Source organism: Dipteris shenzhenensis, chromosome 6, assembly GCF_047967505.1.
Source record: "Dipteris shenzhenensis isolate YYH24624 ecotype China chromosome 6, Dip_SZ_1.0, whole genome shotgun sequence".
Lineage (NCBI taxonomy): Eukaryota > Viridiplantae > Streptophyta > Polypodiopsida > Gleicheniales > Dipteridaceae > Dipteris > Dipteris shenzhenensis.
In genome coordinates, this window is record NC_141601.1 from 47,840,140 (window position 1) to 47,907,231 (window position 67,092).

Sequence of the window (67,092 nt, forward strand, 5' to 3'; positions counted from 1 at the left end):
CGGTTATCCAATAGGTCCTGGTTTGGACACCAGATGGGGGCCATGTGTGGCCTGATGGCTGGACGGCTTCAGATAGAGTTGGCACACTGCCAACTAGGCTACATGCAAGTGTGGGAAGGCATCCCATGATTGACCGCACTGAGGGTAGATGGAGCATTTCCTGGGGCAGCCCACTCTCAGGTTGCAGGGCCCGTTTGGAGCCCCAGATGATCCCGGATAGAGCTCTGGGCCGAACGGTGACCATAGGTCAGTTGCTCTGTTTTGTGCCACGATTCTATCGTGTGGTCCGTGGCCTATTTTGAGACCGATCCCCAGTCGGCCATTTTGGACGGACTGGGTCGGTCACCTAATTGGGTCTAACTGACTACAACTGGTGGCTATATAAGAGCAAGCCCGTGAAGCCCATATTCATCACTGGCTACAGCAACTCTGATTCCTTAGCATCCAGCCTCCGTCCTCTACTATTTTTGGTGTGCCATTGAAGCTTCTCTCACAGGAGCACATGGCTGGGCAGCGCCATCTATTGTATCAGTTTTACAGTAATCAAATTTTTGATTCTCCATACTATCTACTTTTCTCTCTTACATACGAGATCCTGTTATCTGTTGAGCACAGACGTTGTATTGTTTTCTTACACTACTAACATTGGCTTTTAAACCAATCTAAAGTGAGTATGAAAGTTAGCCTCCTTTTCTTCTCATCCCCCCCTTCCACCACCAAGATCAGTTTAAAAACCATACTCGGTTTTGGATGGATCCCCCTCACTCGACCAAGTTTGGTATTAAAACCAATCTCGATGAAGGAGGAAAGGAGAAAGAGGATGAGGGGCCTTAGCAATCCATTCCTCTCTACCCATCTTCTTGGAAGGGAGAGAGAGCAAGGGAGAGGGATGGGCAAAGAGGAATGGATTGCTAAGGCCCCTAAAACCGATCTTCTTGTGTGGAGGATCAAGGCTTACGGAGGATGAGGGACCTTATCCTATCATCCTCGACCAAGATCAGTTTTAAAATCGATATCAATAAAGGATGAAAGGGATAAGAGGATGAGGTGCCTGAGCCATTTATCCCTTGAATCTCTCTCTCTCTCTCTCTCTCTCTCTCTCTCTCTCTCTCTCTCTCTCTCTCTCTCTCTCTCTCTCTCACACACACACACACACACACACACACACACACATGGTAGATGGGGGGGGGAGACATGGTAGGATAGGATAGAATCTAAGCTCAATTTAGCCTTAGGTTAATGCTCTCGAACTATAGCTAGTCATTCATATATATATATATATAACCTTGATTAGTTACTCTAACCAAATTAGGTTCACTTTCCTTAAGACTGAGGTCTCTTTACACAAAACCTTAAAGTCTAAACTCTGTTCACCACACAGAGACATAAAGAGACCTTAATTTCAACCTTACATTAATGAGCCACCATAACTTAGTTGACCACCAAATTGAATGCCGTTTTAAACAAATGTCACACACAAAAACACCACACTATATGGAAATTTTCAGCCCATCACATGCCATTTTGATGATCAAAAAAATCAACTAATTCATACCCTTGTGTGGGCTCTTTTTGCACTACTCTACAAATAATTTTTTCCCACGAGCTCTGAGTGATGACTCGTCTACACCAATAAGTTCTTGCTCTCAAGGAAAACAACCCTAGGTGTATTACATAGCACATTGGTTCCTATTATACTAACACAACTCTGACCCACCTTTACACATATTTTGTGAACAAAATAAGCTCTCATCAAGTTCAAGACCTGAGGATTATGATGTCCCTGCAATTTCACAACACTTGTGTATGCAACTATGATCTAACAAGTGTCTACAACAACCATTTCCCTTGTATCTTCTATCCACAATCAACACAATCTATATGTCCCCTGTTTTCCACAACATGGTCGATTGCCATCATGATGATGGTGAACTTGAGCTTGAAGCAAAGGTAGATTATTTATTTAATCTTTATAACCTTCATGATCAACAACATAATAATCAAGTAATTCAACCTCTTGGCAAGGTTGAGCTACCAAAATACAATGGACATGGTGACCCAGAACATCTCTCCAACTTGTTGCAGCTTGTAGAGCTAGAGGGGATCAATTTAACACTAAAGATGCTTGGCTTCCCATGGCCTTGGTGGATTAAGCCTTACAATGGTACCTTGATCTTTTGGTGGAGGAGCAAGCTACATGGGCCATGATCTCTAACCAATTCAAAAGGTAGTTCCAAACTCAACGCCTTCAAGATGATCTAGCTCTCCACTTTGGAAAGATTAAACAAGGCTAAAAGGGACAAGTATGCCCATATTTGGGCATAATAAAGCACTTGATTGCAAAATATAGACCTCACCTCCATGTCAAATAGCTGATGTCTTCGTTCATTACATCCTTGAGAAAGAAATTCACAAAGAAATGAAAAAGACCAATGGTTATGAGTCTTTCACTGCCGTTCATGTAGCAAGGGTGGACATTGAAGATGGACTTACTAATTTTGATGCAAGTATTGTTAATGGTGGCAAAGTAAGTGTCCAAGACACATGCTCCACAAAAAGGAAAACCCAAGTCAACCACATAAATAGTCGATCATTTCTCCATTGCTCCCCTATTTGCCATGTTTGCTCTTGTGTTGGCAGCTACTATTACCAAGAATTATCATACCAACATCATCCCTAGTCTATCTTATTCTTTCATCAAGGTGGTCATTAAAAGTGTACCAAGCTAATACCGTTTCACCCCCCATACAACAATGAGTCATGAGTTGCTGTTTACAATGTGTTATCTAGAATTTTCATTACTCCTAAAGATTGATCAATTTACAATATTTTCATGACAGTAAACAGAACTAATTTCATAACTTTTGCAAAAAAGTATAGTTATCAAGATTTTAAGGTTTTTTTAAAGACAATGCATTCCTATTAGTTTAAGGATAGCATGCTACGTACAACACATAGTTTGGAAACATGTATTGGTAGAATGCTTATATGTGAGGGCAATGTTACTTCTATGAAAGTACATTTGTATAAAACTCTTTCATCAAAAGTTCTTGAGGGAAAGTATGATCCAAATATGCTTAAACAAAGAAAAAAGAAGGGAAAAGTGAAATTCATCGATGTGTGGAAATTTTTTATTTGCAAGGGGTAAAAATTCTTGTGTATGGATTTGAGGTGAAAATATTTAGACAATTAAGTGCCAAAAATCAATTGATATTTTAAATTAAAAAGTCCAAGGACTCTCCTAGCTGAATGGAAGAGTTTCTTCTCCTTTGTAATTTGTCATATTTTCCAAATTATAGGTTAGAACACTATAATGTTAGATATTTTTGGGGTTTAGAGTAAGACATAAGTAGTTCTTTTCCACTAAAGTAGTTAATTTAAAAAGATGTTTGACATGAAATTGTGTATTTTGTCTACATAATTTTGGAAATTTTTTTTTTTCCAAAAATGGAGTTGTGTTGTTGTTTACATGATTTTGTTATTTTCTATGACTCATTTCCCTAGCCTTTGGTCTAACTTCTGCAACTCTAAAGATACTTTTTAAAAAGTCTTGTTGTTCTTAGGAATCTCTAGTGCTTTAATTTGAGAGTGTAGATTTGCAAAGAGGCATAGTGGATGCTTTTTTGAACTACTATCATGCACACTATTAAGCACTTCAAATACTTCTACTCGATTGTCTTGACCATAAATTGCCAAACAATTGGAACTATTGCTAGCATTGGTCCTATAGCATGTTTGTAGATAAATTACCAAGATCAATAGGATGGTAAATGAGATGCTCTGAACTATAACCATGAAAGGATGCTCTGAACTATAACCATGAAAGGATGAAAGGGAAGCGACTATGGAAGCTATGGGAGTTTCCAAGGTGAAACTATAGGATATTGGAGCAATTGAGGGAGCTGTAGCTCCTTTTTGCTAAGCTCAACCAGATTTATATATGCGTTACATTTGTATATAAGCTACATCTAGAGATGTTGCTTAGGAAATTGTAGTTTTAGAGGTGATAGATGTGTGTGTGCTCTAATAGGTGGTAGAAGTAATTTGCATCATTGTACTTTGACTGTTTAACATCCTAAAGCTCTTCAATAAAACATCAAAATGTTGAGATAAGCAAAGGAGCCCTATGCAGCTTTTGTTGCCTTTAGGAAGAGCATGCTCCTTCACAAACACTAATTGCCAATTTCTCCTCTAAGAAACAAGGTATGTCGAATACTTGATTCTTGTTGGTCTGAACTTGTTGGTAAACTCGTCTTTGGCTTCACAACCATCTAACACTCTACAACTTTTATGAATCATTGTGTCCTAAAAACACTTGAGTGGGCAAGCATGGGATCTTGCTATCCCCTCTGATTTGACATTTATGTAGATAGAAATGTCTTTTTTCTTCTCATCAAATTGGATACCATGTTTTACTTGCCTTTGTCTCACTTGACTTGCATTCATAGTGACTACAGTAGTGTTGTAAGCTGGATGCTTTGAATGCTAGATCTATAGATGATTTTATTGTTGCTATGAGAACTCTAAAATCTAAAGCAAGCCCACTTTTTGCAAAGCCAAGTTATTGGGATCCTATTTCTGGCCTATCTTGCAAGTGTGCTATGGGATGCAAAAAGGGTGTTATTCTACTTAGGATTTTTCTTTCTCTTTTCTATCGATTCCCATGGAGATGCTTGGATTGTCTTGGTCATGATGGTTAAAGCTAGCTCTAGAGATTTAGTCAAGATCGATAAGTCATGTTCTTGATTGGAGGGCTATACAAGTATTATTCTTTCAATGGATGCCTTTTCTAACTTGAATTGAATTTTAAAATGTTCAATGGTTCTTCTAGAGAGTGTTATGGGGAGAGGGATCACTCACCAATAAGCTAATGAGACTAGTGAGCAATCCAAGCTAGGGTGGAAGGGGTATGTTGATATTTTTGAAACATAAAGATGATGCCTGGATTCATTGATTTTTTGTGCACTAAAAGGGATGATCTAAGAACTACCCATCCCCTAGTTTATGATGGCGGTGGGTGAAATTCTAAAGGAGTGCAAAGTAGATGGAGTAGCGAGTGAAATTGACCAATTGACCATTTGTTTTTAAACTTCATTATGGTTGCATGCAACTTCCTTATTCAATCATGTGCAACGTCATCTGATCACAAAGTATGATGGAGTTGCAATTGAGAGTGACCAATTGACCTTTTTTTTTTAAGACTTCATTACAATTACATGCAACTTTCTCATTCGATCATGTGCATATTGATTTCCTTATTTGGTTTTTAGCATGTCAGGATGATGTGTAGTCTCTTGTAGTGACTCACGTGTCATGGGGATCTAGTTGATATGCCACTAAGGCACCCCCTCCAAGAGACACTAGGTGAAGAGCAATGCATGCAAATGTCATTTGTTGGGGTCACTTTAGCAACTCCCAACTTGTTGCAATCGTCGTGAATCCATGAGAGAAGATGAGGGAGAGGAGAGGGGAATGGAGAATGGAGAGGCAGCAAAAGGGGGAAAGACAACATGGCATTCACCAAAGGCATGAAGAGGAAACAAGATCAAAACTCAAGAGAAGAAGAGAGCTTGCATTCCAATGTGAGCACACAACAAGTGAAGACACGGTGACGACCAAGTTAACTACTTGACATTTTATACATGGCATTCACGGAAGGCATGAAGAGGAAACAAGAGCAAAATTCAAGCGAAGAAGAAAGCTTGTATTTCAATGTGAGCACACAACAAGTGAAGACAAGGTGAAGACCAAGTTAACTACTTGACCTTTTGAAGGGAGGGACAAGCCTATTCTTTTTGTACCACTTTATTTCTTCATTCTTTACAATCATGTTGGGCCCATCTGGCTCCAAGGCACAAATTTAGCTCTACAAACATTGCTAACCAATGTGGTTCATATGCCAACCAATGTGGTTAACATGCTCCCCTTCCTATTCTTGATCCAATCTCATGGATCATGATTGGAGCTTTGTCAATGAAGATAATTCCTTTTGTGCATTTGTTTAAACCTTCCCTGGTTGCATTGCTTCATAGGTCTTCAATGGATCCTTGGTTGTGGAATTTGTAAGTGGTAAGATTGATATTTTAGCTGGTGATGTGTTGCTTTTAGCACCAAATTCTATTGTAATTGGCACTACATGGCAGGCATGATTGCAATGGAAAGACATTGGGTGGATGGATTGGACCTGAGTATTTGTGACCTTTCAATGACAACATAGTACCTTGGGTACCGAAATATAAGTGTTTCCAAAATATGATCCTTGGGCCTTGAGTAGTGTTGTGGGAACCCATTAATATTGTACCTCCTTGTTGGATGGTTCCATTTTGTTCTTTGATGTTGAGATACATTGTTTACTTAATGGGGTGGCTTTTAACATTGAGGTTTCATTGGAATTCAAATATATGCTTCACCTTCAAAGTACCCTTGGGCCTCTAGTAGATCCTTTCGGGCCCACACTTGCTTGGTTGCTCTTCTTCTTTGTCATGTTTGATGGTGAGGCTCTTTTAGAGTTTGAGAGGTGGAAGTAGATGTTGATGCTAATGCTTGAATGTTGGTCCTTTTGGTAGAACCCTGATGGGTTGATTCATCAATAAACAATGTGTCTTGGATCCTGCCTCTACCAAGAACTATTGTTGCTGTTAAGGTACCTATAGGAATTAGGAACAAGGTGATTGTCCATGGAAGTATCGATTATCAAAGAACCAACAACCTCAATCAAGGTATCTCCTATGGATTGAATTTCATAATAATCACATACTGCAACGAGTACCTGGCCGAGTTGTTTGTGTTAAATTACACGGCGCAGCGAAATAGAAACTGAACAAAGAATAGAGAGTACATAGCAAACTGGCGATGAACAGAATTTTCCTTCAATATTGATGTAGTACAGATGATGGCTCTGTCGACCCATGCACTCCCATAGTGGAGCTTAGATGGCGATCTAGACAGATACTAGGTGAAGAGCTACTAGCTGGAAGATCTTTGCTAGAAGATCTGATCTAGTCCAATGGACTGGGGAGGTCGCCTCTTTATAGCTATCAGGGTGCTAGTCAGATTAACATAGTCGATGGAACAGAGCAGTCAACCTAGTCAATGAAGCTGACCAGTCAACCTAGTCGATGGAACCGACTAGTCGTCCATGGAATATTCAAGGAATATTCCCTATACCGTTGCAAGCAAGAATAAGGGGCTCCCACACAATCACCTTTCTACCATCAACGGTCTTATTGATAGACCTCATTGAGGTTTTTGAGGGATCACTTGGAAGAAGGTATTAGGTGTGACTTGGCTAAGATGTTGAGATTTTTTAGGGATCACTTGGAAGAAGATACATTTACTTGGACACTACCTTGACTTAAGAATCCCCATTAGCTTGGCACAATAGTAGAACCATTGAAAATATTATCACTCTAAGAATCTGTACATGTTTCACGTGTGAGTTTTATGCATGGGCTATTTTGAGAAACTCGCATGAAATCAGATGGAGAACTAACATGTTTTGCATATAGAAGCAGAAATCATGGGCAGAAGGAGAGCGTAGCTTGCACTAAGATCTCTCTTATTTTGGATTCTTTCTTTTCACTCTACCTTTAGCTTGAATACCATACCCCTTACAAAATTTTAAGGAAGATTATATTTGAGGGTCAATGGATGAACTTGAGATCAAGGAAAATTTTAGCCAAAGCTCAAGGAGTATATGCAATATCAATTAAGGGAATAGAGCCCCTAATCTAGCAATAGTGGCCAAGTTCATATCCAAGTATTTTGAGACAAAGGGCCCTCATAGATATTTCTAGTGCTTCCTCTAAGTTTGCAATGTGAATCAACTTAATGGGGATGCAAATAGAGTCAATGCCTTATCCATATCCTTAGAGATAAATCCTTTGAATGGTGTATGTACCTAAAATCTAAGGAAAATTCCAACCTCAATATGCTTCAAGAGAAATTCTACTTGAGATTATGAGCAAGTTGTATGAAAGATGAACCTTCAACCTTCTCAATAGCCATGGATTATGTGGCAAGATTGAAGGCCTTAAGAAGATGTGTAGGGGAACCTAATTTCATGATAACCTATTTAACCTATCATCTTATTTAGGGACCTAAAAGAACATTTAAGCCAATCTTACTTGTAAGAAAAAATTACATAGATTTTGCCTCCGATTATACCTAAATTCCATCAAGATTGACTACAATTTAGGTCACAATTGACTAGAAATAAAGACAATGATGCCATCGCTTCAATCCACAGTAAGGATAAAAGTCCCATCTCCACTCTCAAGCTCTTAAGAAGAGAAAATGTGAGACAATGATGCCATCGCTTCAATCCACAGTAAGGATAAAAGTCCCATCTCCACTCTCAAGCTCTTAAGAAGAGAAAATGTGAAAATATTTGATAGCCTTAAGAAGAAAATATATATTCATGAGGTTATCATGAGCTTTTAGACAAGAAATTTGTGTAATCCAAACTTTTGGAATCAGACATACTCCCCCTTATTGTTTCTCAAATGTCTTGCTATACGTACATGTAGATAAATCTCTTGGATGCTATCAGTAGGTATTCCTTGCACGACATGCATATCACACCCATTGCAAAAGCTATACTATGTTTTGTATGATCTTGGCTACATATGATCTGTTCTTCATGAAAACATCTTCCATATTTAGATGTTGTCTATATTGGATGTGTCTCTCATTGATAGTAGGACGATTGACATCAAGATCATTCTTGGATAATCCTCTAATATATTGGAATTGAGAAGAGTAATTCCAATAGAATCCTAGAGATTTATTATCTACTACTAGACACATCTTATCTTTAAACGCCTCCTTGAACCAATCCTAAAGCGATATAAAACAATGCTCAAGAGGACTCATACAAGGCTAGGGGTCAATGTTCTCTCTTATCAGAGGCTATCACACAAATAATAGGAAAACACACTAGATTCTCCATTTGAGGCCATGGGTAGTATGCACTAGAGAAGCTATTTCCCAATATTAGAGTTCATTGATCATGTCTCCAATAAATCACAATTTTGCATGTTGGAGACTAGAGAATTTGGGATAATCATGATAATACATGAGCAAATTTAATGAAATGATATCTAGTCATCACAGCAAATGGTATGATAAAAGGGGAGGAATCGATGACAGTGCACTTTTTTCCTTTCTTTTTCCTTTTGAACAAGATGGTCACCAATTCTTTCATGAGTATTTAAGAATGATAACATATGTCATCATTCTTTTTTATGTCCACACTGTAGAAATCATGCCTATTGCTAATGCATCAACATTTACAATAGCCAAATAGGATCAAATTTTTAGTCTTCAATGTGATATGGATCAAAAGAGTCATGAAAGACCAAATTCGACAAGCAAGGAGTTGATGAGGTACATTGTTAAATTCAAGAGCCTGTCAATAATCCTAGGCTCTCCCTCTTTGCAATGGAGGAACGTAAAGGACCTACTAATAACAATGGTTGATAATAAGTGAGGCCTACCGCACATATTCGTGATACTAATGGTAGATGAGGTTACCTTGAAGAAGTCATCAAACAATCCAACTCCTATAATTCACGTGGCAAGATTGTCCTGTTGAGTGTGCCATGATATTTCACCTTAGGCTCTAAAAGTTCTTACAGTCATACACCCTTGAATGGCAATGGCCTATTGAGTAGGGTACAATGTTATTTCAATAGATATGAAGTACAGAGTTGATTCGGCGAATCACTTCATGCACACATTATGCTATGGATACATGATGATGGTATTGAGCAAGTCACAAACAAAATAGACTTACACGTACCATACAAAGATGATCAAGCTTCACAACTTCCACATTAGTCCTCAGAGATGTAATTGTGAAGGCTAGTGCAAAGAAAATAAATACATAGATGCAACAATACTTGCAAGATCGGGCCATGTATTTTTAGGAAATGCAAGTATGATTTTTCCTTTGATGGCCATACACCATAGCTAAAACCATCTCTATATCCAAATATAGATCAATGGATTTACTGTCGCCCAAACCAGAGTGACACTGCAATGCCATGGCATAACACACTGTAATTTCGCTATTGTGCCAAGGACATATGAACATCTAGAGAACCATTATGCTATGGATACATGATGATGATGTTGAACAAGTCACAAACAAAATAGACTTACATGTCCCATACAATGACGATCAAGCTTCACAACTTCTACATTAGTCCTCAGAGATGAAGTTGTGAAGGCTAGTGCAAAGAAAGTAAATACATAGATGCAAAAATACTTGCAAGATTAGGCCATGTACTTTTAGGAAATGCAGGTATGATTTTTCCTTTGACGACCATCCACCATAGCTGAAACCATCTCTATATCCAAATATGGATCATTGGATGTAGTATTGCCCAAACCAATGACACTGCAATGTCATGGCATAACACACTATAGTTTTGCTATTGTTCCAAGGACACACGAACATCTAGAGAACCATTAATACAATCTCTCATACTACCTAAAGTACAAAATGAAAATAGAGCCTATTGAGAGACTGAACTTGAACATGGAAGAAGTAAAATAACTAGTATTTTGAGACACTTGATACATTTAATTGAAAGATGATTTTGGCATTATATGTGTTATCAAAACCAACGTCACCAACTAAGGCAACATTGATGTGTTTTCAAGTACCGACTATCCATTGCAGTAATGAGGTTGTGTACTTGATCAACTCCTCCTCACTTGAGCTTTGACAAAGGTACAAGTGCAAAACTATAGTATTACAATAATGCATCTTGTTGACAAATACAATTGCCATCCAACATATTGGAGCACCTCACATTTTACAAGTATTGGAAGTCATTCACATCATAGAAGGAATGAAATTGTGAGAAAACCAAAGACACAATGAAGGATTCATTTGCCAACTACATATACCCAAGCGCATGACATATATTTGAGTAAAGCACTACTTTCAAATTCGGTAAAGGGTCGATGCACTACTGGGTGTAGCCAATCACAAAACTATATTTGGGGCATTTTTGGGACCATGTGGCACCATGCTACAATGTACTGGTGGAAAGATTTCAATTTGGGATAGGATTGCACTTTGGCTGAGCTTTTCTCAGCATGTTGATTGCCGTACTGGCATAATTATGAGATGCAACCTGTTAGAATTTGCTGGTGTAATTGTGTTTAACTCTGTGCAAAGCTCAACATGTTGCACTCTAGATCTTTATTCCAAGGGCATACAATCATTCTAAACTACATGCAAAGCTTGACCCACAAGCTCTACATATAGTCATTCTAACAGCCTAACCTGCCACACCTTTACTAGTCAAGAATACATGCAACCTCTATATGCAGAGCTTCTCATTTTCCAATGTTCATGTCATTGAGATACCAATTTTACTTCCCTATGTGCTATCTATCTAGAGAAAGCAGCGGCTGCATGTGCATCGGCCACAACAAGAAAGGCCATGAGTTTGATGGAGGGAAGATGTAATGCCAGTGCTTGTTCCTTTATGAAGGAAAGAAATAGCCCCATCATGAAATGAGGAAGAAGACCAAGCGTAATCCATTCTAATGGTTGTATATCACTTAACCATCAGCACTTTTTGTGATGTTCTTATTTAATTTTTAACCATTCTTTCAAAGTTCTAACCATTTTGACAGACTTCTTGTATTTTTAGCAATGAGGAAATAATTGTTTCATTTTGCCAGAGTTCTGATATCTTTAGCAATGAGAACACAATTCTCCTTTATACGAGCTATTTTAGGATCGATTGCAACCATCATGGTGGTTGTAAGGCATAAGTAGTTTAGGACTAATTGCAAGTAGTATGATGGTTGTACAAGTTAAGTGACTCAATAGAATTTAAGGTTACTTAAGATCTTTTTTGAACACCATTTTAATGCTTTTCTAGCATTGTTTGACCACTTTTCAACACTCTTTTAGCACTATTTGACCATGATAAGTTTAGTTCTTTTTTACACTTTCTGTTGCTTTTCTAGCACAGAAATAATTGTATCATGGAGGAAATTAGCAAAGCATGTCCTAAATTGCTTGTCTTGCCAGCTAGCCATGGAATTCTGAAGTGTGCATTTTGGGATGGATTTAACAAATTGATCTATAAGCTAAGTGCTTATGATCCTTGAACATTAAATGTTCTCTATTTTAAACAAAACAAGGTTGTCTTCCCTCATTTCATTTGGATAGACACATTGAACAAATTTCATTTGGAGAGAAAAAACGAAAAGAAAAACATGTTTAAATATCCTCTATTTTAAACAAACAAGGTCGGCTTCCCTAATTTCATTTGGACAAACATGTTGAACTCGCTCGGACAAAGACCTTAGGCTACCAAACTTAGTCTCCCTTGCAACACATGATGAGGATCTAGGGTACAAACTAAGCATGCATTTGCGAGACATGGGCATCTATCTCTATGAAGCAATGCTCTAGCATGACTGCATCTTAAGTCATTCAAAGCTTACCATACTAGGTCAAAGTCTATATGTGGTTTGTTGCAACAACAACATCGATTCCTATATTTGAGCTTCTCGATGTACCGAGGCTTACAATGCTCAAAGCTCCTTTGACCGATTGAAAAGCTAGGGTTCTTAGCCCATTAAAAAAACTATTAACTAAACATAAACAACATAGATTAAGCTATTAATAAAACTATAAAAACATGTTGCTCTAACCACCAGGTTGGTTCAACCATTGGGTGATGGCACGCTAAGAGCATAAATTAAACTATTAAAAAGCATAGCTATCAACCATTGGTTTTAAACTATAAATCAAATTATAACATGCTATTTCAACCATTGGGCTAATTTAACCAATAGGGGTTCAAATAACGAGCTAGTTTTAAACCTGCCCAATGGGCTGGCGGCACACAAAGAACATAAATTAAACTATTATAAAATATAGCCGTTTCAACTAGTGGGCGGATTTGACAAGGAAACTTGGGCAAGCTAAGGGCATTCATTAATTTGCAACAAAACATAGCATATAAGAAAATTTTCAACGCTGATATCGATGCTTTTTTAAATGCTAATTTCGATGCTAATATCAATGTTGTAGGATTTATAACCATAGTCCCAAATCACATTGCTTTCATTAATCACTCCTAACCTTCAACCACCTCCAGACGTTGCAAGCACCTCTCCTTCGAATTTGTATACCAAGTATATTGTTTTTGTTTTGTTTTGTCAGGTTTTTCTTCCCCTTCCCCTTTCCTTCCCCTTCCCCTTCCCCTTTCCCTTCCCCTTTCCTTCCCCTTCCCTTTCCTTCCCTTGCCTTCCCTTTCCTTCCCTTTCCCTTTCCCTCCCCTTCCCCTTTCCTTATTTCCCTTCTCTCTTCTCTTTTCTCCAATTTCCTCTCTCTTCTTTTTCCCTTCCCTTTCCCTTTCCTTCCCTTTCCCTTCCTCTGCCCTTCCCCTTCCCCTTCCTCTTCCCTTTCCCTTTCCTTTCCCTTTCGTTCCCCTTCCCTTTCTCTTCTCTCTTCTCCCTTTCCCTTTTCCCCTCCTCCCTTATCTTTTCTCCTTTCCCTTTCCTTTCTCTCTCCTCTATTCTCAATTTTCTTCCCTCTTCCCTTTTCTCCAATTTCTTCTCTCTTCTCTTTTTCTCTTCTCCTTCTCCTTCCCTTCTCCTCTCTTTTCCCCCTTCCATTTTCAATGCCTTAAGCATTGCAAACGAGATGGGGTAGGTTGTATGCATTGTTTCTTCCTTCTACATGAAGCTTCATACATAAATCTCTATGCTTACATATTTTTGATATAGGCTTGAAGCATATGCATAAAGCTGTAAACCTTTAAGCATATGCATATGCTCTAGAGGTCAATGTTTTCAACAAGAAGGAAACTTATGTGAGATTTTTTCTAGGGCAAGGGGAATGTTCCAGTGAACACAATGTTGAAGCAGTGGAGCCTTCACCATTGTGCTCCTTGGAAGCTTCTCGCTGCTCAAAAAATATCACACATTATATTTCTCTCGTTGTAGACATTGAACTCTAGAGCACAATGAGAAGGAAACTTGGGTTAAATTTTATTGGGGCAAAACTTCCAAGGAACACAATGCCAAAGCAGCTAGAGCCTTCACCATTGTGCTCTCTAGAATCTTCACTGTGTCAAAAAAAATGTTGCACACAAGTTACCTTGACCTCTACACATCTTTTGCCCAAATTTGGAAGTGTTTTTGCAATTGTTGCAATCTATTCCCACATTGCAGCTTCATACCTATAGGATGAACCAAAATGAACTTGCTCGATCGTGCTTCTCCTAATGGATTGTCTATTGCGGTTTCGACAATCAACTCCTCTATTGTAGTTATCCCTAATCAATCCATTATCCTTGTCAAGTCTAGTGTTGCTCTCGTGAATGCGCGATAATCACAATGATCACATCGTCATTGGATCTTGAAATATATGGACCTTGCTAAATAAAATATGGGATGCTCACTTGTGTAACTGTAGTAGCATCAGGTTTTTCTAGGAATATGCAAAGGTTGTAAGGAATGTCCAAAGCCCATTTGGGTATGTTCTTTATCACAAGCACCCATCTATGGATGAAATACCAAGGAGGAAGATATAGCTTCAAGACATAGCCTAACGTTTGGAAAGGACTCTAGGATTCTTTACAAGCTCTTACAATCTCAGGATACGTGCACCCACAGTCCTCATCCACAAGGTGTACATCTCATGACTAACACAAGCGATTCACCCTTGCAGGAGCGTCAGAATAATGTTAAGTTAGTGTCACCATTTACTGGGCTATCTGGCTTCATGGTGTCAGTGCTAGAGGAGTTGATCTATATAGATTTATAAAAAATCCAAGAGTTCCAATAACAAAACTGCCACAGTGCTACTAGGCAATCGACATTACTCTCATGGAAGAAGAAGCTGGGATCAAAGGTACCAATCTCTCGATATTTCATTTGACCACTTGAACCGCTATGGTGCCATGCAAATAATTTTGCTAATGAAGAATAGTGGCTGAATTCTTGGCCATCTCCATGAGTAGCCTTGGACCAGAAGTCATTTGAGAAGGATAACCATTCACGGTGATGAAACATTGACTCAAGTCCTAAGAAAACATGCGTGCCTCAGGATCCATGGAGTGCTCTAAGGTGGATGGAACCTATGTGGAGACATGATGAAGAGAATGCTCATGACATGTACCTCAAGTCAATTAGGTTCCAAGATAGATTAGCTTGGACTCATAAACAGAATCTTGAGTGAATGTGCATTTCTCTTGCAATGTGTATTCAACAATACATTATAGGCCTCTTATATAGAGAGTGCCCTTGGAATAGTCAACACTTGTGGGATCCTCCCATCCACATCTCTCCTTGTGGATATCCTCGATCCACATCTCCACATCATGTAGCCTACATCCTAGGGTGGCTACTTTAATACATTCCTGTACCATACCTTAGCCTCTAATATGTGCTCATGGCACCATATCTCAACACCTCCCCTTGGTGCCATGATCCATTGGCTCTATTGCAAGGCGGTCAGATGTGAGTTTACATTCCATCACCTCCCCTTAGTGCACACATTGCTACATAAGGTGGTCAAGTGTGGCTTTTACATGTTAATACCTCCCCTGGGTGCTTACATGGCTACTCTCAGGTGGTCAGGTTTGATTTACAAACGTGTGGGCTGAAGGTGGCAAGGTTGTTGCTTCTCAATGCTTGATGTTGATGGCGTTCTCTTCTTTGCTTGATGTAGCTTGATGCATGATGCTTTGTTCTTCCATGTGCCTTGATGCTTTATGTGTGGATGCCATGCTTTGTGATATGGTCATCTCATGCACTTGTGCTTTTGGCATGCTTTTTGCATTCATGTGTCGCTTTTCCATTTGTTGTTGCAAAGGTCTTACCAATTGATTTCTTTCGATATTGACAGTGTCTAATTGCTAACAATGATTCTAACTTGACAAAGCGTAGAGCTCGAAAAGATGATCATTTTTCTATTTTGGAGTGTGTGCAAATTCTTCCTGGATTGGAAGTTACGGCTTGTCGAAGTTTTGGATCGAGAAATGGCACTTGATGATGTGGCATAGGGATTCACATGTAGAATTCAAACTGTGCTTAGTAAGGGCTTCTGTGTGCTTAAGTGGCACTATGCCATGTGGTAATATTTTAACCCAACCAAGCCAGCAAACCTAACCATGGTATTATTTTATCTAACCATAGTTCAACTATGGTAAGATTTAATCTAACCACAATTTAATCCAAGGTTATGTTGACTATGGCTTATCTACCACGTGTCCTAAGGTTTCTGATGGGTCATCTACGATGGCATCGAAGTCAGTCGAGCGTCGTTGCAAGAGCGAGCGTGAAGTCTGTAGGAGGAGCCGTTTGATGCGGCTTTGGGTGGAGTCGTCCATCGAGCAGGTCATCTGTTGGCACGACTGCTTAGTTGCATTTGTTGGAGCCTTTACATGGGCGCTGGAGTCCACGTTGGCACAGTGAAGGCTTGGAGTCGTTGCAATCGCACTGCGCTGAGAGCTTGTAGTGGGAGGCATCATTTGATGGGTGTGCAGGAGCTTGGAAGACTTTGTGGCAGCCCGCACTGTTTGGAGGCTGGCTGTGTGCAAGGCGTTGGAGCTTGCCCGTTTGCAGAGTTTAGGCGCTGGCTTGTCAAGATAGCTTGCAGAGATAGCTACTAGGCTAGCTAATGGGTTGGCTAATGCGAGTCATTCGGATCGTGCTGAGTGTGCTGAGCAAGAGGTCATGTGCGTGCGGGGCACTGGCTCGCTAAAGGAGCGGAGCATCTGTCACCTGGTGTTAGATAGGACTTTGCTGAAGGGATCTGGTTGTCGATGGAGTCATTGGTGACTAGGTCTTGTGAGCTGCCTTGTGTAGGGAAGTGCTTGAGATGCATTGTGGAGTTGCTAGAGTCATTGAAGAGGCTGCTGGCTGGTGAGCAGTCCAGGAGCTTATATCTATTGGAGCGTTGGTCATCCATCGTCAAGGACTTGTGGTGGTACCATCCTTGTGTAGAAAGCCACTTCTTGTGGTCGCCTTAAAGCATTGCTCTGCTATTGCAACCACAAGAGTCCGCTCTTGCCTTGCTTTGAGCTCTATCGAGAGGTCGATATAGGACACTAGGCTATATTGTAGAGAATAGAAGGCACAGACTAGTCTCTTTCTCTCAGAATGAAGCTACATCTCTCTCTCTCAACTGAAGCTATCTCTCTCACATAAGAAATGCAATGAATGAAATTCTCAAATGAATTGGATGGAAATTCTCTCTCTCATGAAATGTGTGGACTGAAATTTTCTCAATAGATGGGAGTCTCTCACGAAGAACACTCAAGAGAACTCACAATCACTCAATCTCTCTCGCACTCTTAGGAATCGCAATGCCTCAGTGGAAGGCAAGGGAGCTCTTATACCATGAGAAAACATGTGTGCCTTAGGATCCATGAAGCGCTCTAAGGTGGATGGAACCTATGTGGAGACATGATGAAGAGAATGCTCATGACATGTACCTCATGTCAATTAGGTTCCAAGATAGATTAGCTTGGACTCATAAACAGAATCTTGAGTGAATGTGCATTTCTCTTGCAATGTGTATTCAACAATACATGATAGGCCTCATATATAGAGAGTGCCCTTGGAATAGTCAACACTTATGGGATCCTCTCATCCACATCTCTCCTTGTAGATATCCTTGATCCACATCTCCACATCATGTAGTCCATAGTCGAGGGTGGCTACTTTAATACATTCCTATACCATACCTTAGCCTCTAATATGTGCTCATGGCACCATATCTCAACAACTCCTTCCACCAAAATGGTATTCAAGGTTCTTATCAATGTTGCATTGAGCTTGTTGTTTTGAGTCCTATAAGTAACGTCAACACAGGGACAATGATTAACCACGCAGGAAGAAGGGTGTTTCGTCAAACAGAACAACATTGTTGGGCCTTGCTTTAGGGTTGAACTGGATGACACAAAACATTGGCCTACATCCTCTAACAAAACAAAGATTTTCATCCTCACCTCTTCTTTGATGTTATGTTGCAGATGAGTCTTGGCGTGGTTCTTATTGAATGCTAAATGGTGAGTTTATTCATGCCTTGGTTGGCTGCTTTGTGAGAAGGTGAATTCTACTTAAACTATCTAGGAGGTGCATTGCCAATTGGTATGTGTGTGGCAACATCTTGATAATATTCAAGTGGTTGAGCTTTTTGGCTAGCGAAGATCAATAAACCAGTAAACCAAAGTGCAAATGAGAATTCCAAGAATTCCTCAAAAGACATGCTTCACTTGCTCTCGTAAAATTTGGCAGTATTGTGCAGGACCTACAGGGTAGGACTTTTCCATATTTTGGAGGAGAGGAATGAACAAGCAAGATAGGATCCTAATAGCATATGATTTCTATTCTTTATACCAGGTTGTTATTAGGTTGTGCTTAGGCATCATGAGTGGTAAAGTTGTATTTATTGCATGTGCTTGTTGTTGACTTTGATATTCAACAGATGCTGAGATGGTTGACAATGATTTGATTAAAAACTGTAGCAAATGAAGACATTTAAACAAAAATGTTCTAGTGCTCGTTATTATCATGGATGTTTTTTTCATATTAGTTTCATTAAGAAGCGAAACTTTTATATTGGTGTCGAAAGTTTGTATGCCTTGATAAAAAAAGGAAAAAATCGCCACGATTTGAAACTTTTATGAGAAAAAATTTAAAGTTTCCCCAGGATTTACAACTTTTTCTTTAAATTTCAAAAGAAAATATATAAAATTGTAATATGTTCTACAAATATTGTGAAACTAAAAAGACTAGCTCAATAAAATCTTGCCAAGATTTTATATTGATATATAAGTATAGCTTCGATAAAAACATCCATGGTTATTATTGTCCCAATTGGCTTGGCCTCTATTATCCTTTGTTTGCTGCTCATGGTTATGCCTGAGCTCTTTCCACAAGGAAGGTGACAAGTTACAATGGACCTATAGAAGAAGGTCGCAATTTCCCCATCTTAGACTAGCCCATTTTTCATACAAATATTTTTTCAAGGACATTTTGCCTTATAGATATCCTTATGAGTTTGTATACAAGAAGTCGCTTCTTCCCATGCGTAATGTATCCCAAGAGCAATATAGGATTTGGATGTCATGTCCCACCTGTGAACTCCACCTCCGGCTACACACATAATAGGATACCTCATTGTTAGAAGGAACTAACCTTAGGGCCTCGTGCTACTCAACTTAGGCATCTAGGTTTTCTCGGAGCAATGCCTTTGCACACTACGAGCAATCACCCGAGGAGACACCCGGAAACATGTAGTGAACAACCATGCAGCTAATACTAAGTAAAGGATGAAAGCAATCCTATAGTGTCTTGAAAGAGATCTATGTTGAATGTATTTTCGAGATTGTAAAAGAAATGTACGTGGTTGGCGGGTGCAACATATTCATGTGGTGAATTGCAATATGAATACACAAACGGTGACCTAAGTATCAAATTGTTAGTTGTAGCCGTTTTCTACATGAATAAAGGGACAGCCTCGATCAGGGATCGACGGGCTTTGACTGCATCGTTTCATTCTCCAGAGCATCAGATCGTGGATGCATCAGCACCGAGTTCTGATTATGTCTTCAATCTCATGCAGCATCTCTCTCACACGAATCAAGCCCTCATGCAAATCTTGGCATCGTTCCATAACTCGGTTCCCCATCGCCCTTCCACAGATCATCGCGTACGCCCGACATCTTTTCACGGCCTCCCAACAGCAGATGTAATGGTGTGGTTAGATCGTTTTGAGAACATTGCAGACTATCACTCTTGGCCGATGAGAGACACGCGCTTGAATTGCGCACTGTTCTTGAAGGTGTTGCCGCTACATTGTTTGTTCAACAGCATGATTCGATAAAGCAACATTGGCCCAGCCTCCGCCATCAATTGCTGCAGAATTTTGCCCATGCAAATGTAACTCAAATGGCTCTGCAACAGCTTGATGAGACATATCACAACGAAGAAGAACCTGTGGCCCAATTTGTTGTTAAATTAAATCAGCTTTTGCTTCGGGCAGACTCTTCCATGTCTGAGGAAATGAAACTTTTCTTTCTATGGCCTCGTTTGAGACATGATATCTCTCGTCGCACTCGAGATCAACGGCCCACAACATTTTTCGATGCTGTACAAATCGCTCAGCGCATTGAGTCTTCAATTGCGGGTGAGAATAAAAAGGCATTTCATTCACCTGCTCTTGATAGAAAGAAAGTCATCTCCGACTCTATGGTTCCAATGGACATTGATGTCCAAAATGTTCAGAAACACAGACAGTTCCCAAATCGCAAGAAACTTCCTGATCGTGACGAGCAGGGACGTCTCAGGTGTTTTTTGTAACAGGTTTGGCCATGTGGCTAAACTTTGCCGTAGCCCCAATCTTCGTAATGCTGTTCAGAACGTTCAGGTCACTCCTTCACCCACTCTTGCTGAACTCTGTGCCCTTTCAATCATGTCTCATCTCCACAACCTTGAAGCAAATTCAGTCCGACAACGATTTCAAGTTAGAAATCAACTCCTCTACTTTATTTCGCCACATCATGAACCCCGTCTATATATTCCACAAGCTCTTCGTTTTTACATTACAGATTATTTCCATTCCAATCCTTTGTTTGCTCATCTAGGAGTCCATAGAACTTTAGATGCATTACGTTCACAATACTACTGGCCTCATATGAGAAAATACATAACTGATCATTTACGGGCCTGCAATGTTTGTCAGTCTACAAAATCTTCTTTTCGAAAGTTGCCAAGGTTCCTTTAAAGCATTGCTGTTCAAAAGCCATTTGAATTGGTTGCCTGGGACATCATAGGACCTTTTCCACAAACGACTACTAGAAATAGATACATCATTGTTCTCACTGAGTATTTAACTCGTTGGTGTGAAGCTGCAGTAGTGCCAGACATCAATGCAGACACGGTGGCAAAATTTCTCACCCACAACAATTCTGTCCGATCAAGCTTCTTATTTCAAGTCTCAGGTGATGATAGTATTGGCGCAATGCCTCGGCGTATCACTCACTTTGGCAAGTCCCTACCATCCACAAACAGTTGGCCTTACAGAACGTCTCAACAAAACATTGAAGCAGATGCTAAAGATATATGTCAGCCCCACCCATAATAATTGGGATTAGATTCTCCCATATGTCCTGCATGCTTATAGGACGACTGTCCAAGCATTAACGCGTGTGAGCCCATTTCGCGCTCTTTATGGCAGAGATCCACAATTTCCACCAGTGCTGCCACAGATTCAAATCCAACCCAGGTTTCACGAGGCAATCGAATGGTATCTTCATTTGCAACAAACACAGCCCTTACTCCGTTCTGCAATTTTAAGAAATCTTCAAATGGCACAGTCCAGACAGAAAAAGCAATATGATACAGGAAGAGAACATGTTGTCTAGAATGAAGGAGACTTAATCTCAATTTATCATCCTGTGCGAAAGAAAATGTTATCAGAGAGCCTAATGCACAATTGGCTTGGTCCTTACAAAATCTTGAAGCAGATCAGAAAGTACACAAATAAAATTCAACGCTTATCCATCGGAACTGTTCACGTAACTCGGATAAAACCTTTTGTAGGTTTTCTTTTGGGGGGGAGATGTGATGGGTCGTCAGCTCCTGATGTGGCTCTGGCAGTTAGCCAAGGCCATTCTACTTGTAACCGTTTTCTACATTAATAAAGGGACAGCCTCGATCAGGGATCCACTACTGCACCATTTCACAATATCCATCCAATATTTATCACTCAATACTTCTTCGTGACTCTACTGGACTCTAATATATGCGATGTTCTTAAATCTCACACCTAAGGAACTCCCTTTCCCTCGGATTATACTCTCCCTTTCCCTCGGATTATACTTTTGTAAGGAGGGAGGTGTGCTAGATCTCCACCCACACTATGTATGGCTATAATAATTATATGATATATTATTGTAGAAATATTTTTAATTGCTTGTCCATACCAATTGTGAAACATTTTATTTTGATTTCTAGCCCTACATATATTTAGGTCAATTCTTACAATGTTTCTCTCTTTTGATGCATGTTCTCAATGCAAGGGAATGTCCAGAATCATTAGAGATAACCAAGCTAGATGCAAGATTGAAGGATGACAATAGCTTTATTCATATGGTTATAGTCCACATCATAATATTATATAGATTGCAACAAGGATAAATTATGATCTCTTATGAACGTAGACTTATTCATGTATTTGTTGGGCCTTGATTCCTAAAAGGAACAAATCTTTATACATTATCAAGGTAGTAATAAAGCACCACCCTTGACATTTGCAGGGAGGATTGAGTCCTAATGGATCTTGTATCTGACAAAATATGAAGAGGGGAGAGGAGAAGAGTGGAGATGAGGAGAGAGGGCACAGCTAGAGAGCACACCACAAATGACTAACTGTACACTAGAATTAGTTGAAAAAATAGAATATATACAAACCCTTTTAGGGTTAGGGTTAGGGGAGCTAACCCTTTCCTTTATAGCACTCTATAAGGTTAGTGCTATGCACATATGATCACGTGATGGTGCTATGCACACATGATCACATGATGTTGAGCATGAACTCTCAACACCTTCCCTCAAGATCAACATCATGAAGTAGGCCTTCCCTCAAGATGATGATTCTGGGGAATCGAAGAAGGACTGAGCATTACATTCCATCACACCCCTTTAATGGGAATGTCCTTCTTCTGCATCAAACCAAGAGCTAGTCGGTGTTTCTCGAATAGCTCTTTACCGAGTGGTTTGGTAAAGATGTCTGCAACATTTTCTTTGCTATCACAATGCTGCAGTGTGATGTCACCAAGTAACACTCTTTCTCTGATGAAGTGCTCTCTGACATCAATGTGCTTTGTCCTGGAGTGATATACTGGATTTTTGGCCAATGCTTGAGCCGATTGATTATCACAGTATATTGTTGTTGGCTTTGACTCATCAAAGTAATCTGTTTCTGACAATAGTCTTCTGAGCCATATAGCCTCACATGCACCTGTAGTGAGTGCTCTATATTCTGCTTCAGTCGAAGACAAAGAAACAGTTGGCTGTTTGTTTGACAACCATGATATAGCACCTTGACCAAGGAAAAATGCATATCCCTGTGTCGATCTCCTGGTCTCATGATCTCCAGCATAGTCACTGTCACAGTATTTATGCAACCGTGGATGACTTCCTCTGTATTCTATCCCAAATTGTCTTGTACCTCTGATGTATCTCAAGACTCTTTTGGCTGCATTCCAGTGAGACTGTTTTGGATTTGCCATAAACTGTGCTAGTGAGCTTACTGCATAACAAATATCTGGCCGTGTGATTGTCAGATATATAAGAGATCCAATGAGTTGCCGGTAGTATCTGTCATTGACTGTAGGCTTTTCTGAATCTTTAGTAAGTTTCAAACTCTGTTCCATGGGAGTGGCTGCAATCTTGCAATCGGCCATATGAAACTTCTTCAGGAGACTGTCAACATATTTGAGCTGACTCATGAATGTGCTATCTGAATCTCTCCAGAACTCAATTCCAAGACAATAGTGCATAAGTCCAAGATCTTTCATGTCGAACTCTGCAGATAAGTCTTGTTTTAGCTTTCGGATGAAGCTATCCTTGCTTCCTGTCACAATCAGATCATCTACGTACAAGAGTGCAATAGTAATATCTTCCCCGTGAACTTTGTAGTAGAGAGTATGATCTGCATTGGACTTCATGTATCCCAGATCAGCAAAATACTTGTCAATTCTGCTGGACCAACTTCTGGGTGCTTGCTTTAATCCATAGAGACTTTTCTTGAGATGGCAAACCTTGTTCTCCTGTCCTGGTTCAACATAACCGGCTGGTTGTTGCATGTAGACATCCTCGTCTAGATAACCATTGAGAAATGCATTCTTGACATCGAGCTGATACACATTCCATTTACTGAGTGTCGCTAGTGATATCAAGAACCGTATGGAATCCATCTTTGCTACTGGAGCATAAGTCTCATCATAATCTTGACCATATTGTTGTGCAAATCCTTTTGCAACTAATCTGGCTTTGTATCTCTGAATACTGCCATCTGGATTGTACTTCACTTTGTATACCCATTTGTTGGCTATGGCCTTCTTTCCTGGTGGAAGGTCGCATAATACCCAAGTGTTATTTTTATACAAAGCATCCATTTCCTCATTCATTGCAGTTTGCCATTCGGGCTTATCTACTGCGTCTTCGAAGTACACTGGCTCTTCTGTAGCCATGATGGTAGTCATAAGAGCATAGTTGGTGGTTTCCACCTGAATTGCTTTGCCTTTCTGAGCATATGTCAATCTGGCTGGTGGTCTGCTTTCCCTAGTAGACCGTCTGAGCTGCTGTGACACTGATTGGGGTGTTGCTGGCAATTCTTGCTCTTCTTCATCAACCTGTTCTATAGATGACTGTGAAGTCGATGCTTCTATCTCCTGTGTAGGCGAGGTTTTCCATTCTGATTCCTCATCGAAGATTACATCTCTGGAGATAATGACTTTGCGGTTGATGGGATCATACAATTTGTATGCTTTACTCTCGTCACTGTAGCCAACCATGATGCATTTGCGTGACTTCGCATCCAATTTCCTGCGATGATCATCATGTATGTGGGCATATGCTATGCAACCAAATATGCGGAGATGCCCAATGCGTGGCTTGTGTCCAGTGAATGCTTCATAAGGAGTCATACCTTGTATCGGTTCAGTAGGAAGCCGATTAAGCAAGTAGTTAGCTGTAGCTATTGCTTCTGCCCAATACTGATTCGGAAGATGCTTTTCACTAAGCATTGCTCTAGCACTGTCTGCTAAAGTCCCATTTTTCCTTTCAGCTATTGCATTTTGCTGAGGAGTATCTGCACATGTGAATTGTCTTCGAATGCCGTGAGTTTTGCAAAAGTTCATGAAGGCTGAAGACATGTATTCACCTCCTCTGTCTGATCTCATGACCTTGATCTTTCTGCCTGTTTGGTTTTCTACCATGGCTTTAAATTCTTGAAATCTGGCAAACACTTCAGATTTTTCTTTCAGAAAGTAGACCCAACAATATCTGCTGTAGTCGTCGATGAAGGTCAAGTAATAAAGTGAACCATTGATGCTGCGGGTCTGGGCATAACCCCATACATCTGTATGAATCAAATCAAGAATACCTCGTGCACGAGAGGTACTTCTGACAAAGTTGGTTCGCTTTTGTTTGCCGAAGCAGCATGCTTCACAAACTTTTCCAAGAAACTGTAGCTTCGGAATCCCAATTGCCATATTTTGATTCCTTAGATCTAACAAGTACTTGAAGTTGACATGACCATATCTCTTATGCCATTTTGCAGATAGTGGCATCTGTTGCATTTGGGCTGACATGGCATGTTGATCTGGTACTGTAGCTAGCATCCTGTATAAGCGTCCTTCCTTGACACCTTTTGCTACTAGCTGACCTCTTTTGGATTTGTCTCTGATAGTGCATTCATCACCGTCGAAGATGACTTTGTAGTTGTGTTCCGTCATTTGACCTACTGACAAGAGGTTCTTGCTGAGCTTCGGAACATAGAGCACATCTTTGACTAATCCTTTTGTACCAGTGAAATTATTCATAGGGATAACACCTGTCCCTTGAACCGGATTCGGTGTATTGTCTGCTGTATAGATGACATTCTTTTGACCTTCTAATGGCTTCATTTCTGTGAACCATTCCTGATGATTTGTCATATGAGATGATGCACCGCTGTCGATGTACCAAGGATCCTGTTCCACTTGGTCGACTTGATAGCTGAAATCTTCTTTGGGATTGAAATCAGTGTCTAGGTGCATTGTATCAGTCTGATGCAATTCCTCACTTGCAAGAAACATATTCCCATGTTCATTTGCAAAATGACTGTGACTAGAATGTCCACCACGATGATTTCCTCTTCCTCGAGAATTCCCTCGATTACTGCTGGATTGACCGCCTTGGTCATACTGCTTCTTGCGGCAATCTCTTTCATAGTGTCCAAACTTGTGACAATAGTTGCATTGAATGTTTGACACATTGGTGGATGCATTCCCTCGTCCTTGGAATCTTCCTCGGTTGGAATGATTTCCTCTTTGCTGATTTTGATGTTGCTGAGGATGCTGCTGATGCTGATGCTGATTCTGACTTTGATTTTGACCACTTTTCTGATATGATCTACCTCTGTTTCTGCCTTTGCCTCTGCTTCTGTCTGAAGCTGTGAATGCCTGATCATTAGAATGACCTTTACGTGCTTGAATGGCCTGAGTCCTGAGTTCTTCACCAAGTAGAACTGACTGAAGTTCTTCAAGTGTTGGAATTTGCCGTTGTATGGCAATACTCTGGACCAGATTCTCATATCCTTCTCCTAGTCCATTCAGGATTACTTGAACCATTTCTGCGGGATTCATAGTCTCTCCTGCTGCTGCAAGTTGATTATTGTAGTCTTTGATGCGAAGTACATAAGCATGACCGGTTTCATTGCTATTGCGGAAACTCTGGTTGATCTGGTTTCTCAAGGTGAGAATCCTGGATGTGTTCTTGGACTCGTAGAGAGCTGCGAACATATCCCATGCTTCTTTTGATGTCTTGACTGTGGTGAGCTGTGCTAGCATGACATCTTGCACATTCTGCTTGATCAGGTGATAGGCATACTTGTCTTTCTTATCCCATTCTGCTTGAGCTCGGGCAATGGCAGGATCTGCTACTGGTGCGGAAACTGTTTGTGTAGATGTAGATCCCGATGTAGATCCCGTTGCTGGTGCTGTGACAACAGATGGAGTAGAGCTACTGGTGGCTGGATCTGCCAATGGTCTAGGTATGGATCCATCGACATACTCCCATTTGTCCTGAAGCACAAGAATGGTCTCCATTCGGTATTTCCATGTACCGTAATTGGAGTTGTCTAACTTAGCAGATGCCTCCAGATTGAGGTTGCTAGTCGACATGGTGCAAACAATGTACTCAAAAAATGTCCTGGAAAACTCTGTATGAATCAACTGCAAATACACTGAAGATGCCAAGTGAAATCTCTGTACCGTCGGTGAAGATAGAACTGCAGTAAATAAGATCTGACCTGTGTTACAAGGCTTGTGGCAATGATGCCGGGAATAGCCAAGAGGCTTTACAAGGCTGAAAAAATGATGTGCACGATGCCGTGAGATAGCCAAATAGGCTTTACAATGGTGGCATGTGTGTGTGAAATCAAGTGCTATCTGCCCACTGAATCAATCTGCAATGCCTCTGAACTCTGAAGTCTGCTCACTGAACTGATGAACGTAAGATTTCAGGTAATGTAATGATGTGAAATCGGATGTGAGCGTATGGACTGACTCCGAGTAGGTACTAGTCGGGAATTTCGGGCATGGCTTAGATTGGCAACTTGGGGAATTCAAAGCGTCCCCTCTATGGCGATCTAGTCTACTCTGATCTAGATCTAAACCAACCGTCGATCGATGAAAGAACAGCAAATAATTCCTTTTCCTTTGTTCTTTTTAAGTGCTGGGTCAGATGCGTCGATGTAGAGGCAAATGTGCGTGAAGGAAGTGGTTTTGTCGGCGAAGCTCAAATGTGAGTGTAACTTGCGCCGAAATGTGCGCGTGATGTAACGAGCGCGTAGAGCACAAAAAATCGAGCGACTTTCCTTTTTGGAGCACCCTCAAATTCTTCCTGGATCAAGAGATATGACTTGATCTAGGTGGAGGGGCAAAAGGAGTGCAAATGGTGCTCAATGATGATGTGTCACTGTGAGTCACATGCAGTGATGATGTGGCACTGTGCTTAGCAAGAGGTGTGCCAGTGAAGCTCTGTGCTGAGATGGCAGTGCTGAGGTGTCACTGATGACGTGGCACTGATGACGTGGCAATGATGACGTGGCACAGATGACGTGGCAGATGACGTGGCATAAATGACGTGGCAGATGACGTGGCAAAATGACGTGGCAAATGACGTGGCAGTGCTGACGTGGCTGATGACGTGTCACTGGTGACGTGGCTGATGACGTGTGGTGACACGTGTCCAACTGTGGGTCAGTTAACCTAAGGTGCTCTTCACCGGACCGTGGTGCTATCCTTATCTGCCACGTCACTCCTGCCAGCTCTGATACCATGACAAAATATGAAGAGGGGAGAGGAGAAGAGTGGAGATGAGGAGAGAGGGCACAGCTAGAGAGCACACCACAAATGACTAACTGTACACTAGAATTAGTTGAAAAAATAGAATATATACAAACCCTTTTAGGGTTAGGGTTAGGGGAGCTAACCCTTTCCTTTATAGCACTCTATAAGGTTAGTGCTATGCACATATGATCACGTGATGGTGCTATGCACACATGATCACATGATGTTGAGCATGAACTCTCAACAGTATCTTGTCTCATGTCTATATATATTTTTCCCTTTGAAATAGGTGTAACATAGTTAGCATTCAAGTTCAATTTCAAGCTAATAGTTATGTGCTTAATGACAAAAATGGGACTGTGAAATATAAGGAGCGATCAATGAATGAATGATTGAATGCTAAGGACTCTGAATATAGGGAGGAATGAATGAATGCCAAGGAGGATGAACAAGTGAAGGGATTTAATTTGTGATCGTCTTTCTTGAGACATTGTGCACTCGAAAATCCATTTAGAGAGCCGTAATTTCACAACACTATATTTTGCTGTGTATTATGATAGTGTCTATTTTGTTGTCTCAACTCTTTTGCAATACTATTTTTTGCTGCGATTATGTGAGTGTCTATTTTGTTTTCTCATGTGTGTACTTTCATTTTGGACAAGAGTGCTTGGCATCGAGTGTTTGATAAACAATGGCTAAAGGCATCGTAGGTTTTTTGGGCGCGCCCGGAGGTAGGTGTTAGTGAAGACGATTGGCAAGAAGAGAAAAATCATCATTTTTGGATTTTTATGATCCACTTTCTATTTTCTTTTCTACAAATCCTCCATATGTTTAAAGACTCTCTCTCTGTCTCTTTCAATTCATCATCTCTCCACCCTCTTTTCAAAGCTACAAATCCAATTCGTCTTCTTCTTTGATATTTTAGATTTTGGGCAGGCCTTATCATTCACCTTTTGTGCTTGTGTTTGTGTTTGAGTTTTGTGTTTGAGATCGTCGCCATGGCGTCTCCTCCCCTCGTCCTCGGATCGCCTGCTCCTCCCTTCCAGGTTCCTCTCCTTCGCTTGCACTCCCCTTTCAACATTTTCCATCGCTTCTTTCGCTTACCATTTTGTTTTCCTTGCATCTCAGCTTCCCGAGCCCTTGACCGGAATCACATGGACTCTCGATAACTTTGCTGACAAGCCCGCCTTACTGGTTCGAACATTCTCTCCCCTGGATACCATATTTCGCTTGTCATCGTGCTTTTGCAGCTTCTCGGCGCGCAGAAATAAGTCGCTGGTGTGGAGTGCTTGAATTCTTTTTTCTTTTCTTTTTTTTCCCAGAGAAGGAGTGCTTGATTAATTCTGTAGCTAGGGGATAGCTTTTAATCCAAGCCGGCAGCCAAAATTCTTCATGTAGGCATTATGATCGCCTTGTAGAGTATATCAACCTGATCGCCCGATAAGGCCGTAGCAATTGGCAATTCTGAAGTATCTGAGCCTTGACATATGCTCTATAGTCGTGGCAAGAGTTTTGTAGTGCTTTTAGTGTACAATTTATATTGGTTAAACAGACATTCCACTTTCCTTTCTAAGTCTGATTCTAGGCACCAATCAGAGCCGAACTTTATCGCATACGTGGATGATGCAATGATCTCGCAGAAGAGAGTCCAGCTCAGCAAAAAGTTAGTAAAATTCCTGGCGCCCTTAATTATGAGATAATTGTAGGAAACACTGGAGTTTCCACGTGTAAATAGATGCACTCCCGTCAAGATCATGGTACATGACGAGTTTCTCTGGAATGTTAACAGCAGCAAAGCGTTTTCCAGGTAATTGCACCTGCGGTTGAGTTTTGTGACGCCCCAAGGAAGCTGCCGGGAAGCAACGTGTTTACTTTGCAAGAACATAGCAATCCTCTAGCAGTATGTGTTTGAATCGAGCACCCGCGGTTATGGAGTTTTAGAGTGGTGAGCTGAAGGCCTGGGGTCCCGCATGCCTGGGTCCGTCAGGGTCTTGGTATCTTCTCCGTTCTTTGGTTAGTTACAAAGCAGGGAGTCCACACTTGAGGTGGCCCTGAATACATAAGGTGGGGGCAAAGAGTTTCCATGAGTTGTCTGGTGGGTGTTAGTGCTTCACACAGAAAAAACCAACAAAAACAATTGGCTAGCAAATGCACGAGAGCCCCAATGTGACGCCATGACAACTATCCTTCTGATGAAAGTGCTTGAGAGCCGTTCTAATGAAAACACATAACAATCAAGTCCCGTCGATGTTTAAGAGTAGGCCCAGCTCTCCTGTCATTCATACACAGTCAGTCCAGTGGGCCTGGCAGTAACTAGCCACAGTTAGCAGCTCATTGCAGTACATATATGGAGCAGATATCGGTGCAAAATTACATCAGATGGTGAATCGAATTCTTACCGTCACAATTAAGACTCCTTTTAGGAATTTCCTTGCAACCTGTGCGTGTTGTTTTCCTTGAAGCGTTATGGAAGGGTCAGTCGTGCCTGTGTTGGGTTATCAGAATCTTAGCTCACAAATCTGTTTGTGAAACGCATGTAACACTGGTATCACAACCTTTTTGCCACATTTCCGCATAGCAAGTAATTCATGGTTTTCAGAAGTGTCCAGTGCTATGGTTGCTGACGGTGGCATGAAGCAGGGCCCCTGTCTGGGCATCGTTCTTAAATCTTGTGGCCTGGGCTGTCAATCCAGGTGGCCACATGGCAGAGCTTTGTCCTTCGTACAATGGGGACACTACAAAACCCCAAGGCGTTTAATGCCCGAGTTGAGAAAAGACTCCTCGATATTTTTGGGGGTATGAGAGGCTCTTGGTGTGGCTCGGTTTGGGTCCCCTTTTACGGGCATATATTAAGCCTTCCCTTGTGTCCCTACCCTTGGAGGAAGCCAAGGGGAGTTTGCTGAGAGTGTCTGTGACAACATTGCATAAACCTAGAATATACTTGATGCTCATATGGACTTTAGCCAAGAGCTCTACCCATCGAGCTTGGCAAGCATTCATGACAGGGCCCAGGCTGTGTGAAAATCTACTGACAAGGAATGATGATCCATTTTGACCACTGTATCCGCACTGAGGATATAATGTTTCCAGTCCAGAAATGGCTAAAAACTCTGTCATATACAGGATAATATCCGAAAACTTATGACTGTCAAAGGCAATGACATGTCAATTTTGCATAAGGGTGGCTCCAGTAGTGACGTTAGAGGCAGCGTTCATAACTTCAAAGGGAAGGTTGGGATCAGCGATTGCCATGACCGGTGTAGAGGTAAGAACCTGTTTAAGTTGCTGAAACTGTATTCGGTTTTAGGTGTTCCATTGGAAGGAGCAGTGCCTTTCAAAAGATGGGTGAGAGGAGGGTCAATCTCAGAAAAATGGCAAACTTTGGTGAAGATATTTGCTAAGCCAAGGAAAGACTGCATATTGGATGTCTCCTGGAGTGGGGAAGTCCTTCATGACTTTCACCTTCTTTGGATCAACTGCAATGCCATCTGATGAAATAATATGTCCCAAGTATTTTATTTGCATGAAAAAATTCACTCTTGTCACAATTGATATAGAGGGAATGCATACGTGATGTAGGGACTGCTTATGCTTGATCAGAGTACAGCTGAAGATCAGGATATCATCAAGATAGACAACGACAAAACTTTTTTGGGTAAGGCCAGAAGATAGCATTCATGAACGTCAGCTAGATTTAGATTTAGATGCTCGTTTGGGAGAGACTAAAATGAAATCGTTTAGACTTCACAAGCAGTTGTAGCTTGAATGAAGAGATTTGGACTACTTTTTGATTAGCCTTCTCCTTGAGTGCTAGCCTTCGCCATGGCTGAGTTTGCCCTTCACCTCTGGAGTGCCGACAGGAACTCAGTATGAAGACTTTGTATAAATGGATGCTCAAGTATGTGTGGGTGTGTGGATTTTTGTGTGTGAGAGCATACTTTTATACTATGCTCTACACCCACTGTTGGGCACTGATGACGTCAGTGGGGATGTCATAGTAGCTAGTCCCTGCTATGCATGATGGAGTTTATGGTTCTCAATCTTATGAGTGACTCTCGTGAGATTGAAACTGCACTATGTTGTGTTTTTAGAGGATGAGTTTGGGAATGTTCCTGGATTCATCTAGGTATATGAACGTGGCAGGGGCATTGGTCATTCTGAAGGGCATAACAAGGCATTCATCGTGAAGTGACCATACTTGGTTTGAAATGTTGTCTTATATTCATCACCTTTGCGAATGTGAATTTCATTGTAAATTGGACTTGAGATCAATTTTGGCAGAAGTATTTGGCAGGCAACAATTGATCAAAAAGGTTGTTGAGATGAGGCAGAGGGCACTTGTTTTTTATAGTGAGCTTTGAATAAGCTTGAACATCGATGTAGCCGTTTAGATGTTTTCTTCTTTACAACCAATAGAATAGGAGTACCAAAGGGACTGCTATTAGGTCGGGTGTGACCTTTGTCCAGTAACTCCATGCTTTGATACTGAATTTCCTCTGACTGGGTAAAGGAAATTATGGGAGCAGTGATTGTCCACTAGAACTGAGACAGTAATGGTGTGCATAAAGCCTTGGAACTGGAGCACCTATTTGACAAGGTGGGTGCACACTGATACAAGGGTGACACGTACTCCATTGGTGGAAACCTTTTTGGACAGTCAATCCAGTGATGTGCGATGGAACAAATGGTGCACTGTCTAGAAGAACCTGTGGATCATGACGAACTAGTGGGAGAACCTGTATGATAATGAGAAGAGTGATGTCTCCAAGGAGGTCCATTAGATGAGAACCAAGGCTGTCGATGGTGATGATTATGGCCATGTTGCTGGGTGTTTTGGCCAGAGGAAGATTTCCGGAACCGTTGGAATGTCTCATTGGCAGCAATGCTGCTACACACACACACGCACGCACGCACGTGCGCGAGAGAGGAACAAACCCAAAACACATACACATACAGGAAGCCAAACAACCAGTCTCCTCCCCCCAAAAACAAAAAAAGCAGCAACCCAATTTTCTTTTGGAAAAATCAGGAAAAAAGTCGAAAAATATTTTTTCCAATTTTTTTAAAAACGTCCTTTCGTCTATAGTGCCATGTTTCACACGTTTCCTAGAAATGTTTCAGCTAGTGTTTTGTGGTGACTATGATTTTAACAGAAACAGAGTTCGCAGACCATTAGAGAAATGGGTGCTCATGTATGTTGGTCTATGTGGATGTGTGTGTGTGAGGTGCATGTGCATATATAATGGCCTATACCGGCATTGGTAACATCAGTGGGGTGTCATAGTAGCAAGTCCCTGCTATGCATGATGCTTTCAAGGTCAAGACTGCACTGCTTATTTTTCATATACATGATAAATTCGGACATGGTTTTGGAATGATGTAGATATAAGAAACAAAGGCCGCCCACAAGTTTAAAATTGTGGCATGTAGGTTCATTCCAACATATGTGACATTGTTGGAATATTCAATGTCATTATTGAAGATGCCATACTTTCTAGCCTATGCAATGCCTTCTAATAAAATCTTATCAATGTTGCTTTTATTGAATCCGGGATTAACATTTTTTCATGCAAGGTGTAGCCATGATCTTTTGCACTCTTCTACAGCTGTACTAGTTAAAATTTATTGGATGAAACAGAATGTGCCTTGTACAATCCTTTTAGGTTTGCTTTCTGTTTATTTCCAAGTAGATGCAAGATTTTATAGCAGCTGTGTCTGTATGCCTTTATCAGGCTATAAAACCCTTGTAGGTTTGCTTTATGTTTATTCCCAAGTACTCAAAGCAGATGCAAGATTATGTTGTATGCCTATAGTAAGGTTCCTTGGAGCCTTCTGCCAGATGGCACTTTTCATTTTCATTGGATGAGGACTGGCCTTTTGATATATTTGGGGAGTCTAATGATTCGGTTGTCTACTCTTTTTGGCTTCTTTCACTGCTTTTGATTGTAATCTTCACATTTCTATGACTCACGAACCATATTAGCATAAATTTTAAAGAGTTTACCAATGCAAATGCTCTTTCTTTCCTCTACTGTTATGTGGTTTGACTTAATGACAGGATTTGGAGAGCTGTAAGGGGAAGTGTGTGATTGACTGATTTGAAATGTCTCTGGCTTTTTATAATAGGTCTGTTGACTACCTACCGTGAAAATATATGCAGGTTATGTTCATCTGCAACCACTGCCCTTATGTTGTGCATCTGAAGAAGGCTTTTACTGAGTTTGCAAATGAGTACCTTCCAGTACGTCAGCTCTCGTGTCATTTTGGGTGGCTAATTCTGAGGATTGAACTTTGGGAATTGGAAGTTGCTACCTGATCTGCTGCATTAGTATTTGGGTTCTGCAATGAAATGATGATGATGCTATTAAACTCGGCACTGAGATATCCTTTTTTATGACATGAAGAAAGGCCTGGGAGTGGTAGCCATCTCGTCAAATACAGTAAAGACGCATCCACAGGTGTGTCAACCTGAGTCACTCTTCTCATTCTCACCCTCTTGTCTTTGTCTCTGTGATACTGAAGTTTCATCTGCAGGACTTAAGAATCGAAGGGCACAAACGTGTCATATGCACGTGTGTCACTGTGCCTTTTGTATTGCAAGAACTGCTGCTCTGTGTGTTGCTGATTCTATGTTTTCTTATGTTCACTTTGTCATGTATATGTTTTGCTTAGTGTCAATTGGAGAAGCATGTAGGATCTGCCATTACCCTCTCTCCCCCCCCCCCCCCCCGCTCTCTCTCTCTCTCTCTCTCTCTCTCTCTCTCTCTCTCTCTCTCTTCTCATCTCCTTTTTTGGCTTCCTTTAAGAAGATCCTAATATGTTTATGTTCAACAGGATGGTCCTGAGTTCATGGCAGAAGACGCGAAGCAGTTTAAGTATCCATTTCCATATCTCTATGATAAGGTGAGACACTGCCACACGCTTCTGTAGTGGGATTATTGATCCCCTTTAAATATTTAAGAAAATATAGACTATCAATATGGTCTTTGTCATATCAATACAATTCGTTTTACATGGATCTCAGTTGAGCTTTGTCTTGTATATGAAATGGAAATCTTCTCTGAACTTACGCTTGAGATAATTTTGACTGTTTTTCATTGAAAGCAGCTACTGGGAGCAAACCTTATTTTCCTGTTGTCTCTTCTTCTCTCCTTTCCAATGTCTGTCCCTGGGGAATTCGAGCCAGGGCAATGTCAAGAGCTGTGCTTATTGTATATTTGTTTAGTGGGAGCTGAATCATTCTTCATTTGAGATAGGCCAACGTACAGGGCACTTCTACTGTTTTGGAAAATGTGTACCCCTTGCTGAATATACCACTGCTCTCGGTAGTGAAACAAAGGCAATAGAGATGAAATGTATCACTTTTACATTTAAGTAAATATAAGGCAATACAGCAACATTGTTGAAGAGGCCTCTCTTTTTAGAAGCTATCCTGCTGATGGGTGAGCATGAATCTGCTATCCATGGGACACTTGGCCAATGAAAATGGACAGCTAGCTGCTATGCAACTTATTTCTCAAGATCCCAGCTCACTACCTAGAGTGTCCTGGACACAGGTGCGAGCAACCAGGATCGAGGGCTACACAACCAACAGATTCCTCGACCATGAGAGTGTAAAAGATGCTCCCACCGTTCGGCGGTCTTCTTAGACCCCTCCATGCCCTACTCCCAAGCGGCTTGCAGGGTGTTGATGATATGATGCGGGATGTTGACCAGGGTGGCGGCAGGCCGAGTCTGTTGACCCCCATCATGAAATCTCACTATGCTACTCAGATACTCCAGGCTATGATGCTAACAACCGTATCCTAGACACCATTCTATAGAGAGAAATTTGGTCATCGGTGAAAGGGATGGACCAAGTTAAGATCCAAGCAAGTGACACTCAGTCCGTTTATCCTATAGGCTGGAGAAACCATCTCGATGGGGAAAGGTCTATTGGGTACGTAGCCCCATCTCGAGGGAGCACTACCAAATCCTTGGAACTGCTGGTCAGCTCCAAAGGCAGTGAGCTATGGTATGAAGGTCCCCGATGTCATAGTAGTAATAGACCTCGTCCACCCTCATCTATTCCATCCAAGGTCTCTGTGCAAACCTTCAGAGCTACTAATCGAAAGAAATAAAAAATCTTCCTCAAGTGAAGCCTAGTTCAAAAACAGCCCCAAAGCCTAGTAAGGACCTCTTGAGGCACATATTGCTTGAGCCGGCGCTGCTCCCATGAGGGGGTCCAAGTCGGCGAGTCCAATTGAAGTCGTCTACCAATGTGGGTAGTGTAGAAAAAGAAGGGCACCTCCACCACGTGATGTGAGTACACCCTACCTTGGAAAACCAAAACCGCCCACTTGGGTCCCACTGCACCGTGCGCAAGTATCTACCCTCCCATGACCAAAGGCACCACCTAGGGTCTAAGGCATCTAGGGTTCTAGCAAGCCCCTTTTGCCATGCCTCCACATTGGCCTTTTCAATCGCTTGAATCCTACTACTAGCTCCTCTCAAGTGCTCCTCCACATTGGCCTTTTCAATCGCTCGAATCCTGCTACTATCTCCTCTCAAGTGACCAAGCATGCTCTGCCTTTGCTCAGGCTGTTGGGGGATTCGGCTCCATGCCCCTATGGATCTCGCCAAATGATGCCCACCCAATGTGCCTGCGATATGCCAGTAGATGACCCTCCTATTTCTTGAACTCATGTCTTCCGTGGGGTTTGTGCAGATGAGGCTTCTTGAGAATGCCGCTCGACTCTTATCAAGCTCTGCATCAATGGCGACCCTTTCCTTGTGAGAGGGGCCTTATATGTAAATGCAAGCTCTCAAAATGAAATAGACAGCAGGATATGGCAATCAATAACTAAATAAGAATGTCCAAAGAGAGGACCCAAAAGTAGATACAATAGGTGCACTCACAAACCACAATATGCGGGTAGTGGGGTGTTCACACACTAGTGCTAGAGCTGAGGCCACACAATGTTGCCCAATCCGTTGCTTACTCTGTGCAAGAATACTCACGCCCTAGATAGTGGTTGCATGCGAGGAGATTTAAATTTATGTCCCTCAATGGTCTTGCAAACTATGATGAGTCAGAAGGCTCAAGGCCTAAATGGTTTTGTTAGTGCAGAAATGTCCGGGAGAGGATATAATTTGCACTCCACCATGCTTTTTGATTCAGGACCGATATCTCCCCTCCTCTCTGCCTTGATATTATCCATGACACGCAAAATAGGTTTGTTTAGGAGGGGAATATCTTGGAGAACATCACTTTATAAGGGACGATTGTTTGGGCCTCATAGGAGTCGTAACCTCTCTTGATCCTCCTCCTAGATTTCAAGAAGGCCTATGATAGGATGGATTGATTGGACTTAGGGTACCATGAGGAAGACATAAAGGTAGGTCTTGTCCAAACGCGCCTAATGATCTGACAAGAGTTACTAGACTCTGAGTTTGTAGATGACAAAGCGATTGGTTGATAGTCTGGAGAAGATGTGACTCATTTTGGACCAGTACTTTGGTGCTGAAAACTAGTACAACTTAGTTGGTTTTTTCACTAAGACGTATAGCTCTTGTATTGGGGATTTGGATCCCAAGAAGGCAAACTGAATGCCGGTCATAGAGTGTGTGCATTGTAATTTGTTGGAACTTCACCAAGCTCTTCCTTGCAAATATAGCCTTGGCAGTTAAACAAGTCATTTGATCCGTAGCCTAGTATGTTATACTATGGTGACTGGAGATGCACAAGATAGCTATAAGGATTGGTCAACTTTCTATGGGCATGGGATAGTTGAAGTCAGATAGCTTGATAGATCATCCTTCCTTAGTTCCAGAAAGAAAGAAAAAAAAACAGATACAATGAAAGATACGGGTGGAACCACTTAAAAACAGGCACCCATACCCCAAGGCTGGTCTTAAACGAGACCATAAATAAATACATTGCGACATCGCTGCAAGGTAAAGAACATAAAATGTAAAGGGCAATGATGGGATGACCCTGGTTGTCGACTACGAAATCAGCTATCCATCAGGGTGACTGGACCTGTGTATGTTGTCTGTGGGACTAACTCCACTGGTTGGCTGAATATGGACAAGATAGCCTCGTTTGACAATGGCTTTGGATCTAATGAGGGCTGGCGACATTGAGGAAGAAAATCAGTGATGGATGCTGTTGTCTAGACTGCCCGGGTCCCTCCCTGCAACATCAAGGAAGAAAATCAGTGATGGTTACTATTTTTCTAGACTGCCTGGGTCCCTCCCTTCTCCTCTGTAGCTTCCTAGAGGAAGCTCGTCATGTGACAATTGCAACTGTCACTTCCGTGGTCTGTCTCCTCGCATAAAAAAGTAGGGAGGAGATATTTTACGGTCTTCGTGAGAGTGTGTACCCGAGGTCTAGTCTGTCGGGTTGTGTACTTTTGGCTCTCTTCTACGTCTAGTCTCCTGTTGCCCTTGGCATGGGTCATCGGAGAAAAAGTTCATGAGCATGCTTTGATTGGACTCTAACGGTCACTCCTGTGTTCTCCTCTAAGCTTATGTGAGCTGATCTCTATGACTCTGGGCCTCGAGGAGGGAAATCGCCATGCGTCTCTGATCAGTGTGTGCCAAAAACACTCCAGTGGGCCAAAACTGCTGCTGAAAAGACAGTGATGCCGTCCACGGATCTCAAAGTACACTGGGCATCTGAAGGCAAAATGTTATTCTACCTCGGTCTCTTGCATATCACATAGAGTGCAGATCTGGCTCTCACGTGGGATGCCCTCTGCCCGCCCTGTCTCCACTCATAGCATGTGTGAAGAAACCTAGAACTATCCACGCAAGATCCTCAATGCATGTGAGAGATAGACTTTGTCAAGACGGGCAAGATGCATGGAGATTGCCTAGTACACACAAAATCATCCAAGTAAATGGCCATGAAGTCCGTTAAGTTATGAACCTATGAAAAGTGAATGGGGCATTATGCATACAAAATGACATGACTTTGCAAGCATATGCACCCCACTCCTTGAGTGCCAAAGAAATCTGATTGTACCTATTATAGCCATCCATAAAGGAGTACATCTCGTGCCCTACAACTTGATCTAGTATACCATCAGTGAAAGGAATTTGGAAAGGGATTTCGCATTATCTGAGCATTGAGTTTCCTATAATCCACACAATCTCAGAGCTTTCCATTCTTCTTGGGTACAACCACAATTGGGAATAGCCAATCACTTTGACATTGAGGCCATCTCCCTCACCTACTTGGTGCGTAGGTTGGCAGTCCAATGGCAGGAGATTTAGGATACAACTCTATGGAAGCGCTCCTCTCTTCTACCATCCCTCAATCTGTGAGAATATACAAAATACCTGAAGGCTAGTCCTTGTGGACTTGCGATAATGCTAAGAGGTCTTATAGGAGCCCTCATTAACTTGCTTCCAGGTCCAGTGCAAGGTATAGGAAATACTAGTGGCTCTAGCAATTGGGAAGGGAATATAGTCACTCAGGTTCTTGACATGGAAGCTTTGAATCCTTTCAGGATTGTCGTTCCTAATCGTGGCAGTCTCAAGTACCATAGCCAAAGGAAAACGACGATTGATCCGCTGCTTTTCAAAATTGTTGCAAGCTGCCGCTATATTATTGATTGTCTTCTCAATCTCCTATTCTGCTGCAAGGGCACTTTGCAACTCCAAGTCCAAGACTTCCATCATGCACCCTGCTCTGATACCAATGTTAACACGAACATGGAGAGGTCTTCCAAGATTCACCACCCAGCCCTCGGGTTTCCCTCGTTGCTTCTACAACCTCTTTGGTTTACTGTTGACGTGATCTCCTCGAGAACCTTTGGAACCGTCCCCTGAACCCAGTGTTTGTGATTTGAGATCTCTCCCATGTGCACCCTCATTTAATGCCTAGGCCTTGCTATAGAACAACCTTTACCTTGTAAGGCACTCCATTAGTCATGGATCTGTTCTTAAATGTGCCGCTCTTGCAAGCACTGCCGAGTTATCATGGTTTCCCACCTTGACGTAACCTAAACCTTTAGGTTGCATTATTACTTCTGACATCACATTTGGAACCTGGAAGTACAAAGCAAGACTTTATTGACTAAGCTTGTAATTTGGGGACTTTCTCTAGGGCTTCGATCTCGGAAGCAGCTCAATCTTCATGGCTTTTATTTATCTATTTTTGGGTGATAGAACTCAAGGGCATCCCCTTCTATTTGTTCTCTTTTGCATTTTCAGCAAGGTGAGGCTGCCTTTGGGCTGAGAACCTAGCTTGAGTGAGGGGAGATTTCTGGGCAGCCTCTATTTTGAGGCTTCCTTATTCAGATTGATGGACATCTAGTTGCTCAAAGTTAATAGCATGTTGGGATTTATAGGGTAGAGGTGTCATTTACTGAATGGGTGACTGCTTTTCATTCGGTTATGATCTCCCAGAACCTTTATTCATACCAGGTTACGACCTCTACAGGTCACTGCTATAATTTATAGACCCTGCTAGTCATTCAAGAGAGATATTAGTCAAGGTTGGAGAGAAAACCTATTGACAGTATGATGCCTTTCCTTGTTCATCTGCCTTTTGTCGTGAGAGGGCCTTGTCCCTTATTACTCTTTGCTTACAGCTGAGTTTTCGGTTTTTCACTCGTGCAGTAGACCTCAGTCTTATCGTCTCTACAAGATCTAGTGGATGGATACAGCCCAAGAGCAAAGGATCAAAGTTGTTGGTTGCTGTTGCAAGCTGTGTCTCATTGGTCCATCTTGGATAGAGTTTGCGGAGGCTCCTCAGCAGGGCACACGATGGAGTCATGGGCCTCTCTCTCTCAGCTAAGGTGGGATCGGGGGCCCAATGTCGTTGCACTTCAGCAGAGTCTGCTGAACATCGTGAGATTTTGGTTAGAGGTAACCTACGTTTGCAGGGCCTTACCCAGGGTTCCTTCGTACTCAATGGCACTGTCTTTGGCAGATGGTCAAAAATGAAAAAATCACCTTCTTTCACTGACTTATGCATGATCATGGCATAGCAGTGGGCACTTGACCTCAGAGGATAGGCAGATACCCAGTTTGTCAGCGCTGTTTTTCCCTGGCGGAGATGTTTGTTTTCAGTCTTCTTCTGTTGTTTTCAACTCTCACCTAGCCTGATGTGTCATAGTCAGTTCAACATAGCATAAGCTTATTTTAGGAAGCTGAACCATTTCCTTGAACTTTTTTACTCTAGTTTTCAGAGACCTTCAGCTGCAATGTCTCACCTTCTCAGCGGCTTCATCCACACATCCACGGATTCTCAGGCTGATAGACTCAGAGCAGAGACTTTCCTCAGGGTGCGGGTTTGCAGCATTGATTTTAGTATGGCATGACTTGGCATTATGCACACCCTTGTCAGCTTGTTTGGCTCAGGGTCAGGACCTACTGATGCTGTTTATTTTGTGATTTTGCATGTTGTGTAGGGGCTTTCACCTCTCATCGCATAATTTTAAGGATTGGGTCTTCCACCCCTTCTATCGTTTGTCAAGATGTTTGCACATAAATTCTATGGCCCCTGTGAAATTGTAAGAAATGGAGAACCAATGTCATTGTGTACACATCCTTCCATCTATGGTTGGGACTGGTCATGTACAGTATGTACCAGGAAAATTAATTATTCTCCCATGTTTGGGTAAATATTTGCTCGTAAAGTTCTATATGGAGTGGAAAACCTACCTGAAGAAACTGGCACTTTGTTCAAGAGTATCCTTATTGAGTATGGCTATTTCGTAAATTTTGCCAATATTTTGAAAGGTTTTCTAGGGAGTTTATTCTGATGTCACAAACGGACCTGCAATATAGCTGCTACTAAGAACATTATTTAAAAGAAGATATGATTTAGGTTTGTTTAACTGTTCAATTACAAGGACACAATGTTCCTTCCAAGCGGAGGAGGTTACTTTTTACGAACCCTAGTGGAGGAAGTTACCAAGTGCTAGCCTTCGTTACGAGGGTTCTGTGTGCACATCTGTGCATGTCATCATATGTTTATATGATGTTTACATCCATGTTTGGTATTGACAAAGTCCATAGGAATTCGATACAAGCTAGTCCTTGCAACCTCATGGTCTTGGTTATTGGAAGTTCTAATTTAGTTTTGCTATGTAATGTAGATCTTACCATTTTTGCCTTGACAATGCTGAGTTAATAGATAATACAAGCATTGTGAATGAGCTGTAGTGCCATAACATTTAATGCTTTTACCATTAAAAAAATTCGACTTAAAGATCTGACCAGCAGTTTTCCCTTGCATGATCCTATCTAATGCTTAGTATAATGGGATGTCCCTCATGTTACAGACACAGGAAGTTGCAAAGGCTTATGGCGCTGTGTGTACTCCCGATTTGTTCTTGTTTAAAAAGGTAATCCTGAATGAGTACAGTTCAGAAAAGGATGGATTAGATTTGAGAGTTCGTTTTTCTAAGATTTCCATGGTTATTTTAACCATGTATCATGAAGTTTCAGCTGGCTGATAGAAACTATCAATGCTGTAGAGTCAACTTGCTTTGGGCATTTAGTGCTTCAAATTTTGAGAATTCAAATTGAACTACTTTTTGTGGAGTAACTGTTTATTTGGAAACTGACAGCAATCAGAAGGATTTGTGCTCGCTTATCATGGACAGTTTGATGATTCACGGCCCAGAAATGGAAAGCCAGTCACTGGCAAGTAAGTGTTCTAGAACTATGAATGAGAAAGGCTTTGTTCTTAGAAGAGATGATGTGCAATAACTGATTTCTATGACTTGTTTGCACTGCCAATGTTTTCTGGCAGGGACTTAAAAGCAGCAGTGGATTGCATTTTGGATGGCAAAGAAATATCTTTTCCACAGAAAGCATGGTCAGCACAACTTTGAAAACTTTCAGAGTGAATTTTTTTCTCAAAGCATAGGGTGCTCTACATCATTGAAAATTTTTTCTCATCTTCTAAACGATGTTCTCACCTTGTGGAGCTTTTCTCACTTGCAGTGTCGGTTGCAGTATCAAGTGGGAATGACAGAGTTAGTGCAATTCGGCTCCTATAAATATACAGTGGATAAAGCAAGCAGTTTGAGCAGACTACATGGCAAACATTGCTAACGGAAAATAAATTTTATCATTGAATCCTTAATATTATTGTCAGTGATGTTTGCTGGGACAGGTCTGATGGGTAAATATATATAACCAAGAATATTCTCATATGTAGCATGAAGTTATCTGAATTTGCGACACTATACAACTTTCTAGAAGGGAGTTTCGGACTCTCTCTCTCTATATATATATGTGTGTGTGTGTGTGTGTGTGTGTGTGTGTGTGTGTGTGTGTGTGTGTGTGCGTGTGCGCGCGCGCATGTATACATACATATATTTATGAACCTTACCTTTCTCAACGGTCGTAAATAAAATTGAACAATTTGACTAGTTGGAAACTTATACCATTATGCACATTGAGGGTTGTGATCAAAGGTATTAACCTTGTTTAGGTCATAACTGGTTGTATCTATATAGTTGTTTTGTGTCCTTAGGCTTTCGTACTCTCCTTTGGAGGCAAGCTAAATCTTTAATGGACCCATTTCCCAGTGCTATCACCATTTGTACGGAATTTGCTAAATCTCGTGGTGGTTTGCACAAGAGAAACATTTTCCAAGTGTGCTCTCCCAAGTGCCCCTCCCACAACTAGATTCCTATCTAACCCTCTTTGTTCAATTATTTCTCACACATGAATCACCAAAAAAATGTTTTGAGAGATCAAAGAACTCTGAAAGAAACAAAACTATGAGTGTGTCATTCCAAACTTGGGAGTATTGCTCCTAGCTCCAAAACATGCAAAGTAGGTCTTTAGCCCTTCACAATGCTTGCTCTAGCAAGCCAAGAGGTCAGATGGAGCACTCCTTGCTCCTTCAATCAGCTCCATAGCTCCGGAAGTAGAAATGCCAAGTTTCTTGCTCACGAGCATGACTTAAGCGCGCACACACAAATGAGTAGATCAAGCAAAGGTTGAAACAAGCACACAAGCTCCAATCTCAAACAAGCATAAATGAGTAAGAAACAATAATATGCAATGTCACTATAGGAGGAAACATGGGTGGGTGTGTGGGTAGGTTCATGTGTGTGTGTGTGTGTGAGAGATAGAGAGAGAGAGAGAGAGAGAGAGAGAGTTTATTAATAATAAAGTCTTCAAAAGACCAAAGGGTCTATGAGGTTGAAAGAACTTGATAGAAGAGTTGAAGGGGTAAGCCTCTGAACGAGCACCAACACCCATGGTGGATACAAAAAAATGCCATAATCATAACGAGACCAATACCTAAGGAGAAAATTTGAAAAGTCTTTGAGCTCATGGAGAGGATGGGGGTTGGCAACACTATGGTGAGCATCTGGGAGTTGGTGGGTATGTCGGACCTAAGAGCAGATTAGCGATGTATGAAGTTGTGGTGGGAAAAAGCCTACAATAGAGCACTAACGATCCTCGGTGAGTGTGGTGCGTTGTGGTCTCCTAGTTATGGCTCTCTAGCGAACCAATGCCACAGTCACTCTTGTCGGTCGTTTCTTGATTTGGTAAGCATGAAGGGAATGTCCCCATCCTTATTCGTGTGTGTCTCAACTTGTTGGCGAGTTTGTCGTGTCCGTTGATCTTACCCTTGGATCTGATGTCTCCCTGATTATTGTTGGTCAGTGTTGTTTGGCTGAAAAACTCACTAATCATGCTCTAATTGGAGTCTGGTTCCACATCTTGGTCTTGCCTATGTGCCTTCAGCAACTGGTCCTTGTATCGGATTACCTCATGGATGAAAATTGCCAAGCATCTTTGATAGGAGACTCGAAGGGGTTTGAAACCGTCCTTCAAGAAACAGTAATAGCGACGTCTGATCTCATAGTATATAAGATATCTGAAGGCGAAATGCTCCTCTAACTCAATCTCCTATTGATCACACAAAGTGTGGATGCGACCCTCTCTAGGTATGCCCTTTGCCTTTTTTCACTCTCAATGTGAAGTCTATGCGATGAGACATGGAATTGCCTAATCAATATTCTCAAGGAGTGGGGGATGTAGGTCCATGTGATTAATGAAGCCCTTTGTTGAAATTTGCAAGCAATGGTCTCTGTAGAAGATGAGCTTCACTGGAAGCTCGCAGGGTGCCAACCAGGTCATGAATGTGTGGAGCTATAAGAGATCTCTCGGATAACCTAGTTCACCTTGTGGTATGTGAGTGGGATGAAGGAGGCCTCAATGCTGTACTGGGAGGGGGTAGTGACACAACCCAGAGTTCTTGAAATCCTAGGCTTGCAAAACAAGCACAAAAAAGGCAACCATAGAAACAACATAGAAGGGTGCAGGCTAGCTCACCACCCAATCATGACGTTCGCGAGAAAAGGACTCAGGAAAATAGGAGTCCCCTCTGCTAGTGTAGAGGAGTGGGGGGTAGAAGAGATGCATCATGGCACAAAGAGTGAGAGCACAAGTGAGGCAAAATCCATGTATTAGAATTAAGGAATGACCTCCATTTTATAGAAAAAGAGGATGGTGTAGGCACCTCCCCTAAATCAGTGGCAATCAGCCCCTACATCAGTGGGATTGGCCTAAATCAAAGGAACCTCCCATGTGGGGGCCTTTGGCTTACATCATCACTTAGGTCACACACTAGACACATCATAGCACTAGACGTGCCTATACAACACACACACACACACACACACACACACACACACACACACACACACACACACACACACACGTGTGACTCCCCTAGATGCACACATGCACCATAGAGCAAGCCCTTGACCATAGTTATCCCAACATACCCCCCCTCAAGGGTTTGCCTCTTGCAATGTCACGGATACATCTAGTCTCATAGTTTCTCATGCCATCTCATGGTGGTCACACATGGCCATCTCACGGTGATCAAGGATAAATTTATGTATGGGATCTCATGCTAGCAAAGGTGCCCAAGGGTCAAGGTTTACAAAAATAAGATAGACCAAACACATATCACATGGCCTACATCATATGGTGACCAGAGGTGATTTACAAAAGACAAAACACATCATTCTTTTTGGAGTACTACTCGAGGCAGAGAACCTCAAAATTTGACCAAGTGATGATAAACAAAAATTCCAAGACAAGTTGCTCAAAAGGCAAAGTCCTTGTCTTCTACCACAAAGTTGGATGCTTCTTTTGCTGATGGAGTTCTTTCTTCAACTAGATTTGTCATAGTCCTCCCCTTCTCATTGCAAAACTTTCTAGAGTGATTATTCTTTCCACAATATGAGCAGGGGTTGATTCTATAACAATCCCTCTCAAGGTGATTGTTTTTCCCACAGTGTTTACAAGCCTTGTACTTGCTCTTTCAAAACTTCACTGCAAGTGCTTCTGTATGCATTTTTCCCATTCTTGAAGTGTTCTTTCTTTCCTCTTCTTGTAAGGCACTAATGATGCCTTCTATGAGGGTTGAGGAAGATTCTTCAAAGTAGTAACCACATTGTCAAAATCCTGAGGCATGCTCTCACTGCCATAGCATCATCCTCAGTGACAGGGGAATTAATTGAAGCTAGTTGTGTCATAATACTTCTCATAGTGTTGACATGGGCAGCAACATTATCTCCCTCCATTTTAAGTTCAAAGAACTTAATTTTCAGATTTAATTTGGATGTATGAGGGCTAGCACCAAACAATATGTCTAACTTGTGCCATGCTTCAAAAGGGGATTCCAAATCTGAAATGTGGTGTACATAGTCATCACCCAAACCTAATGCAATGATGGCATAACTTTCTCAATTCTCTTTGCATTTGCAGGTATAGAAGTAGAGTCAGTGGCTTTTCCTTTACCTTTTGTTGTTGTTGATTCACCTTCCTGAGAGGTTTGAGTTCCTTCCTTGACTAAGTCCCATAGATTTTCCTTCATAAGCATAAACTTTATCTTCATCTGCGAAGTATGGAATCCTTGGCCATTGAACTTGTCAATTTTATAAGTAGCCATGAGAGGGTCTTACCTTTGTTAGGTAGTGCCTACTCTCTTACAAAATGACTAATTTTATGGAACAAAGAAATCTCCCTCACCATACAAATGTAGATTGCTAGAGATAAATTCAGAGAATCCTAACTGTTTAGCATATTCATACCATGTTGGCTTCTCCCAAAGTTTCTTGGCTGGGATCTTCTTCACTTTGAATTTTGTCCTTCTTGTAGTCTTCTTCAAGTGATTAGCATTATAAGAACCTTAAGAGCTTGGCATTTTGACGAGAGATCAGTCCCAATTGAATTTCAAATTGAAAATGCATTCTCTGATCTGTACTTTGGTATTACTTCAATCCTCAAGCATCACTCTAGCATTTACTCTAGCATCAAATGTCCAAAACTGTCAAAAATGCATTGCAGTAGACTAGCTCAACTTGGAGAGCACAATTTACACAATTGAAGAAGAGTTTGAGAGGGCTTTCTATGCAAAACTAAAGCTTGAATACCCAAGTAAGTTCACCACAGAGCATTGTTGAAATAGTGTGCCTTTTTGTCTAGGAGAGTTGCGCCTTCTTTGATTGTCTTTTCTTTGATTTCTCCTTGCTCCAGCAAGCATTGGCCTTCAAAATTCATCAACAGTAGGCTCTAGGCATGGACCAGCTTGTGCTAGGAGGGCTCAGACAATGGTTGAGCAGAAGAGAAGAATTGAGCATTTTTTCATCTTAGCTTGCTTGAATCAGCGCGAGTGGAATACACCATATCTAGGGAAATGCTCTGGGCCAGAGAAGCGCCCCATAGTGTAGAAACTCCACCTAGAAGGGCTTGGCAAAAGTCACAAGGAATGGAGAGAACAGAGCTAAGCAAATTCTGAGAAGGAAGGAGGAAGAAAGCTCAAAGAGGTGTTGGAGAAGATGATGAGGTGGCACTACCAAAATGAGTTCTACAAAGCCTACCAGCTCTGATACCAAATGCAGAAGAGTGTGGGGTAGAAGAGATGCATCATGGCACAAAGAGTGAGAGCACAAGTGAGGTAAAATCCATGTATTAGAATGAAGGAATGACCTCCATTTTATAGAAAGAGAGGATGGTGTAGGCACCTCCCCTAAATCAATGGCAATTAGCCCCTACATCAATGGGACTGGCCTAAATCAAAGGAACTTCCCATGTGGGGGCCTTTGGCTTACATCATCACTTAGGTCACACACTAGACACATCATAGCACTAGATGTGCCTCTACAACACACACACACACACACACACACACACACACACACACACATGTGACTCCCTAGATGCACACATGCACCATAGAGCAAGCCCTTGACCATAGTTATCCTAACAGCTAGCACATCTCCCAACTAGTTCCCAACTAGCATACATCCCATACCACCAAGTGGTGCCCTAGAGCCTTCCACTGGGTCCTTGGGCTATGCTAGGAGGTAGGTGCGCATCTGCGACACGATTCGGGATCCAAACCACCAAGGAAGAACTAGTCTCGCATTAACTTGTGTTGTTGAACAATGAGCCATATATAGGCTCTAGCCCATGGGGGCGCCTATTAGCGTTGCTTCCCCGTAGATTCAAAATGGCAAAAACCCTAATTTATATGTGCGTTTGCAAGTTGCTACTCAACTTGAGAATCGCTTGCATAGCCCTAAGCTTCTCGAGCTAGTCTTGTGCACCTAAGTAGATTGTTAGATATGGTCCATGCACATGACATACTCCCCCTCCTCTAAGAACTCACCATTGAGTTCATAAGAAAATTTGGAAACTCTCTTTGAAATTTAGTCAATGTCTTCCATGTAGAATTCTCCTCAACACAATCCTTCCACTTGTATTTCGTGATTGTCCTATTTTTTACCCGACGTTCACGAAATCGAAGAATACTTTTAGGTTCATGCAGTACAAAGGTTAAATCTTCAGCCTCTAAGTTCTTAAGGAGTTACGAATTGACCCTCAGCACCTAGTAATTCCTTTAATCTTTTGGCATGAAAGATCGGATGGACTCTTACATGAGGCGCCAAGGCCTAGCGTTCATATGCCAGTTGTCCAATTCTTCTTATAAACCTGAATGGACCACAATATCTGGGGAATAATTTTCTAACCTTACTAGTACTTAGACTCTTGGATTCCTTGGGAAGCGTAAATATACCATCGGTCCTTCATAGAACTCTCTGGGTGAACAATGTCTATTATAATAAAATATGTCCCTATCTTGGGCACCTCCAATAGACTCCTTGGAAAATTGTAACATCTCTTGCATATCTTGCAAAAATGATCTTGTAGCATCATTATTGATTCCCTTGAATCCGGCCATTATAGGTGACTTAGGGTGAAATCCAAACATAAGCATCAAATGACTAAAACCTGCACTTGAATCTTTGCACTATTATAAGAAAATTCAATCATAGGAAAGTATTCTTCCCATGAAGACTGTATCTTGGAAACATATGCATGAAGCATATCTTTCAAAACCTAGTTTACTACTTCTGTCTAGCCACCGAACTGTGGATGTTCAGAGGAACTAAAACTAAGATTGGTATTTAACTTGCCAAAGACAAGTGTCCAGAAATCACTTGTAAACTTAGAGTCCCGATCACAAACTAGTCAGCTAGCAAACCATATAAACGAAATAATTGGTCAACAAACTGTTGAGCCAATTGACTTATTGTAACGATTGATCTAGTAGGCAAAAATCTAGCCATCTTTGTCAAACGATCTACTGTATCCCATATGGCATGATGAAGCTTGCACGTTCTTGGCAAACCCGTAATTAAATCCATGGAAATACTTTTCCATTTATTACCAAATGAGGATTCACAATCGTTGTAATAAACCCGAGCTCCTTAGGCATTCAGCCTCGGTAAATTGACAAATTTGACAACCTACAACATAGTTTTGAACAAATTTCCTCATCTTTGGCCAATAGAAAGAATGCTTCACTGGAGAGTGTCATGTGTACCCTTGGGTGTGTTGCACTAAGTGCATCATGACACTCCCGGAGAACCTTGGATTGAAGATCCAACAAATTTGGTACAAAAATTCATTTTGGAACAGCAAACCATTCCAAATCACCGACAGACCTACTGCCTCCTCTATTCTAGGTGGCGCAATCCCCAAGTCTTGATCAATTTTCACAAACATCCAATCCTAGACCCTCTGCCAATAAGAATTGAGATGCCTATTAGGGATGTTTTTATCAAAGCTATATGTATGTATTAATATAAAATCCTGGCTCTATCGAGCTAGATTTTTTAGTTTCATAATTTTGATAGAACATATTATAATTTTTATATTTTCTTTTAAAATTTGAAGAAAAACTCATAAATCTTGGTGAAACTTTAAAGTTTTTTCTCATAAAAGTTTCAAATCTTGGTGAATGTTTGAAGCCTTTAATTTTATTATGCCATACAAACTTTCAACACCAATATAAAAGTTTCGCCTCTTAATGAAAGTGTTAACATCCACAGAGTACAGCCGTAATCCGTGAGTAAAGGTGACCAGGCCGAATGATCTACTTCAATGGATAAGCTCAAGAGTTTGATACCCAAATACACCAAGGTCAGTGATTACACAGCAATGTGCACATGGAAGGAGTATGGCTCAAACTCAGGGAGTTTGATCCCCAAATACCCTAAGTCTGCTCCAAAGTCCAAGGATTCAAGGATTCCAAGCACAGATTGTACGTTTTGGCTGCCACCACCAGGAACAAGGAGATGCACAATTCAGGTCCATGCCCATGGAAGTGCAAGGAGCGAAAACAATGTGCACTTTTCAGCTCCACATCCATGGAAATAGCCATGCCAATGAAAATAGCCATGAAAGGAGTACAACTCAAACTCAGGGAGTTTGTTCTCCAAATATCCCGAGACAGGATTACCGTTGAGTGTCTCGTGGAAGCTGAGCCTCGCCACTCCAGGTTTGAGCCTCATGCATCATGCATGACCACAAACAAGTTAAGGTGTGAGGATGCTCAGGGAGTTTGAGGCCCGAATCACCTAAGCCTAGGAGGCCTAACACAAACGCTATTTGGGAGCCAGTTGGGAACACCTCCTAATGCCAGGCTTGTCCCAAGCTCTTTAATATGGTTAACACAAGCGCTATTTCCGCTAGTAGGGAGAGATGGTAAGAATAGAAATATGCCTTGGCACCCTACGGGCCCAAGAGCCCTTGGTTGTAAAGAGAGGGAGAGTGCTAAAAAGGAAAATGGTTCAAGTCCTCGTATTTTAGATTGCCCTGTAAACGCAAGAGCAAGAGATCTAAACTCAATCACTTGGAGACCCCCGCTCCAATGTTACGCTTGCTAGGGTCCCCATAGAGCAAGTGAATGCCCCTACCGAGGTACTTCAAACCCTTCAGTGTCTTGTTTCAAATGCCAGGGCCCACACTTCTTGAAGGACTATCCATACAAGGATCGTATGGAATGGAGCATCTATTCCACTGTCCCACAAGGAGAACCACTCCACTCACCCCACCAAAGAGCACCAGCCTAAGGCCATGTGGCCACAGTGCCATTACAAGTCATTACGAGGATGCAAGCCAAGGCACTAGGCAAGGCAATGAGGAAGCTTAAAAAGAAGGGTAAGGTATCCCCGTTGCCCGGTCCCAAGATTTCCCCATAGCCTCTAACTCGATCCAAGAAGGCCATTCGAGTAGGTGACAATTCCAACCAGGTGCTCATCATGGACGGTTCTGATGAGGAGACAGCTACCCTTGCCACCTCCTCTGCTTCCAAATAGTCTTCCACCCAAGGTGATCCTGAGGTACACTTGATCCTAGAAGTGAACAAACCAGTGCAGGCCCAAGTTCTGGCACCCGCACCCACCTATAAGGAGACTTATGCTGACTCGGTCTTAGAAAAGCAATACATAAAGGATGCCCAGAACTTGGTACGGGATTGCCAGGATAAGTTTGAACATCGACTAAAGGATAGTAGGGGGTCAGATACTATTCATCTAGCCCACTTGATGGACACGGAGGGGAGAAGTCGCTCAAGGTGCCAGAAAGGGTGGAGGAAGCTTGGAGCAATCAGAAGCTCCAGATCTGATGCAGAAGATGTTCTAGGAAGACCCAAGGTTGCATGACCTATAGGACAAAGGAGACTTGTATGGCTTTGATGACATGTTGTCCATGGAGGAAGAAGCTTCACCAAAACCCTGTGACAGTGGCTACTTTCCTATTGACAGAGGTGAAAATGCCGATCGCTTCTTTGCTAAGAGGAAATCCCATCCTATGGCATGATCTTTCCAATTGGATTAACAGACCGTTCCTACCTCCAGCACTAAGCCCAACCAATCAATGCTAGAAAAGGGGCAGAACCTACCCAAGATTCCCATCAATAATCTAGGTCAGTATTTCGTTCAACTATTGCTACCTCTTAGGATTATTGATTATGTGAAGTGGCTAAAATGTGCTCAGGACAAGATCATAGGCTTGGTATAAGCCAGTCAACTATCTAGAAAAGACATACAAAGTGTTTCTTACAAAGATTGCATATCAACAAACTCAAGTGCTAAATGTAATCATACAATGGTGTTCTAATGCATGTTGTAGTACAAGGACCATATCGTCGGCCTTCTACCTTCCCTCGATGTTCACAAGGTTGGTGTATTGTAGTCTAGACATCAACCGTGTCTAGGAAGAAGACACAAGGAGGTGCACCTGGAATATACTTTGGCTATTTAGATAAGCATCAATACTATACGTTGTTACTACCTAAATAAGACTATGGGTATAATATAATACCACAAATATGCTTATAGAAAAGGCTAGTATAACTTTTAGTGGAAATGAAACTATACATTTTAAAAGGTCATAAGGATGGCCCCATGTAAGCACACTTCTATGAAAAACTTTAGCAAATTCATGATTTGATTTACCAAGGCCTGTATTTTGCTCAGTGGTCAAAATAGTCCCTCAAATGGGAATGACATTGAATGGTAGGCATAAATTTGGGGGATGCTAATCAACATGGTCAATCATGAACATATCAACTACAAGTTTCACTCATTGTGAGATCTTGTGCGGTGCTTACAAAAGGATTGATCATATAATACAAGACATGGAGAATCTGGAAACATATGAATCTAATACAAAAACCCCTCATGAGGAACCTCGGCTAAGGTGCTATAATGAGATTGTAATTTATTTTGTCCTTGTGACATTGATAACAAGTGGAGTTTGGCAATGAATCTAGATCTTCCTTGTTAGTCTAGCTCTTGCATCATTGCATGGAGCATGCTTGCCTCCTAGCATAGCCTAAGGCCTACTGGTAGTCCCAAGGCTCTCGGGCATGACCTGGTGGTATGGGATGCCAAACTAGTTGGGAGGTGCAAGTAGCTCAACTTGTGTGTCATGCATGGGATGTCCCAATTTCCTAGGTCCTTTTCTCACTGATGTCATGCTTGGGTGATAAGCTAGCCTACATCCTTCTATTAGATATCAATGCTCCACTCTCATATGTAACTACGCGGGAGCCAGCTAACTCTACTTGTAAGCCCTCCATATGAGGAGAAGGCATTTGAGTAGCTCAGTTATCCGGTAGGTCCTGGTTTGGACACCAGATGGGGGCCATGTGTGGCCTGATGGATGGAAGCTTCAGATAGAGTTGGCACACCACCAACTAGGCTACATGCAAGTGCGGGAAGGCATCCCTTGACTGACCGCACTGGGGGTAGACGGAGCATTTCTCGGGGCAGCCCACTCTCAGGTTACGGGGCCTGTTTGGAGCCTCAGATGATCCCGGATGGCTGTTGGCCAAATGGGCACCATAGGTTAGTTGCCCTGTTTTGCAGGTTCTATCGTATGGTCAGTGGCCTATTTCGGGACCGACCCCCAGTTCAATGTTTTGGGCAGACTAGGTCAGCCACCCAAGTGAGCCTAATCGACTATGACTGGTGGCTATATAAGAGCAAGCCCATGAAGCCCATTTCATCACTGGCTACAGCAACCCTTATTCCTTAGCATTCAGCCTCCATCTTCTACTGTTTCTAGCATGCCATCGAAGCTTCTTTCACAGGAGCACACGATTGGGAGGCAGTGCCATCTATTGTATCAGTTCTATAGTAATCAAATTTTTGATTCTCCATACTATCTTGTTTTCTCTCTTGTGTACGAGATCTTGTTATCTGTTGAGCATAAACGTTGTATTATTTTCTTACATGGTATCAGAGCCTGGACTCTAGCAAGAAGATTTGGTAGAGTGTTTCTGTTTGCGAGCAGATTGTGAGAGATGGCCCAGCCCATAAGACTGCAAATCCCACTGTTCGGCGAAAGCGGAAAGTTAGACGGCTCTAACTATCCTCTCTGGAAGTTCAAGATGAAGACCATCCTAAGCACATATGAGCTTTGGGACACTGCTACGGGGTGGATGTGAGGCCAGACCGGATCCAGCCAATGCAGGACAACAGATAGTACCAACTGCGGATGAGATTCTGGTGTGGACAAGAAGAAATGCAGATGTGCTGTGTTCTATTGTCTGCAATATTAGTGATTCCATCATGGCATTAATTCAACATGTCACCATAGTGGAGGAGGCATGGGTGATCTTGAAAAATCAGTACGAGACCACGAATCAGATGCGGATTCAGAATCTGGAGACTCAACTCATGAACGAGAAGTTGTCTGAGTCTGAAGCGGTAGAGTAGTTCATCATGAGGGTGAAGAATCTGTGTGATCAGATGCAAAGTACGACGGTCTTGTTACGGCGCTGAATATGCAAAACAGAAATCCACCCCTCAACTTTGAGGATTTCAGCGCGATGCTTCTAGAGGAGGAGATGCATCAAAAGATGAGGACTGGAGAAGATTTGGCTTTCTGGACCGGATCAAAGAAAGGTAAGGGTAAGGACTCTGGTAACCCATCTTCTTCTGATGATAAAAAGAGAAAGAAGAAGATCAAGTGCTTCTATTGCAACAAGGCAGGGCACAAGCAGAATGAGTGCCGAAAGAAGATTGCAGATGAGAAGAACAGAGTAAAGAAAGAGTCCAGCAATAGCATGCAGGCGGTACCAATAGAGCTGTTTGTAGCAATTGAGGAGATTTGCACGGAGGTAGTTCATGTACCTGCAGATGAACCTTGGATCATTGACAGTGGTGCATCGCGCCACATGACTAGTCGGAAGGATTGGTATACCTCTCTATAGCCGGTAGGGAATGACATCATGGTAGCAGTCAGCAATGATGCAAAATGTCCAGCAAAAGGAAAAGATACGATTACTCTCAAGTTAGACAGAGTTGTAAAATAATTGTCCGATGTTCTTTATGTGCCAGATATCAAGAGGAACTTGTTGTCCGTTTCTGCGATCAATTCGATAAGAATGGTGCACAGATCCTGAATCTTCAAGGGAAGGTCATTGGTAAAGGTACACGGCGTAACAACATTTACGAACTCTCAGCTTTCAGTGCTCGAGCGGATGTGAAGAACACTAAGCTGTGGCATGAGAGGTTTGGTCATCTAAACCTTAGTTCTTTGAAGGAGATGCATAAAAGTGGAATGATTGCAGACCTACCAGAAATTTCAGATCTGCCCGATGTATGTGAAGCTTGCATGATGGGCAAGCAGCATCAGCAGCCCTTTCCTAAAGAGGCCAGTAGAGCAAAGGCTCCTCTAGAGCTCGTTCACATGGACCTCTGCGGAAAGATAGAGACGGAAGCTTTGGGTGGTTCCTTCTACTTCATGATGCTGATCGACGACTATAGTAGAACGATATGGATATACTTCCTAAAGACGAAAGACGAGGCTTTCAGTAGGTTCAAGGAATGGCATGTAATGGTCGAGAAAGAATCGGGGAGGAAGGTGAAGAAGCTGAGATCAGACAGAGGTGGAGAGTTCACATTGACTGAATTCGAAAGTTACTGCAAAAGTCACAGAATCAAGAGGCAGAAACCCCCGCCACATACATCACAGCAAAATGGAGTAGCAGAACGCAAGATGCGCGTCATCTGCGAAATGGGCCGGAGTAGATGAAAGGGAAAGATTCGCCAAAGACTTTCTGGGCTAAAGCATGTAAAACTGCAGTTTACATCCTCAATCGTAGCTACACGAAGGCTGTGAATGGGATGACTCCACTGCAAGTCTTTTCTAGTAAGAAACCTTCAGCTGCATATTTTAGAGTTTTTGGATGTGACTATTTTGTGCATGTCCCTGATGCTACCAGGACCAAATTGGAACCGAAGAGCCAGTGAAGCATGTAAAACTGCAGTTTACATCCTCAATCATAGCTACACAAAGGCTGTGAACGGGATGACTCCACTACAAGCCTTTTCTAGTAAGAAACCTTCAGCTGCACATTTCAGAGTTTTTGAATGTGACTGTTTTGTGCCTGTCCCTGATGCTACCAGGACCAAATGGGAACCGAAGAGCCGGAAGTGTATTTTCTTGGGCTATAGTGAAGAGGCGAAGGGTTACCATCTCTATAACCCTGTTACCAAGAAGGTAATTGTAAGTCGCGAGGTGGTCTTCTCAAAACAACCACATCAATTAGAGGAGGATGCTTCCTTCCCAGACAACGAGGACCAGGATATCCATCTAGTACTGCCACCAACAGCAGACCGAACTCCCCCAACGGTGCTTGGGAGGATTCAAGACAAAGAAGATGAAGAAGAGCTTGCAGAACCACAACGGCAATGGCCATTCCCGAAGTGGATAAAGTAGCTTTTGGATGGCAGAGAACCTCCAGCCATTGAGGAGGAACCATCCGAACACCGCCAGTCCAAGAGATTAGAGGAGCAAAGAAGGGCGCAGGAAAACTTGGTCAACTATGCTTTGATGACAGAAGTGATCTGTGCTGATGAACCCAAGTGTCTTGAAGAGGCATAGTGAAGAGGCATAGGGTGATGGAGGCTATGCAGTCGGAGTATGGCTCCATAATGAAGAACAACACTTGGGACCTCGTGGATCGACCACCAAAACGCAAGGTAATCAAAAGCAAGTGGGTGTACAAGACCAAGTACAAGTCCGACGACATGTTGGATAAGTACAAGGCTCGGCTCGGGTTTTGATTATCAAGATACTTTTGCTCCCACAACTTGACTAACCACAATTCGCAATGTTTTGGCTTTAGCTGCCCAGGGAAGTTGGCCCGTGTTTCAGATGGATGTGAAATCCACCTTTTTGAATGGAGATCTCAAGGAGGAGGTATATGTGGAACAACCACCAGGTTTTGAGATCCCGATTCAGAAGGTAAAGTCTGCAAACTAAAGAAGGCACTTTACGGGCTAAAACAGGCCCCACGAGCATGGTACCAACAAATTGATGCCTACTTTTTGCAAAACGGGTTCAGGAGGAGCCCATCTAATGCAAATTTGTATATCTTCAGAGAAGGAGGTAGGTGTATGATCGTGGTCCTTTATGTGGACGACCTTGTCATAACAGGGAACCATGAAGAGAAGATCTCATAGACGAAGCATTTCTAGGAAGAGAGTTTGAAATGACAGACCTCGGACTCATGCATTTTTGTTTGGGGATTGAAGTTTGGCAGGAGCCGAAATAGATCTTCATTTCACAGCTGAAGTATGCTGGAGAGATACTGAAGGCATTTGGCATGGCTGAGTGCAAGACAGTTGGTACCCCTTTGGAGGTTGACGCAAAGCTCTCAAACGAGGATTCATCACCACTGGTGGACGAAGCGAAGTAAAGAAGGCTTGTGGGTAGCTTGATTTACCTGTGCAACACACGGCCGGACATCAGCTTTGCGACTGGTGTACTAAGCGGGTTTTCCAATAAGCCCTAGGAGAACCATTGGAGGGCAGGGATGCGGGTGCTGAAATACATCAAAGGCACACTTGATTATGGCATCACCTATACCAAGGGCAACATCTTGACCGGATTCTATGACTCGGATTGGGCAGGAGATGTGGACAGCAGGAGATCAGTGACAAGGTACTATTTCTCACTTAGATTTGGAGTTGTGTCATGGGTCAGCAAGAAGCAACCCACAGTTGCTCTTTCTTCTACCGAGGCCGAGTACAAATCTGCATGCTTTGCTTCTTGCAAAGCAGTGTGGTTGAGGAGGATTTTGGGGAACATGGGTGCAGTGTAGAACAAGCCTATGCAATTATCATGTGACAATCAGAGTTGCATGGCGATTGCAAAGAACCCAGTGTTCCACGCTCACACAAAACACATTGAGATTCAATATCACTTTGTACGCGAGCTGATCATGGATGGAGAGGTCGACTTGGTGTACTGTCCAACTACAGAGAATACTACGGACATCTTCACGAAGGCTCTTAAAAGAGACTTGTTGGAGAGGCATCTTCATCGACTTGGCATTGGGCTGAAAAAGTAAGTTCACTTGCGGGTGGACATTGAGGGGGTTGTTAGATATCAATGCTCCACTCTCATGTAACTACGCGAGAACCAGCTAACTCTACTTGTAAGCCCCCCATATGAGGAGAAGGCATTTGAGTAGCTCGGTTATCCGGTAGGTCCTGGTTTGGACACCAAATGGGGGCCATGTGTGGCTTGATGATTGGACGGCTTCAGATAGAGTTGGCACACCACCAACTAGGCTACATGCAAGTGCGGGAAGGCATCCCTTGACTGATCGTACTGAGGGTAGATGGAGCATTTCCCGGGGCAGCCCACTCTCGGGTTGCGGGGCCTGTTTGGAGCCTCAGATGATCCCAGATGGCTGTGGGCTGAATGATAACCGTAGGTTAGTTGCTTTGTTTTGCACACCAGTTCTATCGTATGGTCGATGGCCTATTTCGGGACCGACCCCCAGTCGACCGTTTTGGGCGGACTGGGTCGGCCACCCAATTGAGCCTAACTGACTATGACTGGTGGCTTTTATAAGAGCAAGCCCGTGAAGCCCATTTCATCACTAGCTACAGCAACCCTTATTCCTTAGCATTCAGCCTCTGTCTTCTACTATTTCCAGCATGCCATCGAAGCTTCTTTCACAGGAGCGCACGGTTGGGAGGTAGCGCCATCTATTGTATCAGTTCTACAATAATCAAATTTTTGATTCTCCATACTATCTTGTTTTCTCTCTTGTGTACGAGATCCTGTTATCTGTTGAGCACAGATGACGTATTATTTTCTTACACCTTCTACATTATTTCATATGGTTGTCTTCTTTAGGCTTGTTTTGTAGGTCTGGGATTTTAGGAGCTTTGGGGTGGTGTCAATTGGTATCAGAGAAAACTCCTGAAAGGCAAAACTTTGTAGAGGGAATCATTGGCCAAGCTTTTTTCTAGGTGTGAGAAAATTTGTAAATTGCTGACTTCTCTACAAGTGCAATTGAATTCATCAATTAGAGTCGGGATAAATTTGTTTTTGAGAAGAGAAGGTGAATTTTGTTTTTGAGAAGAGAAGGTGAATCTAGTGCAAGATTATCTTGATTATGAGGAAGGTTGAGCAAGAAATTAGAGATGAGCCAAGAATCATAGGAAAGGCATGGATTAGCTCGTTATAGGAAAGTTGGGTCTAGAACTTCTAGAAAGTAAGCGGTACTTTGATGTAGGATGCAATGCAAATTGTACCTCATTTATTGTGCATAAACGGGCATGGCTCTAGTTTTAGCATGAAACTTGATCACACCCTAAGAGAAGGGGCTAGGAAGGGGGAACATGCTCAATTGCATTTGTTCCCTACTTTTTGGCTATGGTCTCTGAGGGAAAAAGAAAAATCTTTGATAGCTAAAAGTCACACAGTCTAAAAAGAGTTAATGTTTTAAGGAAAAGCAAGATTTTTTGTTAAAAAAGGACAACAACTTTTGAGGAAAACATTGTTTTCCAAAAGCAAATGCTCTTTTGGAGGAGAGCAAAAGCACAACTTTAGGAAGCTCTTTTTGAATGCTTTCTTGGCACCTAGGGGTAGGTTAACAGTTATAAATCCCACCCCCTCTCTCGTTCAAAACTTCCATACTAGTGTGTGTTGTCAGCATAGCAATTTGATCTACAATAGGCCCTCCTACTTCAATTTCAATCCAAAGAAGGAGATCCTAGGTGGATTTTGTTTGAATTCACTTCATCACTTCACTTCTACTCTTGCCATCCTTGCTATTCTAGAAGTCGCCCTCTTGCTATTCTGGTATGATTTGTAGTATTCTCGAATCTCTAATTTCAAAACTTTCCTATCAGCTCTAAGCTCTTGACTTGAACCAAAATAGTTTGCCATCCATCTTAATGCTTTTGAAATTGAAATTCAGTACTCCAAACTAGCCAATTTAATTCTTCTCTCTACCTACAATCTTCTAGGTTAGGCCATTTGCAGGACTTTTCTATGGCTGGTTTGATAGTCAAGGATTATACAATGATTTGTTCACTAAGGAAAGTTTCAAGAACTTTTTAGCAACTTTGGATGTCGAATTTGATGAGGTTACCTTGAATCATACATAGCTGGTTCAACAAATGAATGCGATTCAGTCTTCAATCATGGCTTTATGAACACCTTCTAGGTTCTTACTCATATGGACATTATGGTCTTTTTGTCCAACATAAATATCAATTCGGATCGCATTCTAGATAATAGAAGGGTGGAACCAAGGAGGTGGTGTATACTAGCCAAATAAGTGGTAGGTACACTTTCGATTTCATCCCTATTTGATGACAAGAGGATTGATCTCGTAGCAGGATATTTGCCAATAAAGGCCCTCCTTTGGTGGAAGGAATTGTAGCTGAAACCCACCACATGGGCCAAATTTGAAGAAACTTCTAGGAAAGAATTCCTAAAGGAGGAAGGCTATTGCATTGTGGGCAAGTTTAAACTCAGAGACTTGTAGACATGTGCAACAAAGATGGATCCCATCACTTTGATGGGATTCTTTACTGATGGACACCTTGATTCTTATAAGCTTTAGGCCAAGAACAACAAGAGTAACACTTTGCATGAGGGCATAAGCTATGCACACATATATGATGATACTATGACCTCAACAATGCGGACAACCATTTTGGATACATGAGGGAAGAACAAGCGCAAGTTCTTCTAGCCGTCTTTTGGCATTGGGGAGGGCAAGTCTCAAGACAGCAAGGGGAATTCGATAAGAGCAATAGAGATCATTTCCTACACTACATCTCAAGAAAGAGGAATGATGCGTCATCTGCTAGGAACGTGGTCATACCAAGTCTGAATGTCCAAAAAAGAGGGTTTCCCCACAAGCACCAAGAACCATGCTGAAACTGGGTCAAAGAGGGTAGTCTAAAGCTTCCAACTAGACTTCTTTGACAACTATTTTAGTTAATGTTATTACTTGCCCTACTTCTTGTAATAACACTTTTAATCATAAATTACTTGGCCCCCATGACCTCTTCTAACCTAGGATATAGGAGGCAGTAGGTCAGTGGGTGATTCGAAATGGTTTGCTGTTCCAAAATGAATTTGTGTACCAAATTTATTGGATCTTCAATCCAAGGTTCTTCAAGAGTGTCATGATGTAGATGCACCTAGTGCAAGGCACCTAATGGTTCACATGACACTCTCTCTGGTGAATCATTCTTTTTATTGGCCTAAGATGAGGGAATTTGTTCAAAACTATGTCGTAGGTTGCCAAATTTGTCAAGTGACCAAGGCTGAATGCCTAGGGAGATTAGGTTTATTACAGCAATTGTGAATCCTTGGTAATAAATGGAAAAGTGTGTCCATGGAATGTGTTTGCCAAGAACATGCAAGCTTCATGATGCCATATGGGATACAGTAGATCATTTAAAAAAGATGGCTAGATTTTTGCCTACTACTAGACCAATCGTTACAAGTCAATTGGCTCAACTATTGGTTGACCAATTTTTTTGTTTGTATGGTTTGCTAGCTGATTAGTTTGTGATATGGGCTCTAAGTTTACGAGTGATTACTAGACACTTGTCTTTGGCACAAGTACTCACGACTTGGAACATCAAAAGAAAGAAGGTAGTAATGTTTGGTGCTGACTAGGCTGCCTTGAATGGGTACCTTCTCATAGATATCACGTATATATTTGCAACCAAAACATATGAGATGCACGTAAGCAATCGAGCTTGCATCAATGGCAAGAGGTTATGCAACATAGGAGAGTTTATATCAAAACATGAACACTGAGATTGAAGGATTTGGGACGATTGTATAATTTCTCTTCCTGAAGAATGCTTTGGGCTATCTTATGATGCATTTTATCTTTGCGATATTGTAGATATATGTATATTTGTGTGTGTGTTTATGTGTGTGTGCGCGCATGTGTGTGTGTATCTGTATATATGTATGTATGTATGTATGTATGTCTGCATGCATGCATGTATGTAAGTATGTATGTATGTACATATGTATGTATGTATGTGTGTGTGTGTGTGTGTGTGTGTGTGTGTGTGTGTGTGTGTGTGTGTGTGTGTGTGTGTGTGTGTGTGTGTGTGTGTGTAAATATAAATTAAATATAAATATAAAAGATACATCTTCACATAGCAAGTCCTTGCCTTAGAGATGTAATCTCTAATTTGAAAGAGCCATGTATGAACTAATTATACTCTAAAATGGATGTAAGAGATATGTTCAAGAATTCTACCCATTTCGTTAGACACACACCGGCCTATTCTAGTATCCCTTATCAAAATTCTCTAGGCAGCAATCGTGGTAGGCTCACAAGTGAACTCTAAATCGGCCTATCTTGGCTGATAGTCTGCTTATATAAGCCCAAGTTTCTCTCACAATTTGTAGAGTGACATTTTAGGCAATTATACTACTGCGTCATCACTTTATTCTATTTAGAGCTACTAATAATTACGGATTATGAATTGAGAAATGTTAACTTTAGGAGTTGTGTGGCTAATTTGGCCATTTATAAAAGCTTCAACTCAGTAGCTTGAGAGACAATATGACTTCTAAAGTTTGAGAACATGTATCCCCAAGTTTCACATGTAGATATTTAGCATAATTCTTCTTCAAATTTCCTTTGAAAGCTTATTCGTTTTTCTTGCACTTGAGTTTTTCCCATACTCTACATTATTAAGATAAAAGGGGGGCGAATTGCTCAAGAGTTCCTCAATGATGGGCTACAAAATTGTATGTATGGAGAAAGGACATTAGGCTTGGGTCTACATTGTTCCCTTTTAAAATTTCTTCATACTATCCCCATGACTTTTCCTACATTGGATTGGAAGGGTAAGGTACCTTTACTTCTTATGTTTCTCATTGACACTTCAGACTTGTCTAACCTTGTAAGAAAATGTACTTTTTCATGGATATTTGAGTAAGCTAATGGAGGGGGATCCCTTTTGAATTCTTTACACTTAGGAATTTTTTGAGCACGTTCCCTTAGAGCTGATTGTGGTTTTAAAGATTTGTTAGAACTATGGTAGGAAGTAAGGATACTTATGGCTATACCTGAGTCGACTTGATTTGACTTGTTTAAGTTTCAGGCCTGATTATGGCACGGGGACTATGGAGCTCCTTCCCTTGGCCACTAGGCCGTGATGCTTGAACCAGCATCAAGTTATTGGATGCATCCATTGTCCATGGTATGGAAGGTCTACAAGAAGATGCATTTCCTCTTTATATATTTGATATTCAAGAAATTTCTCCATGTAGTAGAGATAATCTATCTAGAAACTCAAAGTGTGAATTCTAATAAGAAGGATGTTCTTTTGATACTCAGGCATGATATCCTCGACCAATTGGTTGAGCGTCTTTCACTTGATTCATCTTACAAATGTCCTCGACCTACTGGTCTAAGGATACTTACATGACTATGGAAACTTGGCCACCCTCCACCAATTGGTTGGAGAGGATTTATACTTGTGCTTACTTTTCACTTACAGATCCAGATCCACTATTAAAATAATGGATAGTAAGATGACCTCGACCGATTGATCATAGGAAGTTCACTTATTACACTCTAAAGTATTATCCAGCTAACTGGTTGAAATTATGGTTTACCATTGTAGGGTAGCAGTCCCCACCCACACACGGGAGTGATTGCTACCCTCCTTTTGTGTTAGTGTAGATAGGCCTATTGCGGGTTATGGTTTGGTGGTCTACACACACACACACATAAATAAACAAATTTGATTAGTAAATGTATCTCACAGACACATACACTTATTTCTTTACACACAAGCACACACATGCATGCACACACACACATGAATATTAACCACCCCACATACCAAGCCCACTAGTCATCCCATACCTCCTCTAATCCCATGCACTCATTAGCTCCTTACTCTACTTGTGACTTAAACTTCACTTGTGGCTAAATTATTATTTTTAATTGTTTAAGAATCCATATATTCCTAGGTAAAGCGATAACAAGCCGTAACTATGATGTTCTAACACTTAGTTTGTTTGGATGGTGGCAGGTAAGTGGACCCCGACCTTGGAACCTGGACTGCCTAAGGATTCGACATCTTTTTTCAATATTATGTTTGTCAAGCTCAAAATTATTAAAAATTATTGATTTGATTAAAAATTTTGCAAACTCTAGTTGCATTTTTCAACTTGGATGTCTCAAACATTTTTTTCTTATATGTTTTCCTTTTTAAACTTTTTATCCAATTGGGGTGGTAGTAGCAAGCTAAGGGTGTCCACTTTTTGACCACTCCAGGCAAAGTGTGACACCTCCAACTCACAAATACAAAGGATTGCACCACCTCGATTGTGGTACTGCATGCAGTCAAACTTGAACACGTGGAGGTTCCCGAGTGGAGGTTCGACAGGAGCAAAAAGCTCGATCGTGGTATTGTGCAGAAACCACAGCTGAGCAAATAAACCTCGAACGTGATTATGTGTCATCCAACGTGCCTACCTCATTCGAGGGGTGTGGCTGCCTACATGCGCATCCAAAAATGTCGATTGTGGTATTTGGGCACGACACTCTGAGCACCTGTGGCAGCACCCGTGGCAGTGAGTTGGCAAGTTAAATACCACGATTGTGGTATTTCCTACCTCGATCGTGGTATTTTATACCTCGATCGTGGTATTTCATACCTCGATCATGGTATGCATGGATGACACATCTTGCGCCCGTGGTAGTGAGTTGGCATTCCAATTACCTCAACAGAGGTATGTTGACGTGGCATATGTTGCATTTGGTGAGGCAAATCCTACATGGTATGCTTGCGTGGTCACAGAAGTACCTCGATCGAGGTAAGTTGGCATGCTGAGTTGGCGGAGAAAACCTCGATCATGGTCATTTCATGGATCCTCACATGCATAGGTGTTGCATGAAAACCTCGATTGAGGTATGGTTCTTCATTGAGGTATGGTTCTTCATGCCTCACATGCATATGTGTGTGAAGGAAACCTTGATCGTGGTATGTTCATACATCCCTCTCATGCATGGATGTCACATCAAATCCACTATCGAGGTATTGATTATATGGTATGCCCTATCAATTACCCCACGATCGAGGTAATTGACTATGATAAGCCATTGTGATTACCACGGGGAGGCTGACACGTGTCCGGAGTTTAGTCCAAAACCAGGATCGAGGTGGTAATTGCAAGTATCCGACGAAAATCACTGATGGACATCTCGAACAAACATGGCAAGAGGAGGCGATCTAGATGCAGCGCAACATGACGAGGGGAGGGACAGTGCAATGATGGGAGGGGCACCCAAAGATTCTAGGTTGGCCCTCATGTATAATGTGTTTCAATAGGGGCACTTCTGATTGTTTTTCTATGATGAGACTCAAGGTGGCTGACGGAAGGGGGAGGCGGAGAGAGGGGGGAGGGAGGTGGAGGCGTATGGAGGGAGGCGGAGGGAGTGGGGAGGGAGGTGGAGGCGTATGGAGGGGTGCTTCCGATTGTTTTTCTATGATGAGACTCAGGGTGGCTGAGGGAAGGGGGAGCGGAGGGAGTGGGGAGGGAGGTGGAGGCATATGGAGGGAGGCGGAGGGAGTGGGGAGGGAGGTGGAGGTGTATGGATGGTGGCTGAGGGAAGGGGGAGGCAGAGGGAGTATGGAGGGAGGTGGAGGCGTAGGGAGGGTGGCTGAGGGAAGGGGGAGGCGGAGGGAGTGGGGAGGGAGGTGGAGGCATAGGGAGGGGGGCGAGAGGCGGATGGAGGTAGGGATGTGGAGGCTGTAGCTTGGGCATGCATTGGGGCAAATTCTAGGTGGAAATCCAAATCGTTCTGCAAGTCCACTTGTTAGGCTATCCTGTTATGATGCATGCACTCGAGTTTGAGGTAAGCTGTTATCAAATGCTGTTATCAATTGACGAGTCAGCAAAATGCTATTATCAAATGCATGGGCAACCATATCGGTCAATGGATACCACTTGTCTTTAGGTTTAGGCATCAGTTTTATTTTTTGCATGTTAATGTTGCATTTTTCGTGTCCTCGTTTGGGAAGTGTAAGCTTAATCTTCATGCTACGAATTCAAATCCCAATGGCAATCTATGCTCTCATTTCTAGTAAGCGACATTTTCATTCTTGAAAGAGCGTAAAGTGGGGCCTATTTGCAGGTGCATGTTTTGAATGTAAGAAGTTTGGCCACATGGCTTCTCAGTGCCCTCTTGTTACGCACAAAAGGCCTTTGGAAAATATGCCTCAAAAAAAGAAAGTCCCCAAGAGCCCCAAAAATTGGTTAATGATACTATGCCACCCAACAGAAGGGTGTCAAGCCTCTTACTCCAGCTCAGGAAAAAGGCAAGACACCTGTTGTGTCCAATGGGAATGCCTCTCCCTCTTTGCCTTCCACCTCTCAGCCCAAAGGGAAAGACAAAACTTTGCAGGAGGTTTGGCAGACTCCCAAGAAAACTGTCGTTGCTAGACGACCTTTACCTTCTCACACTTGGAATGGTGCATCCTCGATTGGTCGTACTCTTGAAGAAAATTCAGGAATGGGTGTTACATGGGCAGCTATGACAGCCAATCGGACTCTCTTTCTCGAAGAAGATATTGTTGGTTTGCTACCCACTTCTCAACCAGTTGTAATACCTCAGGGCCAGGGTCCGCGGATCTTGAGGTTGATATGCAGGTCTGATTTCAGTTCTCTCTCTACTATACATAATCTATAAATATGTTGTTGAAACTTATATGTTTGACACTTGATGTACAGGGTTTGTGTGATGCTTTTCTAAATGGAAGATAGTTTGGGAGTATCTCAATCACTTACATCTAGATGTGGTAGCTTTGCAAGAACATAATCAACA

At 41.9% G+C, this 67,092-nt stretch overlaps 1 protein-coding gene across 1 annotated transcript; it reads left to right on the forward strand.

Annotated features, from left to right (window-relative positions):
• The first annotated feature begins 28,966 nt into the window (after nucleotides 1-28,966).
• LOC147901262 (uncharacterized) lies at nucleotides 28,967-43,273 on the forward strand. Its single transcript, XM_087376108.1, has 9 exons — nucleotides 28,967-29,161; nucleotides 29,244-29,309; nucleotides 34,276-34,356; nucleotides 34,520-34,573; nucleotides 34,950-35,018; nucleotides 42,395-42,457; nucleotides 42,683-42,762; nucleotides 42,868-42,933; nucleotides 43,062-43,273. Exons 1-9 carry the CDS (start codon nucleotides 29,114-29,116, stop codon nucleotides 43,087-43,089), a joined length of 555 nt encoding a protein of 184 aa, XP_087232234.1. The 5' UTR covers nucleotides 28,967-29,113; the 3' UTR covers nucleotides 43,090-43,273.
• Nucleotides 43,274-67,092: the final 23,819 nt, after the last annotated feature.

Excerpts from the sequence above, each read along its gene's own strand:
- LOC147901262 (XM_087376108.1), top strand. The coding sequence starts at position 29,114 with ATGGCGTCTCCTCCCCTCGTCCTCGGATCGCCTGCTCCTCCCTTCCAG. Across the intron at positions 34,357-34,519 it reads TTGCAAATGAGTACCTTCCA|AAAGGCCTGGGAGTGGTAGC; the intron begins GTACGTCAGCTC and ends TATGACATGAAG. Across the intron at positions 42,763-42,867 it reads GGAAAGCCAGTCACTGGCAA|GGACTTAAAAGCAGCAGTGG; the intron begins GTAAGTGTTCTA and ends GTTTTCTGGCAG.